This window comes from Papaver somniferum, chromosome 4 (genome assembly GCF_003573695.1).
Source record: "Papaver somniferum cultivar HN1 chromosome 4, ASM357369v1, whole genome shotgun sequence".
Taxonomy (NCBI): domain Eukaryota; kingdom Viridiplantae; phylum Streptophyta; class Magnoliopsida; order Ranunculales; family Papaveraceae; genus Papaver; species Papaver somniferum.
This window is the reverse complement of record NC_039361.1, coordinates 53189738-53260475: the sequence shown is the minus strand read 5'-3', so window position 1 is coordinate 53260475 and position 70738 is coordinate 53189738. Positions and strand designations below refer to the sequence as shown.

At 37.6% G+C, this 70738-nt stretch overlaps 4 protein-coding genes across 18 annotated transcripts; all 4 read left to right on the top strand.

Moving 5' to 3' along the window:
• The first annotated feature begins 15920 nt into the window (after positions 1–15920).
• Positions 15921–20928, top strand: LOC113275502. Of its 15 annotated transcripts, none has more exons than XM_026525025.1 (5): positions 15921–18391; positions 18504–18571; positions 18936–19614; positions 19737–19775; positions 20102–20928. In XM_026525025.1, exon 1 carries the CDS (start codon positions 16676–16678, stop codon positions 17726–17728), a length of 1053 nt encoding a protein of 350 aa, XP_026380810.1. In that variant the 5' UTR covers positions 15921–16675; the 3' UTR covers positions 17729–18391; positions 18504–18571; positions 18936–19614; positions 19737–19775; positions 20102–20928. The 15 variants fall into 15 exon arrangements, with proteins under 15 accessions (XP_026380810.1, XP_026380816.1, XP_026380818.1 ...); XM_026525031.1 differs by having other exon boundaries at positions 18936–20298; positions 20443–20527; positions 20649–20928; XM_026525033.1 differs by having other exon boundaries at positions 15921–17473; positions 17785–18391; positions 18936–20928.
• Positions 20929–22028: 1100 nt separating this feature from the next.
• On the top strand, positions 22029–23059 carry LOC113273878 (major latex protein 146-like). The gene is made up of 2 exons (XM_026523466.1): positions 22029–22208; positions 22517–23059. Exons 1-2 carry the CDS (start codon positions 22164–22166, stop codon positions 22790–22792), a joined length of 321 nt encoding a protein of 106 aa, XP_026379251.1. The 5' UTR covers positions 22029–22163; the 3' UTR covers positions 22793–23059.
• A 3997-nt stretch (positions 23060–27056) lies between these two features.
• Positions 27057–31343, top strand: LOC113272522. Its single transcript, XM_026522344.1, has 3 exons — positions 27057–28007; positions 30199–30340; positions 30925–31343. The coding sequence occupies exons 1-3, from the start codon at positions 27057–27059 to the stop codon at positions 31341–31343; spliced, it is 1512 nt and encodes a 503-aa protein (XP_026378129.1).
• Positions 31344–40889: 9546 nt separating this feature from the next.
• On the top strand, positions 40890–41762 carry LOC113272520 (uncharacterized mitochondrial protein AtMg00810-like). The gene has a single exon (XM_026522343.1). The coding sequence runs from the start codon at positions 40890–40892 to the stop codon at positions 41760–41762; it is 873 nt and encodes a 290-aa protein (XP_026378128.1).
• The last annotated feature ends 28976 nt before the right edge of the window (positions 41763–70738 follow it).

Below are 70738 nucleotides of genomic sequence, written 5' to 3'. Positions count from 1 at the left end.
GTTCATGAAAGGTTAGCTGAAACTAGCTAGGCGAACTATAATCTTAACCATTTATATATAACACTTATAGACTTTAATCTTGAGTCACAACCACAAGTTATAATGTGATCAAATATGTCTAGAGATGTTTTTAGAGAGTTATTCAAATGATGATTATCTCATAGAAATAATTCTGATGCATCTAAAAATATTCGACTTGGTAAGTACGTGTACTTACTTCCAGTTTTTGAGTTATTTTTGTCATAGTATGTATACAGGGTATGTTTACCCTTAAGACAAAAATAGCTCAGAAACTTTTGGTATCCATACTAGGTATGTGTACCTTCCTGAGTTCACGAGTCAATAGAACTTTTTGGTATTCATACTGAGTATGTGTACCAAAGGTCGTTGCCGAACTATAGCTACGTCAGTACGTGTACTGCGGCTCCGGACCTATTAAAGTTACGCCAGTACGTGAACTCCAGATTTACGATAGTTCTATATCTCTCTAATAATCACTTTGAAACATTCCCGAATAACATAAATGACACTGTTAGAGCACTGCTCGGTCGAAATCGCAAGCGTTTCTATCTCAAGCTTGTTTGTCAAGTTTAGTTGATCAAAACTATATATTTGGTTTCTATTCTACTTATAGATATGTCTCGGATTAGGACAGAAGTGTGTAGTTGAGCATTACACTTCACGGCGTTCACCAATTGAAGAATAAGATCTATTGAATAGCTTGGAGGAACTTCATCAACAAAAGGTATGTGGAGACTAAAACTTATCTATCACTCATAAGTCAATTATATTCTATCTTCTAATGAGACTAAGTCGTATAGCTATACATACTTTACATTACACACATTTGGAATTTTGAGCCAAGTTTATCTCGTTTATATAATTCTCAAAATACGTGTTGGAAGCTTTTTAGATTTAACTTAAACTTCATCATCTAATTGACGAGTTTAGTTGGAAACAATTTATTTGTTGGAAACTAAATATTAAGTCTAGATGATCATGTGAAAATTACCTTGAACATCTTACAAAGATTTGTGTGAGACAATCATTTGATGCTAACTTGGGAAGTTTCGTATTGATCGATTAATCACTTGAAATTTACTTGAAGCTAGTGGCATGTGTAAGATTACCATTGTTATCTTCTAAGGATGTTTCAATGATTAAATGAGATATAAAACGACTACCAATGTCTGGATATAACACAATAGGCGTACCTAGTATGCGAACTGTGAAGCACTAGTTCAGGTACGGAATTTTTGTTTTCGAACTGTGTTTGCAAACGGGTTTACCTGTGAACGGTCCGGAACTGTGGTTTGCGAACAGTATTTACGAACGACAAGACTAGGCTACGTCCGGAACTGTGGTTTGCGTATTCCGTTTGCGAATACAGTAGATAGGTTCTAAAATCGGTGAGTATGACAACTCATACTCATGAAATCAGGTTCGTTTGCGAACTCAGTTTGCAAACTAAAGTTCCTGGAACTTTAATGAAATAAGGTATGAGAACTTGCACGTTTTGCAAACCGTGGAATTATGTTCATGAATTGGTTCTGGTATAAGTACTTTGTACAAATACAAACCAAACCGAATATGTTTCAAATTGTTGATGGATATTTCTATGAGATAGTAAACATTTGAACAACTCTCTTAAAGGACATTTAGATTCATTTGATTATCTATCAAAATTAATTAATCATGATATTTGATTTAGAAGTGTTAGATGAATATGGCTAAACTATAAGTGTTTATATGGCTAACCTCGGTTAACTGTTATTGAGCTGGTTATACATGTTTAGGTACGGTACACCCATATATAAATATAAGTATATTTCATTTGTGTGTATCAAGATAATACCATCTGACAGTGGAGATTGATTGCTTATTTTCAAACTTAACTTGAATCTTAAATCAGAAGTTCATCTAACGGTGAATATCAATTGCTTTGTTAGTAAGCTATTTTAGATTTGATTGTAAGCAACCATGATTTGAAAGACTATATAAGGGATAACTCTAGCATCTGGGAAACCTAATCCCGACACTTTCGTGTGTCCTACTTTCAAACTAGAGTCGATTCTCCATTAACCTAGGTGAAAAGACGAGGGTACCCAAATGCACCACAATATTAAAATTACCCACCTATAAGTCCTCTTACCGAAAGTGATTGTCTATCGACAAAGTCGAGACAATACTACAAAATCGGTATTCACACTTTTTGTGATCGTCTATGGATACAAGATCGAGACAATACAACAATCAAAGTGTGATTACTTGATAATAGGTTCAGACTAAACCAAACTCTATAGGCTCACTATCAATTAATATGGAGTTAACGTTTGTGTATTTTACTTTTAATTATAATAAACAATTATAATTACGAAAATAGAAAAGTAAAAGACACAACAAGATTTTGTTAACGAGGAAACCGCAAATGCAGAAAAACCACGGGACCTAGTCCAGAATTGAATACTCTCTGAATTAAGCCGCTATACAAAATCTAAACCAACTTCGTATAGTTGAGACCAGGCACCTAAACCTATAGTTCACTTAGTTTCTTCAGTATCCCTGCGCTTCTGATATTCAGTAAGTGCACGCACTGGAACAATTCCTTTGGATCGTATTCCAAACAGTAAAGGAACAACGTATCTGTTTGGTAACAACTTGATTCTTTCAGATGAAGATATCTCAAGTCATATGCAAAGTCTCTTCCGTTTAACAAATAAACTCCTTTGCCTGGTCAGATCAATCTATCCAACAACTACCGAAGTAGCAGAGTTTATATTTGCAATCAATCAATATAAAATCAAACAAGAAACTATAAGGTGATGCCGATATTACATAACTAACCAATATAATAAATCCGATTCTAGTTGGATCCCAGCTGATCAAGGTTTGTGCACACCCAAAGATATAAAAACCAAATCAGAAATCTTCATTGTCTTCAAATCTTCTTTAATCTTCAATAAACACCTGCACAACACCACTTGAATCTCTTGTGGTCAATCATGCACAGAACGGAGTCTGTTAACAATGAATTATCACAAGACGTATTTAGATTTACAGACAGTTCTAAAGATCCCATCGACACTTCGATCTAGTTTGAGTGAATCTTATATCAGAGAGAATATTCTCAAGAATAAACAAACTAGGTGCAATCAAAGTTCAACAACCGTTAGTCAATCGAATCAATAGAAAACTAAAATAAATTGCAATTATCTAGTTTCCCACCAACGATACTCGTAAAGCTTCTTGATCCCATAAAAGTCTTTAAACAAGCGGTCGTAATAGATTTCGCTTAATTAGGTACTTTCCTCTCTGGATTGACGGCTCCACCAGAAACAACAAAAAGATGAAGTTTGCCTGGCTCTTAGGATAGTTTGTTAGAAATGAAAACTTGGGTATTTATAGACCAAGGATGTTTGGACACCAAGGAATTTCCAAAACCGAATATTCTCATTAAATGCCCAAAATCGGTTTTCATAATTCCAAGAAATGCTTTGTCCAATATTTCCGAAATCTCTCAATAGAAAATCTCCAATTAGTAAATGCACATTACCAATTTTTATTTTCTAGAGATATACATTTAATTGCTGGTAATTACAGCATATAAAACTAACAACCTTAATTAAAAGATTCTTAATTTATTTCGGACCGGGATCTCCTTGAGTTATTAAGGAATATCTTTGAACAATAAAAGATAAGAGTTACTGATCATGTTCAAAGTATGTTGACATATTTTCTTTGTAAATCCTTTTTCATATTTACAATCTTGGAATCAATTATACCACACTTCCAAATAAGTTTAGAATTGGTTTATCGGTATTCCAAGACAACTATGTGATTTATCAAATATCAAATCACTAATCATGGGTTTACGATTTTACCAAACACAAGGATCAGTTCTACCTCAATATGGTTACTGGGACCGGTTACATCAGTTACCGGGATCAGTTATGTCAATTACCAGGACCGGTTACCATATACTCATGGTATTACTTGTGATCGGTTGATCGGTTACACCAATTACTATGACCGGTTACGCAAATTACAAGGATCGATTACACAACTCTTTTGTGATCGGTCACACCAGTTACTAGGATCGGTCACACCAATTACAAATGTCGATCATACCATCTTAGGTGATTACTTAGGATCGGTTACACTAATAAAAGTCGTATCAACTCATAAGTCAGGCACTATGACTAGTTATACCAAGGTACATAACAAGTTATGATCGGTTCTACTAACTCACACATATTGGTAATCGAAAGATATGCAATGAATAATAATACCAATAAGCCTAGCGATTTCCATTTAGATCCATAAAACAAGTTCATTAATGTGCTTCCCTTAAACGAATGTAAAAATTGTTTCCTAGGATGAAATCTTTACATTTACCCATACACATAATCACACTAGCATGCATACGATTATGTCGATGTCATATATACGAAGTTCAAAAGATAAGCGTTATACTTCATATCATAATTCCTTAACACTATGATCATTTGATCATGTCTTACTACTATAGTATAATCATTCACAGCTTCGCAGTTATGTTTTCAATATAGCACGACTTGAAAGATACTTTAGCAATGAAATAGTTCAAGTCAAATATTACTAACCTCAAGAGGAAGGATGATGTCATTGTTGTAGCTTGTTACTTCTTCACATTCTTCAAGTCTTCGAGTAATACTTGTATGTCTCATAATCCTATACTTTCTAGTCTAACCTATACGAAGTTGTATCTAGTACATAATCAAGCGACTCTTAGATGAGTTTTGATTCACTAAAATATGAAAACCAAACTTTACATACCAACGCTTGGTGGGTTCAACCGAGCTATGCTCTAACAATCTCCCCCTTTTTCAATTTTAGTGACAAAACTCTTAATACATATTGGTAAATTTGTATTACACATATGTCAAGCTTGATTCCAAGTTTGAACAACACAATAACCTGCATATATTCAATTCATAAATGCCGCTGTTAAATTCCTTTCGAATAATTTAATAGACAATAAAAGAAAAATTCTCCAAATATTCCTGTTCTCACCCTTCATTTAATTATTCCTCCAAGCTATGAAATTATCCTAAATTGAGCTTGAAAAAACCCACTGGACCATGAAAGATGATATAAAATAATTCCATATCTCCCACGTGAACTTAGAACTACGAAATACATATTATACGTATTCCTCCTAAGTTACAAAACTTACCAACATTTGTTATCAGAATGCCACTTTATAGTATTTGCTTAAAATTTGTGCCCTCGTAAAACAACTGTATTTTACAACATGATTTCGCTCATTTATGTAATCGTACGACAATCTTTGATTAGTTAAGAATCTTCATAGTACTTATAAGATAGTTTGAAGAAGGGTCCATCAATGACTTAACCAAAATATATATACCGAAAAAATTCAAAATTTAAGCTTCCAAGCTGCCCATCAATTTGTAACCTTCATAAGAGATTCAATAGATTCATCACCTTTAAGTCTACCCCATTGAATAATAATATCTAAAAAATTTCCATGTCTCTCACTTAACTTCATTTGCCTCCGCATAAAATTTTGCCAACCTCTTAAAATTTTTTCTAGAAAAGACCACAAGAGATTTAATAGATTGACCAGAGCATTGAGAAAATATGTCCATAATTTTTGTTGTTGATCCCTTTAACATTAAAAATTAGGCTATCATCGGCATAAAAACTATAGGTTACCATTGGAACTCCTTTACAAATTGTCAATCCCTTAATAATATTATTGTTTACCAAATTTATATTTTTAATCCCATGGTTTATTAATTTGCTGAGAATATCCAGACACGTTATGAAAATATATATGGACAAAGGGTCTCTTTGTATGATATCCCTAAAGGGAAAAAATCTTTTACTAGGACCGCGGACAACCTGGGAATGGGTTCCCCGCCAATAGGGGGATAGATTCCAGAAAATAGATAATCGAAAGACGTTTTTCCAGAACAAAGAAGAATAGAGTCTGACTATGATCATATTGTGCTTTTAAAACTACTGAAACCGATGTTTATGTTTATGTGTGCATGTATGTAGAGTCATACAAACATTTTAACAACAATAACTAATCGAGACTTATTAACTCTCGTTCTAATCATTTGTTCAAATTTGAGAAACTTAGCTAACCTATTAACGGGTCTGTAGGTCATGATGCGCCTCGAGATGGCCGTCTTCCTCTTTAACTGAAAAAATCGAAGTTCTAATATGTATGCATAAATAGAAGTCCTAGAAGCTTCAGGTCAAATCAGATTGTCATAATTTGAAGTCAGTGCAGTGGCTTCTGGATTCCACACTGAGGGACAGGCCCTGACGCGAAGGACGGGAACAAGTGGAATCAATATGTTCCAATTTCTGTCCTTTACAAATTTCTTCACTAAACCCAATAAATTCCCCAGAATCACCAGTCGAAGTAATACATACTTTTCACCAATTGTTCTAAACAAAGATTAACCCAGAGCAACAGAATTTTAGAATAAAATCACACTCTAAAGGAACCAGTTTTATATCGGAAGGAATGGAAGATTTCACTGATCAGAAGGATAAAATCAAAAATTAATATATCTTTGGAAAAAACATTTATCTTGAAGAAATAGATCTAGGAAGATAAATTTTTGTTAGCCAAAATCTTATAGATAATCTTGTAATAAAAGAAAGAAATTCTTTACATGAAGGGGATTTTGAGTTTTGGGAATCAAGATTATACAAGTATTGTTCGTGTCAGGATTGAAGATATCATGACATAAGAATTCCATAACAATCTTTAAAACAAAAGGACAGATAATATGCCAAAAAAAGGATTATAGCCCGACCTGCCTCGAATCTTTAAGAAAGCTTTGATACAATCCAAAACTTTCTCGTCGATAACTCGTCTGGTAAAAAATTTATTATCCATTTTACTAATAACACAAGGAATATGTTTATTGAAATCCCAAAAAGAAATGTAGGAAAATTAATAGAATAAAACTGCTTGAAGTACTTAGTGATGAGACTGCAACATCTTCTTCTTTAACAATCCAATTTTCATCGTCATCTTGAAGACAAGTAATTATATTCCGACGTCTACAAACTAAAGTGGATAAGCGAAAGAACTTGGTTTTTAAGTTACTGTGTTTGAGCAATTGGATATGACACTTTTGAACATACACATCCAGGAGTAGCTTTTTCGATTTTTAGAAGTAAAAAAACAAGAAGTTAGTTTGGGTATAAAATTCCAGTATGATTTATAGGAAAACAAAAATTCAATTTTTTGTGAACCAAAGCATGTTTAGATACCAGAAGTCATTCTAAATTGTGTACCCAAACCAACTTCTGATTTTTCTTCTTTCAGAAGTTAAAAAATGACTTCCAGAGGGACATCCAAAGATTCCAAACATACTATAAGTCTAAGTTTTTCTAGATACACCCTAACACAATCAACTTCACTAGCCTTTTTTTCCAAATAAGGGTATTTAGCAAAAGTAAGGGTTTTTAGCAAAAGAAGAACGCGCGATTGGGGGATATGGAAACTAATTGGAGGATATAGATACATGACAAAATAGGGATCCTAATATCAAATCTGGGTCACCCCTTATGTAATTATTTTTTTAATTCCTAATCTAGCCCTCACTAATCACGTTTAGTGGCTAATAATAATTAGTAAAATCTTAAGTATTTGGGGGATAGATTAGTGTGTATTTTATTTGAATTTTGTTTGAGGGAGGTGAGAGTAGAAGGAGGGAAAAATATTTTTGGGTGGAATTTTTTTTGTGAAACTGGAAGATGATTGTGAGGAGAGAATTGCAGCTGCTGAATCTTTAGCTCAACTACAACAACAATCATATCTTCAATCTTCGGTTAATGATAACAACTCACAATTGGAGTTATATGATGAACCAACACCCTTGGATCATGATTTTCGTGAGCATGAAGTGTTTTATGAAGAATCAACCCAAGAAAGTAAACATGTTCAACATACAAGCAACCCCAACACACAGGTAACGCTTCAAAGAGATCGAAAATTTGATTATTTTTTTTTTGAAACCTCCATTTTTTTCTCTGGAAAAACTTGGTGCCGACATACACGTAGTATGAATACCACGCCGGAACACCCATACCCGGCGTGGTATTCATACTATTTGCATGCCGGCATCAAATATCCCCCATTTTGAATAAACTGCCGGCGTGGTCTTCAACCAAAAAATACATGCCGGCACGCAGTAAAATTTTTACCTACCACCGAATATTCCTTGAAATATTCAAACCGGCATGGTTCTATCCTAACTTTCCATGCCGGTACCACAAGAAAAACATCAAGGATTTAAAGATTTTTGAACTTAAGTACCGGCGTGGTATAAAAGTTATCGAGAACGCCCGCACAAAATCCCGACATGGTTTGAAAATTAAGTACCATGCCGAAAACGTCTACCGTCTTGGGACCTTACTTATTCAAGAATTCCGGTACCACTAGACATCCAGAAATTAGTCACTTTGGTAGTAGTTTTCCAGCTTAGTGTTAAATTTATCGACCATGCCGGCGCCATGTTCCGGCTTCAATCCTTGTGGATCGTGCATGCCGGTATTATCTTTTCCGGAATTAATATTCATGAAATTACAATTCCGGTAGTTTTTAAAATTAGGTTCTCTTTTTCAAGTTTATTTACGAAATGCCGGAACATTATTCTTGAAGGCCGACACTTGTTTCCGGTTTTGGTTATTTTGGCGGAAGTGTCGTCGAGCATGCCGAAACTAGTATAGTAATTTTTTATTTTTTGTGAACTAATTCAATTTTATTTTCATTCATTCCTTAGATTGTTCCTACATTGATCCAAAAAATTCCAAATCGCTTGGTCCAGATACGTCCAAATACTAAAAAATACCTTCGGTATGGTACCAAACAATACTTTTCACCTAGTCTTTAAAACTTTATGTGGGAATTGCTTGTAATGAACCTTATAATCTTCCATTGTTGTCCTCATGTAGGGAATAAAATCTCTAGAGGAAGCAATTGCTTGGGAAAAAGAGACGGCACTTAAACACATGTGTGTGTTGGTGAGGAATATCCAACGTTCATATTATCGTTTTGAGTTGGTTTGCGAGAGAAGTGAGAAATACAATAAGAAGGATAGCCATAAGATAAAGGGTTATGTATATCCAAAGAAGACTAATAGGGTATACAAGACTCGTACGAGGAAGGATGATTGCCCCTTTAAGCTTGTATTCTATTTAAGAGACAAAGAAACCAACGAAAAGGAATGAGATTGTACGGTGTGGTTTGGCCGTCATAACCAACGGGATCCGAAAGATTTTGTTGTTCACTCCCTAGTTGCGAAGTTAAAACCTCATGAATTCGATGATGTAAAGAGAATGACCAAAGCATGTATCAAACCACGAGTGATTCTCAGAGGCTTCAAGGAAAAGGATAAGACGAACGTTTCTTCTCTAAGTACAATATATAGCGCGCAAGCAACCATTAGAAGAGTGGAATGGGAAGGGAGGACCGTTATGCAAGAATTTGAGAAGATAGCTTGGGATCACAACTACACGCGTATCATTAAAAGAGGACCGGACAACAAGCCACTTCAAATATTCATTGCACATCCTTTGCTTTCACAATTGACTCATACATGTTGTGGTGTTCTTATGATGGATTGCACCTGCAAGACAAACAAATACAACATGTCGTTGTTCAACATCGTGGGGAAAACATCGGACAAGGTATCATTCACATTGGCTTGGTGTTTAATGGAAAACGAGAGGGATTACAATTATCATTGGGCATTACGACAATTAAAATTATTGTTCCCGGAAAATCAATTTCCGAGGGTCATCATAACCGATCAATATGACGCACTAATGAATGCTATATCCGACGTATTTCCGGATGCACAAAATTTCCTATGTACGTATCATATACGTCAAAATGTGACAAAACATTGTCATGCTTTGTTTGAACCCTCTAAGGCGGATATTAAGAAGAGAATGGTTGCTCAACTAGAGGAAGATGTTCGCAATAAGAAACTATCACCCGAAGAAGAAGAAGAAAGAGGAAAATTATTTTTTTACATAAAATTTGAAAAAGAGTGGATTGTGTCGCATTTATCATAAAGATACTTACAAGTTGTTGAGGGGACAATCTATTGCGGGTAGCGTGCTCGATCCGGTGTTTCATTTTTTAGATACTCAACCACCGCATTTAGGATGATGTCGTGTCGTTGCTCGATTTGTTGAGCAGTTCTTCCTTTCGGGTTACCGTAATCGTGAATAAATTTGTTAAAAATATTCATCCACATGGAATCCCGCGTGATGTTATCTACAGTTGAAGGACGAGTTTCGGCGTACCATGCTTGGGTGATTGCTAAATCTTTCTCGGAGTTGAACGATGCCATTTGTTGTATGTGGGATTAGGTATTATACTTAGCTATTTGTAGAGGATTATTCTAGGGTTTACGATTTCTAAGTTAAGAGGCTCAAGGAGATATATAAGAACACACGAGTTTTGGGCTTTTGGGTCCAAGTATTAGCTCTCCTTATATAGAGAAAAACCTCAACGACTAGTTTTTTTTTTTAAATCACCCAAACTCCGGCATATAAGTAAATGTGACATAGGAAGTCGGGCCCCAGTACCGGTGTAGTTTACCGTTAGATGTTAATGCGTAACTAGTGAATTTCTTCACAGCGAAATATGCAACTTTTACCGGCATGGTTTAACAACATGATTTAGCGTCGGTAGAATATATCGGCATTAAATATATTATTGCGACAATGCCAGTATTTGTGAATTTCAAAAAAAAAAACGGCTAGTTTTTTTAAAAATAAGAATGTTGGAGATTCATTCTATATAACACCCCCTATTCCTTTGGAAAAATCAACACAAAGCACCCACCAAATAACAAAAATCCTTCTCTCAAGAAATAGATCAGTCAAGCACGGTTGAGTTCACAAGCGATGGGAGATTCATCATCAAGCTCTATTTGCAAAGTAAGTAGATTGAACATTACTAACAACATATGGACAGTTAAAATCTTGACGCATAACTAATATAATCTTCTCTTACAGAATCATCATTGCAGGTGTCAAATTTGCAAGTCACCTTCTCATCTGGCCATGGACTGTCCTTTTATCTATTCAAAGTGTAGAAGCTGTGATGGGACACGCCGGTTTTGGATTGCAAAAACTGATGATGCTGAAAATGGAAGAATGTTTCTAAGGTGTTTGAATTACCCAAAGTGCGATGAGTTTCAATGGTTTGACAAAGCTGTTGGACTAGCAGAATAAAGAGAAAACCACAAGGGCCAATGCAAGCCTATCGATGGGTGTGATGGGTGTTATATGAAAGTAAAGGAATATGTTGAAAGAGAAGAAAGACCAATGAAGATGGTCCTTGATGCCACCCTTCCGGACGATGTCTTCGAAGAGATTCGCGAAGGGCTCAAAAGTTCCGCAATTGTTGAAAAGGGATGGATTACTAAATAGGAGATCATCTTAAACCAAAAGTGTTCCATTACCATGTTTTATTATGTTTTAATTTAAAGTTTGAAATCTAATGTAATAGATTATCTATGAATAAAATAAATAGAGCATTCGTAACCTATTTATAAACAATACCGGCATAGTATATTTATCAACATACAATGCCGGAATTATGCAAAAATGTACAAGAGTAAGAAAATCAGAATTCCGGCGTAGATTCAATAATCCTGTTAATGCCGGAACTACCCATAATCTACACAGAAACGCGGTCATTTTCATCCATTGTGCCCGACATGGTTTTGGAGTAATTTGTTCCGTGCCGGTACAAATGGCGGCATAGAATTTAAATTGATTTTTATGCCGGAACCAATACCAGCGCCGTGGAACTTAAACATTTGAATGCCGACGCTTCTCGTGTAAATAAAACTTACAGACAACCTTTTACTAGAAATCTAAACATGTTCAACATAAACCAAACAACTGAATCGTGCTTAAATGTTCTTCATCAAATTATCATAAACCAAAAGTAAACCAAACAAATAAAGAGTTCAATCAAAAACACAACTATAGAGTTCAACAATGTTAGAAATTGTTCAAAACATAACAACCACCATCCAAATAACGAAACACGACTATATTTTCATCATTTTGACTTTTGCTTCTTGGAAACGGGCACCTTCCTTCTTTCCCCAAACAAAGTTCTTTCACTTGGGTCTTCAATTTTATCAAGCTTTTCCACGACTTCCTTCATTTCTTCAAGGGATAGCACCTCTCCTTCCTCGTACTTGCAACCTAACATCTTCTTCAACTTGCCAAGCCGACGCCGCTAGTTTCATACATACAACACATAATTAGTATATATATGCTAATATAAAATTATGTGTACATTAAACGTTTAAGAAATTAACAATACTTACTAGCAATACAACGGTCTTATTAAGTTGGGTCATCGTAGGTGGTGCCTCTATAGGAGTTGGAACGGGAGGGTTTTTCTGGGGTGGAACGTCGACGTCTCCCGGGCGCACGACAAAAGGATGTGACCATTCCAAGTAATTACCAATGTAGGCGGGATCGGCTTCATCACCGTTGATTGCAAGCTACCAATTACTAGTATCTACCAAACGACGCGGTTCTCTATCCATCCAATGTGTTGGTTCTGGAATTGGATCATAATATACCCTCAACCTTGTGGAACTTGTCATAGACACAGAAAGGTCAAGCTGATACCTTTCAGTAGAGGCTGTCATGAAGGAGGGTAATTGCTTGTATCCAAGTTGCCGCATCACACTTCGAGGAGCAGCCATAATGTATCCCTTTGGGTGGAACAAAGGTCCATTCTAAAATGCAACGTTATAAAACCTCAAATATTGGTGGTTTTCTCTAGCCTCCTTGTAAAGGTCGAACACAACATCTTTGGTAGTCATCGCGTCCAGAGATAATCTCATTTTTATCAGTCGATGATCGTTACCGGGTTTCGGATGGCTTTTGAACTCGTATCTTTTGGCTCTAGGCGCCTCGGGGTCATCAATGGGATTAAACTTCAAGAAGGGGTTGTCCTTGAACAATGTTGGGAAATGTTCATAAGCCCACACCTATATAAATGTGAAATGATACGTATAAAAATCATTAAATTTTATTTCTAAGTTCATGATAAGGGTACATGTGAACAATATAAATAAGAACATAAGCTTAAAAACAAAATTACCTGGAATAAAGTGAAATTCCCGACAAATTTTGTTCATAAGCCCACACCTTCTCATCTCCGTCATCAAATGTGCCATTACCACGGTGCCCCAAGAATAGATAAAGACATCTTCCGACGGTCCAAGTATTGAAGGTAGTTTGCACTAACCCTGTTGCCACTAGTGTCAGGGAATACCCTAGTGCCCAAGATGAATAACAGGTACGCAACAACTGTATAACGAATCTGTGCGGGGTCCCATCCATCCTTCAAACTTCTTTCGTTTGAGTTTTGAAACTTCTCCTTAAGCAGGGTTAGCTTGATGGTCTTTGTCCTACTAATATTAGATACATAGAAGCTTTCCACAGAAGTTTTGTAGTCCTAACCAAGCAACTTTTTAGTAAGCTCGTGCAACTTCGTCCATTCTAGCTCAAACGAATGATTATCTCCTTCTACAATTGATTTTCCGGTAACACTCAAGCCTAGAATATTCTGAGCATCATCAGGGATCAAGGTCATCTCGCCAAACGGGAAGTGCATGGTATTTGATTCACCATGATACCTTTCGACGAAGCAATTGACTGTCACAATATCTGGCTTCACATAATTTTCAACCAAAGGATATAGAACAGAATCCTTAACTATTGCTTGAACTTCTTCATGCTCCTTAGACAAATCCCAATGAGCCGCGTCTTGGTTTCGGCAAACACGCACAACCTTCGTATGATCCTACAATTAGGAGATAATACGATTAAGAGATTTTGTATAACTACAAAACAATACATATGCACAAGATAAAAATTATTACATAGGTTTAATATATAGTACGAGCCCACGAGTTCTTGTAGCCAAATAGATACCCCGGATAAAAAGTAGTTGCCCCAAATTTTACCACGATCAAGGTCGGGTATCATGTCATCAACATGAGGAACGTGCGAACCTTTAACTTTTACTTTTCCTTTGCCTTTCCCCTTGCCTTGCGTAGGTTGTTGACTTGGACCACCTTCTTCCACTACTCCTTGGCTTTGGTTTGCTAATTGAGTTGGATCAATCTCATTATCTTCCTCCTCAATTTCCTCTTCATCTTGCTCATCTTCCTCCTCAACTGCTCCGGTAGATTCACAGATTACGAGTTTACTACGGTCACGACCACTTTCCCAAACTTCACCTCTTGTATCATCCCCCAATCAGATTTTGCGACCTTGGTCTTTCCCTCGAGGAGGAAGAGACTGAGGAGTATCAAGACCATCCTTCCTTCTTTTCTTAGTGATGGCATCTTTAGATTTTCCTTTGTTAGCCTCCTTTGCTTTAGATCTATTTCAAAAGAAGCACGAAATAAATATAAGACAACTAACTTTCATTTATAATACTGTCATAGATACACCACCTTACGGCATAGAATCATCACTACCGACATCCTGAAAAAAACATCGAACATGCCGGGAGCTAATACCGACATTGTAAATTCAAACGATTACATGCCGGGAGTAACTACCAGCATTGACAAATAAATTTTTAGAATGCCGGTACACCATAGGAAATTCCCGGATAAGAAAACACCAGTACCGACAGCTACGTAAAATAAAAACAAATGCCAGAACACAGTAACGGCATTGAAATTTTTTTTTGTCAAGGACGCCGGTAGTAGTTCTAAAGTTTCTGGATACCAAAACTCAAGTACCGGCATGGAATCCAACCTAAAATGTACGCCGATACAAATAACAAAATCCTAAGGTTTTCTGTTTATTAGAAGCTTACTAGTTACTACCGGCGTACTCGTAAAAGTTAAAATCAATGCCGGTACTAGGTTCAGAAGTGGTGTTCATCCTAAATACAATGCTGAAACTAAGTTCCGGTGCGGTCTTCAACCTAAATTAGATGCCCGAACTGACTACCGGTGTGGTCTTCATCCTAGATTGAATGCCGGTACTGATTTCCGGTGTGGTATTCATACGAAATTGAGTGCGGGAACTACTGAAACTCAACTGTTTCAGTTAGGGTTTCGCGATTTTGACCTAAACCCATAGCTACAGATCGATTGAAACACTAATTAAACAGTTTTAAATGACCTACCTTCTGATAGCAGTCATATTACTGAGTAGTTGATCGTCCGATAACTCTTCTTCTTCGTGTTCTTGCTCTTGAGCAATCAAAGCAATCCTTTTATTTAATTTTTGTTGAGCAATCGATTTTAATTTCGATTGAGCATCTGATTTCTTTCTTGGAGGCATTCTTATGTGTTGGTTTTAATCGACGGATAAATTTTTGAATTAATGATTAATCGACGATGAAGAACGATGAAGAAGATGAAGAATTTTTTTTTTCGAAACCTAACCCTAACTGAGAATGCCAGAAATGATAGAGAAATGGGGATATTTGATTTGGTTTTTGATTTTAAGTTTTAGTTGAAAGGGTATAACAGTCTTTTCATAATGTTTTTTAATTAATCTAAGAATGCTTTAGTATTTTCGGCCCAAAAAACACTCCCTAGCAGACACCTTTGGTTGGGGGAAGTAATTCATATCCCAATTGCGCGTTCCCAAAGAATCCTGAGCCTTACAACCCAGTAGGTATCAACTATGAATGCAACCAAACACACTCTTGTTCCAAATTCTAGCTTCCAAAGAATTTTGGAAATTACCACTTGTTTATAGTCCAAAACACCACCCCAAAAACAGATTGGGTGCAAAACTAAATTTTGCATTACTCCAAGTGAAAACAGCCTAGTGTAGTGTACTTCCTTGATTCTGAAAGACTAGAGAGCTGCTTTGATATTTTACAGGAGAGGAAACCAAAAATAAGGAACGCATTTTCGGTATTAATGTTGGAGTTTCGATAGAAATTGAAGGTATCTGAGATGTGAGACTGTTTCCCCTCTCTCAATTTCAGATTTACAGACTTCTCCATCTCTCTCTACCTCTTCCCGAGGCGATTTTTGATCAAAAAGGTAAGAATTTTGATTCAAGTTTATAGTTTGCCCTAGTTGCTTCAGAGTTTCATTTTTCAAGACCCCGTTTTCACTCTAGACTAGATTAGGGTATATCACACTGTCTGCTTTTCATGGATATAAACTTTATGAAGAGAAGTGAAAGAAGACGCCCTCCATTAACACTGACAGCACCGTGGCTTGTAATCCCTTATGGTAAAGGTGGTCAAAATCATGCTTTTTATAATATCTGTGAACCTCATAAGAAAAGCACTAGAAAATCCATACCTGAGTTGATTGCAAAAATATTTTGGCAGAAACCTTGTCATCAAGGTTGGTTAATTGTTCTATGTGACAATAGTGTATATGATTACTCCCCTGATTATGAATTTGGCGATTGTTCCTGCAACTTTGGAGACCATTCAGTTACCTTCTTTGCAGCACTGGTTGGAATCCTCATCTGTCTCTATTCATGATTGTGTTTTGTCATCTCCTCCTGAAGATGGTGATTCAATGGTTTTATTCCTGTTCTCATCTAAGCATAAAAGCGGTGATCATGTCTTTTTACATTGTCTTCCGGGGGATAAGCAATGGAGGATAAAAAAGTTGGCTCTAGACAGTATACGTGCTTTGAAGGTAAGTTGTATGTAACGTGCTTTGAAGATCAGCACTTTGAGATCGATAAACAGAAACTTGGGAATAAGGATGATGGCATTACACAACTTCCTATCAAGACGCTTCAAGTACCTATGGTTATTCCTTATCAGTTAGTAGGAGGATGGGAGACTTGTTCTCTGAGATATTATTTTGTGGAGACGTCCGAAGACCTCTTTTATGTTACTATACGTTACAATCAAAGGGCACAGAATAAGGTAGTCATACAAATAGCTGTGATGAAGTTGGATTTTTCTGCAATGCAGTGGGAGGTGGTGAATTGTTTAGGCGATCATGTTCTATTTATTGGTAGCAACACCACAGCTTGTTGTTCTGCAGCCGAGGTGGGCCTTGAAAGGGGTTGTTTATATTATACACTTGCTGAGGATCAGAGTCTATACAAATTTGAAGTCGAGAGTACTGGTAATTCAGTTATCTTGCCGTGTTTAAAGCTGCCAACACCATGGTTCTATCCAAATTGGATTATGGTGCCTAATGGACGAAAAAGAGAGAAAGAAATGGTGGGTGGAGATGGATCAAAGAAGAGCATAATGAAGGGAGTGAATGGGAAACAAGGAGGAGAAGACTATGGAGGAGATTTTGAGAAAGCATGTCCGTGGGATATCCTTCTCGTGGAAATGGTGCAGTCTATAGCAAGTTATCTTCATCGATTGGATTGCATCCATTTCCGTGCAGTCTGTAAAGCCAATCGAGCAATAATGCCCATGGAAAAGGTTAGATCGACTTCTACTTCTAGAGGCACACATATATCTCCATGGCTGATGTTTTCCAGAGATCATAGTCGCACCACCTTCAACTTTATAAACCCGATGCATGAAAATGAGAACTACCTCATGAACCACTCTGATCTAGTAGGTGCTACAGTTTGTTTTCAAAAGGGAGGTTGGCTATTGATGTCTGTTCAAAGTCAGGAGACTTTATTATTCTTTCACAAGAGAGGCCATCAAACTTCCAGGATTGCCATTTGATTATAGCTTTTCAGGTATCTCATTCTCATCCTTACCAACTTCATTGGACTGTGTAGTTTTCAGCATCGAAGCAAAGGGAGGCGACGAAGTCTCTGTATGCTTCATAAGAAAGGGAGAAGCATTTTGGAATGATTATTCTTTCACAAGAGAGGCCATCAAACTTCCAGGATTGCCATTTGATTATAGCTTTTCAGGTATCTCATTCTCATCCTTACCAACTTCATTGGACTGTGTAGTTTTCAGCATCGAAGCAAAGGGAGGCGACGAAGTCTCTGTCTGCTTCATAAGAAAGGGAGAAGCATTTTGGAATGAGTATGTCTTTCCTAATCCCGACCGTGATAAGTACTTCCCACTACATAACACTCCAGTTTTCTGCAAAGGGGTTTTCTACTGCCTAGATTATAACGGAACTTTAGGAGTATTTAACATAGAGGATAATATTATTGGTCTTGTTTATCTCATGTTTCCACATGTTAATCTGTCTATTTCTAAAGTTCTTTAAAATCTTAGGGTGCATTAGTGAAGCTGTATGCTGTTCTGCTTCTCTGATAATACAATAATTATAGCGGGATTTATTCTCTCTCAGTTTTACCTCTATTTGTTGGTTCTCAAGATGCTTCAGTGCTTTCGCCACTTCGTCCAGCTGTTCAAAGAGCCCTTAAGGTATGCTTCTAAACTATTGGATAGATTTGTGGTAATTAGTAGTGCTATTAAATATAAATCTATTGACTCTCAAAATGTTGCTTTACTGGCTATGAACACAATCATTTTGCAGGATTCAAGCGTGTTGAGCAATGTATTTATTAAAGTAGAGTTATGTCCCAAGGTTTAAGGAACTGCAAGGTAGTTACCTTCTTCTGTTTTAACCCCTTGTTATTTGGTGAAATTATCATAAGAGAGTATAGACAGATCTCCCAGAAACGACTGGGAGCTCATAGTAGAGTTATATGGAAGATCATTATCCGCATTGCTGATTTCATGCCGTCTATATCTGGATAAAATTAAGAATTTTGTTTAAGTGATAACCACGAAGATAATCCAATGACCTTATTGCATACCTAATTCGTATGCAAGAGCAATAATTGTTTCTGAACAGCTATAAACCTTCTGAGATTCTGTGTAACATCATGTAATATGTTTTGCCTTTGTTTATGTTCCCTCGTCTGAGTTCTGACTCGTGCAGTTCTTTCATGCACCACAACTGTAGGATATCTTTGATCGAATAAAGAAGCAAACAGAACCCTCATTCTTTCAATATTTGCTGGTCAAGGGAAGATTAATGAGTACCATGTGGTGAATAAAGAAGCTAAAGGTCGCCATGATTCTGGCACTTATAGTCAGGTTAAATGAGGTTTTTGATGAAAGTATTGGTGCTAAACCTGGCACTGAGATAGGATCATATATGAAAAAGGAAAATCCAGCACAAATACTAAGGCATCTGCATCTGAAAGTGTTCCTGATAACCTGGAAAAGCTTCCCTCTAAAGCTAATGAAAAGAACCAGAAGAAAGACAAGGAAGCTAACCTGGAAACTCAGTAGCCTTATGAAAAATAAACTATTACATTGTTTCTCTCTTACCAAGTTACAAGGTATGAGTTCCATATTTTAGAAATGAAAAAGAATCTCGCGTGCCTAGCTAATAAATCAGCTGGCTTATTAAGTAACCTGCTAATAGAACTACAGTTCCAATTTGGTAAACGTCCTAAGATAGCTTTAGCATCTTGAATGATACTATGATTTTGCCAGGAAAGATAGGATATATCACGATCGACTTCCTTCACCACTGATTTTGTGTCAAGATGAAAACAGATGAGATAGAGGTCTTGCCCACTTCACTGCCTCTAGTAAGCCGTCACATTCAGCATGCTCTGCATTCAGACATCCAGGTGCAATACTTGCATCTTATTAACCTGCAAAGTCCCTCGAAATTAGTCCCTAGGCATACTGGTGGATTCTCTGGGATTTTCTGTAGGAAATGCTGATATTTTAGCTGGTGATCTTGTTTCAGCTGTGCAACATTGTTGGAGACACCAATTTCTCCCGAGAGGTATGATTCAAACTTTTTAAGGTTGATTCGAAATTTTGAAGGGGATAGAAAAGCCTCAGTTCAGACCTATTGGTCTGAGCAATTTTTGCTTCAAAAAGATAACAAAGTTCATAACTAGTAGAAGGAACCTCTAATGGATAAGTTAGTATCAAAGGCAACAAGGGGCTTTTATTAAGGGTAGGAACATCCATGAACAGATTGTTCTAGCTCATAAATTGGTTAATCAGATTTTAGTGAAAAGAAGGGGTGGAAATGTGGGTGTGTAGTTGGATATGTCTTAGGCATATGATTCCTTGAGCTGGGAATTTCTGATTATGGTAATGCAGAGATTGGTGTTCCAAAGCAATGGTGTGACTGGCTTGAAGTTAAGTGTGCAAGGAGTTCTGTTTTGGTGAATGGTGGGCCTGAAGGCTTTTCTAGTGCGAGTAAGGTTTGAGACGAGGCGATCCCTTGTCCTTTTTGCCATAGCTGAGGAAGTGTATAGCTTTCAATGACTTGGTTGCTTCAAGGAAGATTACCAATGGTTAGTAGAGAAGGTATTCAGCCACCTAATTTGTTTTTCTCCAGATCATATCTTTATCTTCTATAGTGGTGAGAAGAAGAGTTTAGAAAATCTTTTGAAGGTCTTGAGTACTTACCAAGTCCCCTCTGGCCAAATTGTAAGTAGGGATAAAAGCAAGCTTTTTGATGGAGGTACTTATTTCCGAGAGGATGCAGTGCAGACAAGTACTTGGAGGCAATTCTTATGCCTGGTAAGATGAATACCTGGTGTCTAGTGGACATCACAGAGACTAAGCTGGCTGGTTGAAAATGCTGACTCTATTCTGTCAACCTATACTCTGTTCTCATTGAGTCTGTGCTTCCCATTTACAGAATGTCTATTTACAAGTGGGCAAAATCTGTGGTTGTTGACTGTGAGAGAATCACAATTTTTTTTATGGGCGGGGTGATCCTGAGGCTAAGAAATTGGTGACTGTTGCATGGGATAAGGTGTGCTTCCCTTAATGATGAAGGTGGGCTGGTAGAGCAGGCTAGAAGTGGCGAATAAAACTTTATTAATGAAACTCTTGTCGACCATTTCAAAACTCTGAGCATGATTGGGCGAAATTCATAATGGTTGGGACTGTGGATTCTTAGAGAATCACTCCCAAAGGTCAGTTGGGATAAATCTGTGTGGAAGAATTGTGTTCATCTTACTTGGTGCCCAAGTCTCTCTTCCTGTTCTAAAATGGGATGTTTGTAATATTTCACTTTTTTTTTACCTGCTTGTAGATCTTGTACAGCTCTAATAATATTTCTCCATTTCTACCAGAAATAATAAATGACAAAATCCTGGAAAAGCTGTGGACAGAAAAAAAATCACTATGGAAAAGAAGATTGTATCGAAGTCTGGAGTTAATTGTACTAATTATTACAAGTACTTTATGGAGCTCGCATTTATATTTTTTTGTTACTCTTTTCGTAACAAGAGTGTGGACCGTAAGGTATTCAAAGCTAACCAATGAAGCTCCCTGTTCAACTGAGCTTGGAGATATGCAACACAGCAATGCAAGCATAAGGTGATTCAACATTCAAGTAAAATTCTGAGTTCGAAGCTCGAAGACATCAATCCAAGAGTAGACAACAAACCTTAAGGAAAAATTGTGTGAAAAGGAATCCTGAATAATATTTGAAGAACATTGCAAGATGATAGTTGGGAACACTGGTGCAAGCTTGCTCTAACGACATTCTTCATTTAGAGAGCTGCAAATTTAAGAAAGACTATCTATCTCTAAATTCACTTGTGCATTTGTTAGCCATTTATGTTTAAATGTGTACATAAATCAGTTTGTTAATTATTCCGCTATTCGGCTGAGAACATATAATTTGAAATTCCCTCGCCAAGCAACTTGTTAGGATAGTCTCTGTAACTAATGCCTCCAATAAAGGCGCCAAACCAAGCTTCCTTTAGGCATCTTCTGAAGTTGCATAAATACCGGGGACCAGATATACTCGTTAGCCAGAATAATCACCTTTCCCTCTTGAAGATGTCCCAGGAAAATTACAAGCAAAAGGATGAGGGAATCGAATTTCCAATCTTCATTGCTGGGTGGTCCATATAATAATCAGGAATCTGGAATACACAAGACCCACTTGAGCTTGATTCGAAGTCTCTCTGTCCACCGCTCTCAGCCTCTCTATATAAATTGATAGATAGATGTGATACAACATTATAACTGTGAAATTAATTGATATAGTAGATAGAAATGGCTCAACTTCATAAGCTTGGGTTTGAAACTGAAGTAAAATGCAGTGCAGATAACTACTTTGGCATGTATAGTCACAATATAAGTCAACTACCTAGATTTGTTCCTAATATTTTCAAAAGTTACGAAGTCATCGAAGGAGATGAAACTAGAGTTGGCTCCATCAGGCTTTGGAAATATGTCCTGGGTAAGTAGATTTTCGTTTCACTTAATTATGCTACACATGCCAAAGAAAAATCATTTTTACTTGTGGAGATCTTGGACAACCTTTACATTTTGGCTATGAATCTAAATTTTGAATCCTCAACTCCTCGGGTATTCAAATCTGAATTTTGAAAAACCAACACATCACCGCATGATCTCTCGTGGTTTATTTAGATTTAATTATATAACTTTGCTCAACAAAAATCAGTATACCCATCTTCTGTTTTTTATTATTTTATTATATTTTTCATACACATGGTGGTTAGTTAACGAGATGGTGAATCATTACAGAGGGAAAGGAAATCGCAGCCAGGGAAAGATTTAACAGCGTTCGACAAGGAAAACAAGTCAATCACCTATGAGATGTTGGAAGGAGAAATCATGAATTATTACAAAGCTATATCGGCTAAACTTGATGTGATTCCAAAGCAATGTGCTGCAGGGAATAGGAGCTTGGTAAAATGGTCTCTGGAATTTGAGAAAGTTAACGATGATATCCCTAATCCAACTGCTTATATTGATCTACTCCAATATATCACCAAGGAACTCAGTTCTCAGCTCTGCTGAACTTTATTCGTAGTACAACCATTACTAAGAAACCCCAACTACGTAGTCTACCATATATAATACTAGTAGTATTTCTACGGATTAAAAGACAACTTGTTTGTTTCTTAAGCATATGTACTATCGACTCTTTCAGTTTCACTTGGCATTGCTACATGGGTGTATGCTTGTGTGTGCGTTTGCAGCGGAAGAAAAACTTAATTAAAAAACTTATTGTTAAATCGAGAGATAATTATAATAAATAAACTAACTACGCTGATACCAAGAAAATGAAATACTGTACTGTATTAAAACTATACCAAGATTGATAAAAATGAAAAATGACAGGAAAATGTATGAAGGAAATTAAAGAACATGATCTCTGGAACAAGCTTGTTATAGGGGCGGAAGGAATTACTAGAGGGCCAGAACCATGATAATAATGTCTATCTAGTTGGTTAGGGGGTGTCCAAATGATATTATAAATTGTCTGGATTATCCTCCCTATTCTTTAACCTAAATCAAAGGTAAATTGAAAATCTGTTTTCTTTCTTCTGTTCTTCTCCTCCTCCCATCAAAGCTAAATCAAACCCAAATTGAAAAGCTATATTGTAATGACTTATATGAGGTATGTCTTAAAAAACTCAATTAGGGTTTAGTTTATTTTGTTGGATTTAAGTTTAATTTCTATCAAAAATAAGGGTTTTAGATGAAAATTGAAATTTCTGGGTTTATGTGAGTTACGGTTGATTTTAACACAATTACGAACCGTAACTAGAGATTTTGATGTTGTTACGGTTGGTAATGGTTCAATTACCAACCATATGTTCTTATATTTGAAAATTTTCTCCAGTTACGTCTTTTTTTTTTCAACCGTAAGTTCACTTACGGTTGATGTTGATACCAAATACGAACCGTAAATACCCTGGAGCCCAATGTTCAGAAAGCTCCCCAATTACGGTTTATAACTAAATTTCGAGATGAACCATAAATACTGTTACGGTTGGTAACCATTTTAGCTTACGAACCATAACTCAGTTATGGTTCGTATCGAGCATTTGATTATCAATCGTAACTGGTTTTACGATTTGGTTTTTCCCAAATTTAACCAGTTACGATTGGTAGTTCATCTTTTATCAACCGTAACTAAGATTTACGGTTGGTTACTGATGAGTGTGTAAACACGGCATTTTTACATCTCAATTTACAATTGTTTAGTTCTCTATTTTGTACAATTTGATGTTTTTGTTTAATTTTGTAGAATTTGATAAAATAAAACTTAATGGAACTAAAACACGGAGTTTCACCCAATAAATGAAGAGTAATCCAGATATTACAGGACACCACTGAACCAGTACGATATGGCAAAGTCGTTGTGGGAGTACTTCACCACTGAAGAAGCGTCATTGGCCGAATCAACTTTTTTCTCTAAAGAAGCCCGAAGCACTCATCATTCACCAAGAATCACCAAGGGCAGAGGTCAATATTAGTTGAATATGCCATTTGGATGGACTTACCATATACTAACGGCATGTGGGTATGGCAACACAGCTAAAGACTTGGTGAGATAGAGTACTAGTGCATGTGCCGTAGAGTTGGAAGAGCGAACGGACATGAGTTAGAAATGTTATTGCCACGTGTTTTTCATGGATCCCACGAATGTTCCACAATCACAAATGGAAGAATAATTTGAAGTTATAAAATCTTCTCCAAATTTGTTTGCACCATGTGCATGCAAGGAAAGAATGCAATATAATAAGTCAACAATATATATTTTATATTTTTACCAAGATTAACAAAGGTCTTAGTGGCGTGAACAGGTAACATGATGTCGACGTCATTTTGAAGACACCTTGGATTGAAAGAGTATAAAATGGGGGGCCTTATATGTTCACGGGGGAGCTGGAGTTTGGGAGATTGGTGCGAGTGGTGATCTTTTGTCCTGTCTTTGTATTCATTTTGATCTTTACACCTATCATTATTGTAATTGTAAGTGAGCAAACGGGAAGTTGGATACAAAATACGCAAACTCTGTAAGTCCATTTGAGTTGAATAAAAATGAATTCCCCTAATTCTTTTGCATTATTACTTTCAGTTATGAGTAGCTAAATTATTTTTCTAGGGTTAGAGAGGAAACCATATTATTTATGCTAGAGTGTTTTAGATTATTTTCTATACTATCGTTCCTCCATGACCCTTATATTCTTGTGTAGTAACGATAATAATTAATTTTTATGTGTCCTAATGCTTGATTAATAAGTTATATATCTATCATAGAAACCAGCATACCAGTGAAGAAAATTATTAATCATTTAAGAATTTTTATTGAAAAAAACGATTTATTTTCCGAGACATACTCTATGTCCTAAATCGTCTTGAGATTTCCGGAGAAATTTTAGAAAATTATTTAACATTCTAGTATACATAATAGCGGTGGAATCTCGAAATCCTGGATTTTCTTCCTATTTGAATACAAAATCACCGTATCAATCTTTTGGTCTATTTTAGCAATTCTAATGTAGTATTTCTTCTTTCCTTCATTAGTCCTAAAACCAAATCTTTGAAGAGTCCGAGAATCGAATCCATTTCTTACTACTTGTAAAAACTACATTAGTGTTTGGCGCCGCCGACGCGGACTTGCCTTTAGGTTAGGTTTTAGATTTTTTTTTAGTTTTGTTTAATTTTATTTGATTTTACTTTGGCATTTTCTTGTTTTTATTGTGCAGGTAATATTCAACATTTATTGTGGAACTGCCTACCAAAAGAGGTCAGTTATAAAACCCAATTTTTATTTATTCTTTTCGATTTTATTTCCTTTTGTATATATTTCCTTTATAATTTTTTTTTAAAAAAATACACTTTGCACACATCATATTGCATCGTCAGAATTACCGAATTTAGGAAACCTGTGGAAAAGTACGCTGAACCCGTGCCTTGGGCCTTATGGTAGTTACCAGCCGAAATTCCACAAACCTCAACCTCGTACTTTTAGGTATATTTTGCTGAGGTAAACCAATCTTACCTAATTTAGTAAACCCTGCATTTGCATGTGCACGATTTTCTTGCTTCACTAGTATTATTGCTTGTGTATGCGCCGTTGGAAACGGGTAGGAGATAGACTTGTGAAAAACGACCTTTTTAGTTTGAGTCCGACCCGTTACACAGATTTTTGTGGTGATTCTATTTTTGCCGAAATGGTTAATGAAAATGATGGTGAAGTCCCGCCAACCAAATCCCTTAGGGACCGTTTAAACTCGTCTAGAATGATACGTGAACCTGGGGTTGTTATACCAGCCACTACTGTTAAGTTTGATATTAAACCTGTGACATTTGGTATGCTACGTAAGTTTAGGGGGATAAAGAATGAGAAACCGTATATCCATATCCGGGACTTTGAGATGATTTGTGACACCATGAGTTATCCGAATGTCACCAAAGACGATGTTAGGTTGCGTTTGTTTCCTTTTTTCCTAGAAGAGAGGGCCGGTGAGTGGTATCATATCATTCCTTCTAAACACAATCACTACCTGGGATGGAGTTGTAGAGGTTTTCGTTAAGAAATTCTACCCACACCATAAGACTGATGTTGTACGACAGTCAATCCAAACCTTTAAGCAGAAAATAAGTGAGAGCCTACAAGATTATGTAGAAAGGTTTAATGAGTTGTTATACCAATTCCCACATTATGGCTTTGATAAAGGACACATGGCCCAAATTTTATATGAGGGCCTTGATAGTGAAACTAGAATGCAGGTAGAAACAATGAGTGGTGGAGAGTTTACCCATCAGGACCCAGATGAATGTTTTGACGAGTTCATCGAGTTAGCTTAAAAGACTCGTCAATGGGCTTCAATGAGGGAGCCCGAAATAACTAGGAACCCTATCCATAGGGTCAATAGAGTTGATAATGGGTCTGATATCCTTAGGCGTCTAGAGGCCTTAGAGATGAACCATGGGTCCAACCAGACTATGAGCTGTAATAGTGCGCCCAAAACTTATCCATGTACCATTTGTGGTGATCAAAGTCATATTAGACCTCATTGTCCCTTGTTTTACCCTAGTGAAACTACTCGTGACCAGGTTAGTGTCCTACATGGTGGTATGAACTCCAAATATGAGGTCGACCCATGTTTGACCCATACTCTAATACTTACAACCCTGGATGGAGACATAACCCTAATTTCTCGTGGTCTAAAGGTGCCATCAGGGTGACCCATCTAGCAACCCACCACCAGGTTTTTCTAGGAACCAAGCTCAAGTTCAAGAGCCGAGCCTAGTTGATAAAAAGATGTCATCCCTAGAGGAAAGTATAAAGCTATTTATTAACCGTAGTGTGATAAACCATGCCGAGTATACCCAACATATTAACCTTTTAAGTCAGAGGTTTGATAACCTTGGTCAGAAGTTCGATGACTTTGTCTTGATGAGTCAACGTTCTCAACAAAATAATGACCGAGCTATTCCCAACTTAGAGAGTCAAATAAGTCAACTTTCGAACCGGTTAAATGATAGAGAGAATGGGACATTTCCTAGCCAAATGACTCCGAATCCAAAAGGAGTTAACCAGGTTAATGAGTTAGGTAGTTCTAGCCACAATAAACATATAAAAGCAGTTACCACCCTTAGGAGTGGTAAAATATTAGATAACTCGGTAGAACCACCTAAGCACAAGAGTACAGCTGAAAAAGAGACTGAAGTTGATCAAACTTCGCCTAAAGACCCTAATGAGCCTGAGAGTGCGAAGAGTCCATGTGAGGAAGCTACCCCTGAGAGAGTGTACATACCACCTGCACCATTTCCTCAGAGACTCGCTAAGAAAAAGCCTAGTACATATGCTGAAATCCTAAACATCTTTAAGCAAGTTAAGATCAACCTGCCCTTGTTGGATGCAATTAAACATGTACCGACTATGGCCAAGTTCCTAAAAGATATGTGCACTGTCAAGAGAGACACGAGTGTCCATAAGAATAAATTTTTGACCCAACAAGTTAGTTCCATAATCTCACAAAAGTACCCAGTCGAATTTAAAGATACTGGTTGTCCCACTGTCACATGTGTCATAGGTAAACAAACGATAGACAATGCTCTATTAGATATTGGGGCTAGTGTGAATCTTTTACCATTATCGGTATATGAACAACTTGGACTAGGTGAGATGAAACCAACTAGGATAACACTACAGTTAGCCGATAGGTCAGTCAAAATACCACGTGGATTTATTGAAGATGTTTTGGTTCAGGTAGAAAACTTTATCTATCCAGTTGACTTTGTGATTTTAGACACTCAACCTGTCTCTAGTAAAGATATCAATATCCCAATCATCATAGGTCGTCCGTTTCTAGCCACTACAAATGCAGTCATACATTGTCAAACTGGCCTAGTAGAATTTTCCTTTGGGAATCCGAAAATCTCGGTGTACGTTTTTAAGGCGTTACAAGCCCCGCCGGACCCTGAACACTATGAGTCCATATGCATGATTGATTCTCTAGTTGAGAATACCTTTACCACTAATAGTGTTAGTGATCATTTATAGGCGTGTTTGGCCCACTTTGGAGCCTAATATGATGAGGATAGTCATTTTGAAGAAGTTAACGCGTTGTTAGATTCTGCACCAGTAATGAATTATAGAAAATGGAAGCGTAAACCAGAACCTCTTCCTCCGACCATAGATAAACCCCTCTCATCATCAGTTAAGGCACCCACCCTTGAATTAAAGCCGCTACCAGATACACTGAAATATGTATTTCTTGGTAATGAAAATACTCTTCCTGCCATAATTGCCTCTGAATTAGAGCCCGATCAGGAAAGTAGACTAGTAAGTGTTCTTCGAGAGCACAAGACTGCAATAGGGTGGACCATAGCAGACTTGAAAGGAATTAGTCCTACAGATTGTATGCACCACATCTACCTAGAAGAAGGTGCCAAAACCTCAAGAGAAATGCAGAGACGTTTAAATCCTAATATGAAAGAAGTTGTTCGCACTGAGGTTCTCAAGTTGTTAGATGCGGGGTATCATATATCCCATATCTGATAGTAAATGGGTCAGTCCTGTCCAGGTTGTCTCAAAGAAGTTTGGGATTACGGTAGTTGCTAATGAGAACAATGAACTAATTCCTACCCGTGTTACGACCGGGTGGAGAGTTTGTATAGACTACTGTAAGCTGAACTCATCCTCTAGGAAAGACCACTTTCCTTTACCATTCATCGACCAGATGTTAGAAAGATTAGCTAGCCACATCCATTATTGTTTCCTAGATGGATATTCTGGTTATAACCAAATCCCTATAGCTCCGGAAGACCAAGAGAAGATAACCTTCACATGTCCATTTGATACTTTTTCTTACAGGCATATGCCTTTTTGGTTGTGTAATGCACCCGCAACATTCCAACGTTACACGCTAAATATCTTCTCGGACATGGTTGAGCGATTTCTGGAGGTCTTTATGGACGATTTTTCGGTTTTTGGATCCTCTTTCGATGAATTCTTGCACCACCTTACACTAATTTTAGAACGTTATAAAGAAAAGAACTTAGTCCTTAATTGGGAAAAGTGTCATTTTATGGTTAAATCTGGAATAATATTAGGACATGTGGTGTCCTCTAAGGGAATAGAAGTTGATAAAGCCAAGGTTGACCTAATTACAAAATTAAGACCACCTAAGAATGTAACAGATGTTAGATCTTTCCTTGGCCATGCTGGATTTTATCGTCGTTTCATCAAAGACTTTAGGAAGATTGCCTTACCTCTGTTGAACCTACTTGCTAAAGATACTGCCTTTGTATTTGATGAAGCATGTGTTGCAGATTTTGAGAAGCTAAAATCATTGTTGACTTCTGCCCCAATCATCCAACCACCCGATTGTAACCTCCCATTTGAACTCATGTGTGATGCGTACGATTATGCGGTTGGTGCTGTCCTTGGCCAACGATGTGATAAAGCACCTAGTGTGATTTATTATGCTAGTAGGACCCTAAACGATGCCCAGTTAAATTACACTACTACTGAGAAAGAAATGTTATCCATCGTTTTTGCTTTGGAGAAATTTAGATCATATCTCATAGGGTCTAAGGTCATAGTATATTCTGATCATGCCGCTCTTAAATATCTTCTTTCGAAGAAGGACTCAAAACCTAGGTTGATCAGATGGGTATTGCTTTTCCAAGAATTTACTCTAGATATTCGTGATAAGAAAGGGTCTGAAAATGTAGTAGATGACCATTTATCCCGTATCCTTGATGAGACTAGAGATGATGAGAGACCGATCCTTGACACGTTCCCTGATGAACAATTATTTTCCATCTCTGAGTTACCTGGTTTGCTGACATTGTTAATTATTTGGTAAATGGTCAAATGCCTGACTATTGGTCTAAATAGGATAGAGTTAAATTCTTATCTGAGGTTAAATACTTTTTTTTGAGATGATCCATAGTTATTCAAGTACTGCCCTGATCAGATCATCCGTCGTTGTATTCCTGACAACAAAATCTCCAGTGTCCTGACTTTTTGTCACTCTGGAGCTTGTGGGGGTCACTTTAATTCTAAGAAAACAGTTGCGAAGGTTTTACAATCTGGTATTTATTGGCCAACCATGTTTAAGGACTCCTACCTATTTTGTCAAAGTTGTGAGAGATGTCAAAAGTTAGGGAAGTTGACCCGACGTAATATGATGCCACTTAATCCTATACTGATAATAGAAATATTTGATGTGTGGGGTATAGATTTTATGGGTCCCTTTGTCAATTCCTATGGTAAATTTTACATCTTATTAGCCGTTGACTATGTGTCTAAGTGGGTTGAAGCAATAGATACCAAGACAAATGATTGCCACGTTATGATCAAGTTTGTTATAGAAAATATTTTCTCTCGTTTTGGTATGCCTAGAGCAATAATTAGTGATGGAGGTTCCCATTTTTGTAACAGGTCTTTTGAGACGCTCATGAAGAAATACTTTATTACCCATAAGGTTTCTATACCTTACCATCCACAAACTTGTGGTCAAGTAGAAGTGTCTAATAGGAATATTAAACAGATTTTAGAGAAGACCGTAAAGCCTACCCGGAAGGATTGGTCTTTGCGCTTAATAGAAGCTTTGTGGGCTTACCGAACCCGTATAGACTAGTCTTCGGTAAAGCCTGTCATTTGCCTGTATAATTAGAATACCGAGCTTATTGGGCCATTAAAAGGCTAAACTTTGACCTACCTACTGCTGGTGATAACCGTAGACTTCAGCTCAATGAGTTAGAAGAAATTCGTAATGATTCTTACCAAAATGTGAAAATTTACAAGGAGAAAACCAAAGTTTTTCACGACAAATCGATTCTTCGAAAGTCGTTTGCACCAGGACAAAAAGTTCTCTTATATAATTCTCGCCTTCACTATTTTCCTGGTAAGCTTAGATCTCTTTGGACTGGCCCATTCTATGTCAAGACCGTTTATCCGCACGTTGTTGAGGTTAGGAACCATGATACTGGAGAGATTTTTAAAGTCAGCGGTCAGCGGTTGAAACCATTTATCGAATTGACCAACCCTGAAGTGGAAAATACAAATTTACAGGATCCCGTTTATGACGACTAATTTTCTGCAGGTACAGTCATGTCTGGATGAAAATATTAAACTTAGCGCTTTATGGGAGGCAACCCACCTTTGTGGTACTTGGTCCTGGTAACATCTGTCCCTATCTCTTTTCTTTTGATCAAAATTTCTCTTTGTTCATGCATTCATTTATTTATATCTGGAACATCGAGGACTATGTTCATTTTAGGTTTGGGGCTAAGGGAGAAGTTTTTTAGTTGTACCAAGAATCTCCAACATTTAGAGTCACATAGTATTCAGTTAGCTAAGTTTACATACTGTTTCTCACTAAAAAGATGGAAATTGGAATTGCTATGGATAACATTCTATTGAGACATTAGAGAAAAAGACATTGAGATATTTTACATTCAGGAGAGAATATGTTCCTTTTAGAGGGTAATCGTGATGGACCGAACCATCCATGATGGAAAGGAAATTAGGCCTGAAGGAAATGCCAGAAAGACAAAGCAACCTCACAATGTAGTCTTAGTTACTGGATTACGACTCTCTCTCAGTAGAAACTTATCATCATCAACAAGTGGAGTGACATCAAAATATATGAAGAAAGTTGAAGAGTTTATGGTTTAGAAGCAACATTAGAAAGAAGAATTCAACAATCAAAGTTGAAGACTTAGTTACAAGAGCAAAGAAAATCAAACGATGAAAGTTGTTGAAGTACATGATACCAAGACATTACACGTCGAAAAGATCCAAGTGCTAAAGTCCTTCTCTCATGCCCATGTAAATTTTAGTTTTGTTATTATTGTTCCGTTAAAAAAAAATGAAAAAATGAAAAAAATAAATATATATTTATACATTTAAATTTTTGTTCAAAAAGGCCATAGGGAAGTAGAAATCTTTAAGGTAGTTTCAAGCAAGAAATTGAAGAATTAAAGAGAAGAGTTAATTTTCAAGGTTCTACAAGGTTTGAGAGTTTATCATCAATAGTTGAATCCGAAGAAGACGTTGTTTCTACTGAGCACTATGAGAGAGTCGAAGAGAGATGCATATTGGTTGCTTTGTTAGTCCGCTTTCCATCTGGCACAAGATCTTTCTATCACTGGTTCAACTCATCACACGTAATTTGTCCAGCTGAGTAGCAGATGTCCCTCTCATCTTTATCTCTCTCCTAATCTTATCCAGCTATAAAGCGGATGCATCTTACAATGTTTATCAAGATGTGTAGCGGATATCTCTTTATCTAGCAGTGTTGCAGATGTGTCTCCCCTATTCTTTATTCAGCTTTAGAGCTGGTACCTATAATTTCTCTGGCATTCTAGTTACTTGGAGATAGGTTGAGAATATGTATGTCATCATACCTCTTTGAATACTTGTGACCAATTTGGAGTAAATGGTTTTGTGAGTACACCTCTGTTAAACCCTCCCGAGAGGTTTGCTCGGGACTAACAAAATGTAGGTTTGGGTGTATCTGATGAGTGTGTAAACACGGCATTTTTACATCTCAATTTACAATTGTTTAGTTCTCTATTTTGTACAATTTGATGTTTTTGTTTAATTTTGTAGAATTTGATAAAATAAAACTTAATGGAACTAAAACACGGAGTTTCACCCAATAAATGAAGAGTAATCCAGATATTACAGGACACCACTGAACCAGTACGATATGGCAAAGTCGTTGTGGGAGTACTTCACCACTGAAGAAGCGTCATTGGCCGAATCAACTTTTTTCTCTAAAGAAGCCCGAAGCACTCATCATTCACCAAGAATCACCAAGGGCAGAGGTCAATATTAGTTGAATATGCCATTTGGATGGACTTACCATATACTAACGGCATGTGGGTATGGCAACACAGCTAAAGACTTGGTGAGATAGAGTACTAGTGCATGTGCCGTAGAGTTGGAAGAGCGAACGGACATGAGTTAGAAATGTTATTGCCACGTGTTTTTCATGGATCCCACGAATGTTCCACAATCACAAATGGAAGAATAATTTGAAGTTATAAAATCTTCTCCAAATTTGTTTGCACCATGTGCATGCAAGGAAAGAATGCAATATAATAAGTCAACAATATATATTTTATATTTTTACCAAGATTAACAAAGGTCTTAGTGGCGTGAACAGGTAACATGATGTCGACGTCATTTTGAAGACACCTTGGATTGAAAGAGTATAAAATGGGGGGCCTTATATGTTCACGGGGGAGCTGGAGTTTGGGAGATTGGTGCGAGTGGTGATCTTTTGTCCTGTCTTTGTATTCATTTTGATCTTTACACCTATCATTATTGTAATTGTAAGTGAGCAAACGGGAAGTTGGATACAAAATACGCAAACTCTGTAAGTCCATTTGAGTTGAATAAAAATGAATTCCCCTAATTCTTTTGCATTATTACTTTCAGTTATGAGTAGCTAAATTATTTTTCTAGGGTTAGAGAGGAAACCATATTATTTATGCTAGAGTGTTTTAGATTATTTTCTATACTATCGTTCCTCCATGACCCTTATATTCTTGTGTAGTAACGATAATAATTAATTTTTATGTGTCCTAATGCTTGATTAATAAGTTATATATCTATCATAGAAACCAGCATACCAGTGAAGAAAATTATTAATCATTTAAGAATTTTTATTGAAAAAAACGATTTATTTTCCGAGACATACTCTATGTCCTAAATCGTCTTGAGATTTCCGGAGAAATTTTAGAAAATTATTTAACATTCTAGTATACATAATAGCGGTGGAATCTCGAAATCCTGGATTTTCTTCCTATTTGAATACAAAATCACCGTATCAATCTTTTGGTCTATTTTAGCAATTCTAATGTAGTATTTCTTCTTTCCTTCATTAGTCCTAAAACCAAATCTTTGAAGAGTCCGAGAATCGAATCCATTTCTTACTACTTGTAAAAACTACATTAGTTACGAGCAAAATTCCAACCGTAATTATCTCTGAAAATGTCAAAAGATTGAATTTTTTATGTACTTTAGATAACTTTGAGCAACAAAAAGCTAGTCGGGACTAATTTAGAAGTATACATGGTCATTTTTTTTTAAACTTTGAGCAACAAAAATCTAGAATTTCACAAATATCACAAAAGTTTTTCTTTTCTTCTCCTCTAAACTTTTTTTTAATACTCTAAAATCTTATTATGTTTTGATTTAGAGTTAATTGAAGTGAAATTTAATCATTAACACTAAACTAGATTATCAACACTAAGTTATATAAGGATTAATTAGTCATTATCAAAAAAAATTGATAAGAAAATTTTGAAATTACCATCTAATGACCCTTTTTATCCTATTATAACCACCCCTCTAATGAATTCCTCCGCCCCTATAACAGGCTTGCTCTGGAATGCGATATCACTATGTGGCAACAAAATATTTACGGTGTAAATGGACATTCTTTGAGGTTTGATTTATAAGGCGTGCATTGATCATCAAAAATGGACACTCAATAGTTATATATAGAATGGCATAAGATGATAAGATTTAGGTTCTTTCATGTTCATCGAAAATTTAACAAAGTGTAAGCACCTGGATTCGGCAAGAGCCGAAGACACTAGAATGGGGTTTCGGGTGTAATAGTCAAGGTCAACAGTTAAGGTCAATGTTAGTCTTGGTCAGTATTACTCATGGGCCTTTGTACTGTACTAGAAATAATTCATGCCGTAACGGCACGACGCGAGGTTAATAGAGAGTTCTAATGAATATCTAGAGATAGCTCGTGCCGTAACGACACTGCTTTAATATGATATCTGACTTGTGTAATTTTTCTTTTTTTACGGACTTTAAATCGTGTTCCTTTGCAAAATAGTTTTCTATTTTGTTTTAAACGAAAATGTATATAAATACATTGTAAAATTATTCATAAACATTATCCAAAAACGAACACAAAACCATTTAAGTACTAGTGTGTATGCATATCTCTCTTATGAGTTATGAATAGAAATAAACAAAAAAATCTCATTTCCCATTAGATTCATCATGCCACCACTAAATCCAATTAATGCATGTATGATATATTATGATTTCATTTAATGTTTCTTTGAATATCTTGAGTTAAGAGTTTATGCGATAATTAAAGATTAATAAATTTGATTCGTGATGAGAGGGGTTACAGAAACGACAACCGTCGGATGTCTTTCGCTGAGATGAAATTGGGATGGTCGGATGCAACGTTTGTCTCTCAAAATGTTATATGTCCGTCCAAAGCTCGAAAACCTATGTTGTTTTGTATTACAGATTAATTGTAGTATTAATATTGTCTGAATGTATTATGTCTGTATCTTGGAAAATATATTGTAATAACAAAATTATTTTCTTCTCTAGTTTTCACTCTGATATTTCACATGGTATCAGATAGGTTCTGATCCAAAACCTAAATTTTTCAACATTTCTCTTTCAATCAATCGAAACAACCTTCTCAATACCTTTTACTGATTGATTCTCAAATAAATTTTCAACAAAGGGCTATTTTGTGTTTCCTCCCCTCCCAAGATCGCTAATTAGCGTTTCCTCCCCAAAAAGATCAAAATTAGTGTTTCCTCCCATCGTTAGTTTTTCCATCCATTGTTCCGTTAGCTGATTCAGCACCTATGCACGCGTGGCATTGACTGCACACGTGTAAATTAAAGTACCCGAAATACCCTCCCATACAAACTTAATCTAATGGTGGTAGATAAAGTGAAATAATGAACGATGGAAATTCAACACTGACAGCACCATCTCCCGTTCTTCCTATTGCTTCTAATTTTCAAAACCCTGTAAAACAAACTCAACGGAAACAGCTGCAGATGCAGATCCCCTTCTCTTCTACTCGATTTCAACATCAACAACCATTCATATATCTCATATCAGAAGCGAACCAAAATTAAATCTAACTACAACCCAATCTTTGTTAACTAATTTCTTAGCATCAAACTATATCCATCTTCGAAATCTCTCTTGTCTGGTCGGCAACAACACACAAGACCCGTTCAATCATCACCAAACCCATTTCAGTTCCGAAATCAAACATAACCCATGTTTCATTAACCTTCTCGATCGAACCCAATCTAAGTTTATAACAAATTTGGGGGTTCTCATATGGATCGGTTTTGAGGTTTTGATGGGGTACGAAATTGGATTTGAGCTGAAAGTTCTTGAAGGGAAATTCTACAGCAAAAATACCAAGAAGAAATTGATCGAGTCAGAGATGGTTTGATTATTTTACAGGATGAATTAGATGGCTACAATATCAGTAAGAATTGTGGGATTTGGGTCGTATTTGACCTGCATTGTATGCCGGGAAACTAGATATGAGTTATTTGTTATTCAAACGAATTATGAATGGATGGGTTTCGAAGTGGTCGGTTGTGTTAGGTTAATTTTCATTTGCTGGTGTTAAATTGTGGTGTTGGATAGAAGTTTATGTGATCTGAAATTGGAGGTTGTTAACCGAGATGAACACCCAGCGACACGAGCAGAAATTTGGGGATAACTTTAATTCACTGAAAGTGAGCTGAATCGAAGTTATGGAGAAGATAACTGAAGCCATGGGTTGTGTAAACTGATTTAGGTGAATTTTGGTGATGTATGGAGTGAATTAATAACATGTGCCGTTGATTTCTTCGTGGGACTAAATGGTCCTTTATTGAGAAGTGGTTTTGATTTTGGATATTTGGCCAGATACATCAATCTGTTATCTCTCCTTTTAAAGTCCATTTCCGTCTACAGAGAAAGCTAAACGAGGTGGGGGAAAAGGCAGTGGCGTACTGGTTCCGGAGAAGGAGGAGAACATGTGGTATTCTTAGAAGGTATTTTCGGAAGATCAAGAAAAATGTGTACAATTTATGCCACGTGTGCATAGGTGCTGAATTAGCTAACCGAACTATGGATGGAAAAACTAACATTGGGAGGAAACACTAATTTCGATTTTTTTGGGAAGGAAACGCTAATTAACGATCTTGGGAGAGGAGGAAACACAAAATAGCCCTTAAAAAAAAATTCAACAACTTTTCTCATCATCTTTGTTCAAGATTCAATCTAATCTTGAAATTATTTCAATACTCTTTTGCTCATCTATGTTTTGCCAGTCAGTACCAGGCGTATCAAGAATTATTCAAACAACAACAACGTTATCATTAATACAGATATGACTTCTGCTGCAAAAACATCCGATTCTGGTAATTCTGTCAATTTTACTTTACCTTTCACAAATATTTCCAATTTTGTGTCACATAAATTGGATTCTACAAATTTTCTTTTATGGCATGATCAATTCGAGTCGGTTTTGATCACTTATGATCTTTATGGTCATGTTAATGGTGATTTACAAGAACCCGAGGAATAGATTTTGATTAATGGGGTTCTTAGTTTAAATCCAAAATGAGTTCAGTAGAGAAGAATGTATCGATTTTTTATAAGTTATCTAAAAGCTACCTTTAGAGCATCTATTTCTGGTGATGTCTTATGATTAACTATTGTCTAAAATCACAATATATGGCTCGTAAAAATATGCTAAGACAACGATTATATGGAATAAGAAAAGGAAATATGACTGTCTCTGTGTATTTACAAAAGATTAAGGGATTTGCAGACTCTCTTGCTGCTATTGGCGAAAAAGTAAGCAACTCATACTTGTTGATGCATGTATTGAATGGATTAGGCAGGGATTGTGATAGTTTTGTGATATCTGCTCAGAATAGAGAGAACCCTTATTCTTTTGGTAAATTTAAGGCAAGATTAATTACACATAAGCAATGGCTTCTTGATCAAGCACATGATAGTACTGCTATTTTTGATTCTCAACACCAAAATACTTTATATTGAAGAGGTGGTGCTAGTTATAGCTATAATTCTCATCCTGGAAATAAGAAGAAGAATGGGCCTGGTGCTCCATATGTTAATAATAAATCCAAATGGGAATAAGATTGCTGGTGTTGGTTTTAGTGATACTAGAACTGGTGTTGGTAATGGTACTCAAGTGTATAATGGCTCATACAAATAATGGTGATGCTAGAAGAGGTCAATGGGATTTTTCTCAAAGTGAATGTCAAATATGCAGGAAGAAGAGCCATTATGCAAGCAGATGCCATTTTCGATATTATCCTCCTCTTACTTTTGGTTTTGTTGGTGTTACTGAATCTCATCCTCCTGGAAATCATAATATTCACAACAACACTTCTCAGGAGTTTACTGGTCTACATATGAATACTCAATCAGTTAATGATGACCCTTCTTTATCTACTTCATGGCTTTCAGATTCAGGTGCCTCTGCACATATGACTGGAGATCCTTCTCTACTTCAAAATACTTCTTCTTATAAAAGCAAGTGTGGAGTTGTTATTGGCAATGGTAAGTATTTACCCATAGCTCTCTCTGGTGATTCTACTTTGAATGTTTCTGATACTAGTTTTAAGTTACACAACATACTACATGTGTCAGACATGAATCATAACTTGTTATCTGTAGGACATTTTACATCAGATAATCATTGTTATTTTAAAGTAGATCCAAAGGGTTGTGAAATTAGATATTTATCAACTGATGTGCTTTTGGCTAAGGGGAATATAGTTAATACTCTTTATCCCATTTCATCTTCTCATTTTCATCATGCTTTATCTGTTTTACATGCTTTTTCTGAGTTATGACATAGTAGATTAGGTCATCCCTCCTCTAAAATCATCCATCAACTTCATTCAAAACAATTTTTTTTTAAATTCTTCTTCCTCTTCCAAAATTTGTCATCCTTGTCGTCTTGCTAAAAGTAAAAGATTTCGCTTTTCTACTTCTTTATCTCATGCATCTGTTCCATTAGCTTTGATTCATTGTGATGAATAGGGACCTTCCATTGTATCTTCTTTGCAAGGTTATAAATATTATATTCTCTTTATTGATGATTTTAGTAGGTTTCATTGGATTTATCCAATGAGGCTGAAATCTGATGTTTTAAAATGTTTCATTCATTTCAAAACTTTAACTGAAAATTTATTTTCTACCAAAATTCAGTATTTTCAAACAGGTGGTGCTAGTGAACTTATTAAAGGCCCATTAGACACTTATCTTACTACTCATGGCATTAATCTAAGAATATCTTATCCCAAAACCCCAGAACAAAATGGCCTTGATGAAAGAAAGCACAGGCACATTACAGAAATGGGTAATATTATTCTTTTTAATGCTTCTTGTACTAAGGCCGGTTCCTACGGGGAGATGTATAAAAGTTGTTTTGCCATGCGATGTGGCATGGCGAACTAGTTTCCTCAATATGGTAAAACTGACAAATTCTATTAAAGTAGTATATTTTATTGTGTTATGTGGGATCCTTATCAATAAAAATTTAGTTGTTTGGTGGGGAATTTATTAAATTTTAAAGATTATATAATATTTTTTGGGACCCTTATATAATAAAAATCTGTTATAAATAACTAAAAAGTAGGAGAGAAGAAGTAGAACAAAAACTAAAAAATTACCTAGCGGTGGAGACTACAACCGGGAGATCTACACTACACCGAATGGTCTAGACTCGACCGCTCGGTGGAAACTTGACCTGGCCTGGCTAATTGGAAAATTTGCCACTTAGCCAGGCCAGTTTGCTTGTTTTCCAACTCCATAGTAGGTACAAAACTGGCAAACTTGTCTGTTTGCTATGCCCATAGGAACCGGCCTAAGCATTTCTAGTTTGATACTTTCTTGACTGCCACTTATCTAATTAATAGAACTCCCACTCCCATACTTCAATATAAATCTACTTTTGAAATTATTTACAAAACTATACCCGATTATGCTTTTCTCAGAGTTTTTGGCACTGTTTGCTATCCAATTTTGGGTCAATCTAGACAGGATAAACTTTCTCCAAAATCTATCAAATGCGTTTTTCTTGGTTATAGCTCTCTACATAAGGGCTACAAGTATTATGATCCAATTCTTAGGAAATTACATATTTTTAGGAATGTTGTGTTTTTGGAAAATGAATTTTACTATTCTAACAACTCCGTGACTTCTCCTTCTCTTACTACTTCATCTCCTGTCATAACTGAATTACCTAATGATGAAAATACTACTTCATCGACATTGTCTACTGATGAAAATTCTTCTGCTGTTTCATCTACTATTACTACAAGGTCTATGAAAGGAATTTCAAAACCAAAAACTTATCCTGATCATGTTATGCATTTTTCTATCAAACATCCAATTCCTTGTGCTTTTACTTCCTTATTGAATATTCTTCCTGAGCCAAAAACATTTAAATCAGCTATTAAAAATCCTAAATGGAAAGTTTCAATGAAAAAAGAAAATCAAGCTTTGAAAGACAATGACATTTGGGATCTTGTTAAGATTGAGACATATATGAATATTCTAGGTTGCAAATGGGTATATAAAATCAAATTAAAAGCAGATGGTACCATTGATAGATTTAAGTCAAGGTTAGTGGCTTTAGGGTATAAACAACAAGATGGAGTAGATTATACTGAGACTTTTAGTCCAGTAGTGAAGTTTACAATAATAAGAGTTGTCTTGGTCTTAGCTGTTACTCATAATTAGAGTGTTAAACAATTAGATGTGTCTAATGCGTTTTTACATGGATATTTGAATGAAAATGTATACATGTCTCAGCCACAGGGTTTCATTGATCCAGATTATCCTGATTATGTGCGTAAATTGAAGAAAAGTTTATATGGCTTGAAACAGGCACCAAGAGCCTGGTTTGATAGATTTAAAAATTTTCCGGTTCAATTTGGCTTTGTCAGGTCTATTTGTGATTACTCAATGTTTATATATACTTCAAATTCTTCTATGATAGTTCTGCTACTATATGTAGATGATATTATCTTAACTGGAAATGATGATACTCTTATGCATAAATTAGTTTCATCTTTAAGTACTGAATTTTCTATGAAGCAATTAGGGGATCTGAGTTATTTTTTTGGGATTGAAGTAACAAGAACAGTGAACTCTATGGTATTAACACAGAAAAAGTATGTTTTAAAATTACTTACTAAGGCAAATATGTTGGATTATAAACCTTCTAATACTCCAGTTGTAAAGAAATCTAGAGCTTCAATACATGATGGAGTTTTACTTGACAATGCCGCAGAATATAGAACTTTGGTGGGCAGCTTACAATATTTAACTATGACAAGACCTGATATTACTTATGAAGTGAATTATGTTTCTCAATTCATGCATGCTCCAACAGACATACAATTCTTATTAGTTAAAAGAATTGTCAGATATTTGAAAGGTACTATTAGATTGGGAATTACTTTGAGAAAATGTGATAATTCTTTAGTGACAGCTTTTACTGACTCTGATTGGGCTGGTTTCCCTGATACAAGGAGGTCAACATCAGGATATGCAGTTTTTATATGCAAATATTTGATTTCCTGGTCCAGTAAGAAACAACCCACTGTGTCAAGATCATCTGCTGAGGCAGAGTACAAGTGTTTGTCAGTTACTGCATCTGAATTGGAATGGTAGTCTAACTTATTTAAGGAGTTACATGTTTCTGTTGCTTATCCTTTTAAAGTCTACTGTGATAATACATCATCTATTTGCTTAGCTTCTAACCCCGTGTTTCATGCTAGGTAAAAACACATAGAGGTGCAATATCATGTTGTGAGAGATTTGGTGTTAGATGGTTTTCTTACATTTCAACATATTGCATCTCAACATCAACTGGCAGATCTTTTTACAAAGGGACTATGTTTTCCAGCTTTTTCTTCTTTGCTTCAACAACTATTGTGAACAACTGCTTCTATTGAAGATGTTGAACTGTGTCAGTCTACTACCGGTGCTGCTGAAGACTCTGTTTCTAGTTCTCACTTTACTTCAATGATGTTTTCTTTTTACATTGTATATTTTGTTTTTCAAGTTCATCTTTGTGTCTGCCAGTATGAACCTGAGAGGGGGGGGGGCAATATTAGGAATACTAGTCAAGGTCAACAGTCAAGGTCAATATTAGTCTTGGTCAGTATTTGTCATGGTCCTTTGTATTGTATTAATTGTAGTATTAATACTGTCTGAATGTTCTATGTATGTATCTTGGAAAATGTATTGTAATAACAAAATTATCTTCTTCTCTAGTTTTCACTCTGATATTTCACAGGGTGATGTCAAACCGAAGCCACCATCGATGATGACATGGTACATATAGGATGCCTCCAAAAGATGATTAGTGGTTGCCTAAATAAACCTCATTTGTAATAATACACGTGTACGGCTAATGACAGAAGTCTTGACAGAAAAGACATTAGGGTACACATGTATGATACCTCCATACCAGGCTTTGCCTATAAAAGGAGAGTTATTCTCTAGAGAGAGACGGATATTTTCAAGGAATTATATTGTGTATTGGGATTAGTCTCCTCATAACCTTATATCAATAATAGGGTGTTTACATTTGGCGACTTCACTAGGGAATAATCCTCAATACCACTACATAAAACCATTTTAAAAGAACATAGATGGAGTCATCGGTTATTGAAAATCCTAGCACTGTAGGTTCGGGTCCTGTTCCTGTTAAAATCGTTGGAGGAACAATGACCAACTCGGGGTCTGAAGGATCGCAAAGTCGACAAGTAAATCCCTAATTCGGAATGCCGATAACAGAAGATTCAGGGACACAACAATCGAATCTACAAATAAGAGTGGGACAACCAAACGCGTCCGGGGATGTGCAGAGGCAAGTTGAGGAAATTCCGTAACACAGACTGGGACGGAGAGGAAAAGTTCACAAACATGGATGCATAGGCAATCTTTGCCTACTTCGCAACAACTCGAGATACAACAGATGCGTCGGGAATTGGCGGATTCCGTAAAAAGAAGGTTGGTTCTAATGGATAGATTGGATGAGCTTCAACCCGAAGGAGGTGATGAGGATCTTGACCCGTTCGGATTACCACATCATCCCCTTGATTACAAAGCAGAACCCAACGGAACTCATTTGGCAGCCGGATCCCATCCTCTAGGCAGAGGCCCCGACATAGTGAGAAACCATGCATTTTCCGAGCGCAAAAGGAGGGTATTCGTAATCCAGATGAACAACACAGTAAGGAACAAGATCATATCGTGTTAGACGAAGAACATACCGCGAAATATCTCGAAGAACACTATGACCTAACTCCACCCACAACGAACTATGCTATGCAGTCTCCGTTCACCCAAGGATCATTAGAGAAATCTATGCCAGTAAAATACAAACAACCCAAATTTCAACTTTTTGGTGGTTTCGGAAATGCAACGGAACATGTGTTTCGTTTTCTCATGGTCTTAACTGAGTACGCCACAAATGATTCTATCTACTTGAGAGAGTTTGGAAAATCACTTATCGGTTCAGCCTCTACATGATTTGTAGGGCTAGAAGAGAGTAGTATTTCATCTTGGAACGATGTGTGAAATCAATTTATGAATTTTTTTTACTCACGACAATAGCAGATTACAACAAAGCATGCATGGTTTTTTAGACTTTACATGGTCTTTTTCCTTTCTTTGGAGTCAAATGGAGTCAGACCTGCTATGCATTGACTATTTTAGATGGTTTTAATTGGACCCATTGTAAATCCAAATGGGCCTGGTCCTTAGGATGTCGACCAAGTAAGGAAGAAATATTTAGGTCGAGCTTTAGTTTGGCGGAGGAGGGGGTGGAAATCCTACAGATACGTGACCAAAGTATATCAAATGGGAGAAGAAAACAGAATACCCGGAGAAGCGGTCGAGAGAAGATAAACACAAGGTAGAGAAAATAAAGCTTGGTGGTTTTGTTGTGGGCATACATCTTTTTCTTTCCTAAACTTAGATAGAGAATAAATCTAGAGCTGGATTAGGCAGACGTGGGAGATGTGATTGCGGTGTTGATTCCCTGTATTGTTCGTAACCTCTTTGAATTGCGATTGAGGTAGTCGCAACACTAATTAAATCTTGTTTTGCTTTTTTATTGAATTAAAATTATTTAAATTCATAATTATTAGTTTTAATTATTACCATGATGTGTGATTGATAGTATCATATTTATTGATTTTATAATGATATTGAAGTTTTGAGATGTATGTATATACTTGATAGATTACGATCTTTGGGATTTTATGGTTGCTTCCCAAAGGACTTGCCTTTTAACGGGATACGAGATATTCTTGGGACAACGTGGGACTCATTAGGAGTTGATGGTTGCCTCTTATTTGATTGCTAAACCCATGAAGCTCCTTTGGGGCCAGCGGATTTTTGTGTTTAACGGGCTCCCTTGGGACGAGCGGATTTTTGTGTCTAACAGGCTCCCTTGGGCGAGCGAGTTTGATGTTGATTTTAAACAGGTTCCCGGAGGGCGAACAATATTTTTATGATTTTAAAAGTTTATCAGGTAAGGTTGGCTACAATGGTTTTGACCATGTTTTATTCAGTGAATTATTTGATGAACTCCGGTCGTGCCGCATGTCGGTTCAACACTTATTATCATAACAAGATCGGTGTTGTTCTATAAATTTGAGTGAATATAAATATTAATTATATTTCATGTTTAAAGTTATCGTGTATCCCTAAAATTTTATTTTAAGATTTAATTAACCTTAGTTTCAAAGCCGTAAAATATTGTATGATATCGAGTTGACTGTTTATCATTTAAAATTTATTATGAGTTTTGGTATGATTATTTTTGTAATAATTTTAAAACATCTTAAGGGACATCTTGTGAAAAGTATAGAATTTTCTGAGTTGTATACATATTTTCAAAATAATTCTTGATACAAGTGTTAAATTCAGAAATTATTTGACAATTGAAAATGTTTCGTGAATATCCTATTCTAAAACTAGGACCCACTGGTTTTTAGATCATAGTGTCTCATGAGGAAATCAACATATATCTTTTGCCCTTTTAAAATGACAATCCTCATTTAATTTTGAGTTGTATGTGATTTTATATAATTTTTATGAAACACAATGTCACCGTTTTGATTTTCTGCAGTGCTGATCAACTACTTGTTTGACCGTGGTCTTAGGTTACTAAACTTAATTTAAAATTCTGGAAATTAATACCTAATGATATTTTTAATTAATATGTTATCCGTATAATTATAATAACTTTTGGAGCTTGTACGAAGCCTATAAAATTGGAGGAGTCTACCTTTGTTTTCAGTTTTACAATTTGGTGTTGAAATCATTGCTTATTAATTAAGTCTTAAGTTTTGAACCGTGGTAGTATTTTTTATTTGAAAACAAAATTGTGTTTTGTTTCCGGTGTATTTAAATTGGGTTAAATCAACGGTTATATTTTCCTAAATAATTTTCTCAGTATTCCACTGCGACAAAATTGGTAAGTGAACATAAATTAAATTAATCCAAATAAATTATTCAATGAGCTTGGGCTTAGTAGCCGGGCTTTGGCTATGATATTGACATAGCGTTTCGTGCAATAGATTCGGGCACCATTCGGGCCCAAAAAATCGGGGTGTTAAAGATATTGCCATTTCCACAAGAAGATCGAGCATGCAGCAGGGATTGTCGAACATTTAAATGGAAAATACACAACAGGCAGAAGAGAGAAGAGATCGATTTCGGTGGAGATACTCACATCCAAAATGTTGGAATATATGGCAAGTTAGGATACTGGAGTCAAGGTATGTGCACATAAGAAGACCAAGTGGGTAACAAAAGAAGACCAAGTCGGTAACAAATCTAGCATGTAAATCTCTAGATAAGCTTCACCTAGTCAACACAATAAGTTTGTTCTAGGTTTACTCATTCTTGTTTATCCTATTACTCATATAAATAGGAATTACAATGTAAATGTAAGGTATCTCAGAGAAATCATCTGAAGATCAATAATATTTCACCCTACGGGGTTTGTCAGTGGACGTAGGCCATTAATGCCGAACCACTTTAATACCTGTCTCCTCCATTTGATTTTGGTATGTAGGTTAATTTCTTTATGATTAATTTATGTATATCATTGATTTAATCTTAATAATGTTTTTGTAATCAATGATATTCATCTTAGATTTGATCTACATATCAAAATCTAAGATGGTATCAGAGCAGAAATGCTCTCGATCCAATCGCTGCCGCTTCTCTATTCTTTGATGGAGTTTTTCAATATTTTTTGCTTAAGTTCTGTCACTTTGTGTGGATTTCCTAACACTACAAAGTTTTTTTTTTTTTTTTTTGATTTTAGTCGATCATCCAAAACTAAAATCATTCTTTCATATAAACAGACGTATAGTTTGCTTCACCACTTAACTGGTTTCTGGCAACTCTGTCTTCATTATCAATTATATTTCTTGTTATTTTTCACTGCGTGATACTCTCGCATGATACCACTATTCATGATTTTCTTCATGAAAGTCAATGGTGTTATTTCCTTTTGAAAGTTCCGGAAATAATTAACATTTTCAATTCCAAAAAAATAGGAATTTCTGAATATCAATATTCTTGCCATTGTTCACCGCAAGATCCCTATTATTTGTCCTTGGGTTGCACTTTGTGCAACTAAACAATAATCATCCATTTTTCAAAATCAACGAAGTTATTTTTTGTTTCCTTATAAAATAACTTTCATTTTCTTTAGATTTAAAGATCTAAAATCTTCGCATATCTTTCTATTCCAGGAAATCTCTGTTTCCATTTTTGTTCAAAATATATTTCAAGAGTATATCTAATATATTCTTTCTCCGGAATATGTTGCTTTATTTATGAGAAAGTATGTCAACATAGTATATCTTGTTTAATCCGCAGTCATCGCCTTCTAGTACTGCTCTAATCTCTTTTATTTACCTACCTAAATCAAAGATATAGTACTGATCTTCAGTCACTTGATCAGCGAAATCATATTGAAAATGGGTTTGGTATATATTAAACAACAACTCTAAACTGTTGTTCTCTCTCGACATAACCAAACTCAATATCCTAAACATTGATTATTTGATTAATTCATTCCCAAAATCATAATATTTTGGTGATCTAATATTTATCTGAAAATATTTTCCATATTTTCTATAGTCCACCCAATATATCTCTCATGTTTAGTCAAATATCCTAAACATTGATTATTTAAAGTCTGATTATGATGTAAATCAAATCCATCTTCCCCTTTCTGGTCACTGAATCTTTTTTGTCCATGAGATATAATCAGATCGGATTTTTTGTGTCCTTGATCAAATCTTTTTTTTTTATCAAAATCTGTTTTGCATCTCATCCAAACCGTTTTTATTCCAATAATTGTTTATCATTCTTGTTGGTATAATCTCTCGTCTTTTCCACTACAATCACAAGTAGTTTCTCATGGTTGATCCCATAATCACAGCAAACCTTATTCAAAAGGAATGAGGTCTCTTACGTATGTTAGGGTAAGATGAAAACAAAATTTTGGGATTTGTTTACTTATTCAGTCAAACCCATTTACAATTGTCTTACCCTTCTCTGGTGCTTATTAGGCAAGTCCAGATGTTTGGTCGATTTGGCATTAATAGCCGTTTATTTTCTAAAATATTTCCCACATCACGGGAGATTTGACTCATTCCAAAATTTTCTTATCATGAAATATTTAATTTCAATCTGTCCTACCTTCTCGTATCTTTCGTAAGGCTTTTCATGAACTCCTGTGGAAGAAGATATTGAAGAAAACAAAAAAAAAATAATCAAATTGCAGGCTTTAAGAAAGCCCAAGGTTCGTGAATGAAGATCATAGCAAGGTCCGTGAATGAAGATCATATGCCATGGTCGAAGTACATTATACAAAGTTTGGTTACAAGGTTTATTTTCAAGTTGCATACTTCAGTTCCCTCCGTGTCCAACTTGAGGGGGGGTGTTGGAATATATGGCAAGTTAGGATACTGGAGTCAAGGTATGTGCACATAAGAAGACCAAGTGGGTAACAAAAGAAGACCAAGTCGGTAACAAATCTAGCGTGTAAATCTCTAGATAAGCTTCACCTAGTCAACACAATAAATCTGTTCTAGGTTTACTCATTCTTGTTTATCCTATTACTCATATAAATAGGAATTACAATGTAAATGTAAGGTATCTCAGAGAAATCATCTGAAGATCAATAATATTTCACCCTACGGGATTTGTCAGTGGACGTAGGCCATTAATGCCGAACCACTTTAATACCTGTCTCCTCCATTTGATTTTGGTATGTAGGTTAATTTCTTTATGATTAATTTATGTATATCATTGATTTAATCTTAATAATGTTTTTGTAATCAATGATATTCATCTTAGATTTGATCTACATATCAAAATCTAAGACAAAAGGACCCACTTCCACGCCAGGTATTCATGTTCACCCACGAAGATACCAAAGACACGAATGAAGAAGTATGTATCGTCTCGGAAGCAGACAATTATGAATACATTGTATCCATGGTAGCACAAAAACCACTTTTCACAAACTTCTTTGATACATTAAATTTCATAGCTGAGCAGCGCCAAATTTCCGCGGTTATACTCACCAAAATCGCAGCAAATCAAGGAGTACAACAATATTTAGATCGCAAATACTCGCTGCCCACAGATGTCATCACCTTTTCGGTAAAAGATCGAACAGTTGATTGTGATAATACGCGACCCTTATATGTCGTTGCAGGGATATGAAAGCATAAGTCCAAAAGAGCCTTTGTGGACACCGGGGCGTCACTCAATTTGATCCCACTACATGTTGCAGAGAGTATCGGAATTAAATAAGAGGACATCAACAAATTTTCTACTAAGATTCAAGGTTTTGGAGGACTCACAAAACAAATAATAGGAACCATCAAACTGGAAGTTCAAGTGGGCCCTATCCGAGCTAGTGAACCATTTTATGTTATGGACGTGCACCCGACTTACAATTTGCTTTTAAGAAGACCATGGATACATGAGCATGGGATCGTGACGTCCACTTACCACCAATGCATCAAGTTTATCTTAAAGGGAAGGCAGAAACGTGTGCCAGCTTCGATTGACCCCTTCACCATTGAGGAAGCGCATCTGGCTGAAGCAGCCTTCTACAATGGGCTTAGTGAACCAAGTGAAATAGTCACCCACATCCACTCAACTCTAATCCCCGATTGGGAGAACACATATGCCAATCAAAATGAAAACACTTCAGCAAGTCCACAAGGAAGAGCGAAGGCAGTTTCGGAAGATTACACGTCCGGATGGAGGATACACTTACCAACGTTAAACATCAAGAGTTCAAAGCATTTGGAACAACCTTCAATAAGACCTCCAGAGCTATACACCGATGAGGAGGGAAACCGCATGGGGTTTACATGAGTACTCAAGAACAAACAAACGACGATGCCAACTCATGTACGCAACAATGCAAATCAATAAAAGGCTTATTTTTTCTAACAAAAAAAAAAAAACAACAAACCATACTTTATTTTCTCTAATTGCCTCTTTTCCAAAAAAGGATACCAAGCTAATACCCTTTCAAAGGTATATTAAAATACCAAGTAGGGTATAGAACCCACTCGAATGGACAAGTCTTATCCTATACAATCCGATGTGGGGGAGATTTGGATCCAACTATATACACCAAGACCCAGTTCATACAAAAGATGCAAACTACAACGTTTATATAACATCGGGTATGACTTGGGTCTAAGAAGGGTGCAAGCCTTGAGGCTAAACTTGGAAATAAGAAGGACCTGAATTCAACAATATATACTAACACCTAAATCACACAAAAGATGTTAACTACAAAGTTTATACAACATCGAATGTGAACAGAGTTTCAAAAGGGTGTAAGCCCCGGGGCCTCTAAAACATGATTCTTTCCAATAACTGTGGGTTTTGAGACCCAGTCAGTATAAGCATTACACAAAGACAATCCGAAAAACGAAAGGATAACATCAACATCAACAAAAATGAAAATGACATATCTACGCCGAAAACTAGGCATACAAGGCCAATTCTTCCCGAATAATGGACAACGGAATTAATATCTTGAATGAGGAAAGAAACCCTTGTTCACGGTGACTTCTGCATAAAGCGGAGAGTATCAATTTCTAATTCTCTAAATGTCTTTGTTCGTCATGCCTTCGTCATGAACTTTTCCGAACACATGATTGACTCATGATTTTCAGCTGCAACAAGCTCGGAATGATCCAAGTCTATTTGCAACACAGTGATCAATTTCGAAAGCATTGATATCTCAAAGACCAACCGAACACGGGTTGACATACCTGCGCCCCACAAAGGAAATCAAGGAAGGTAGCTAAACAAGTATGGAAAATGATGACAAACTAACCAACACATCCATAACTTTGGGATTCACAATCCTAGGATGACACAAATATCCAATAAGTAAGACATAACAAATCTGTTCTCCCAAATTCAAACACGAAAATACAACAGAAGAAGAGAAGAAACAATGACACAAGCTTGCAATAAGAAAATCTAGGAAAAACTCGCCATCTCGAGTTTCTTATCAGCCAACTCCGTTTGCTTCGATTTTAGACTCATTGTAGTCTCCGCAACATCTGCAGCAATTTTAGACGCCTCGGCAGCTAGACGAATTTTCTCTTTTCGTTGCTCTTTCAGCTTCTACGCCTCCGATTGAATCTTTTATTCTAAATCAACAATCTCTACTGGTAAGACCAGACGACGAGACCACCTTTTCTCCTCCATACTCGTGAATAATTCCTCAATCCATCCTATGTTAAAGTTCAATAGGTGCGGCAGAACAAAACTACTCCTCCATGTCTCAAGAGTTTCTTCGGAAGGACATCCATCACCAACTTCGGCCATCACCTTTGCAACGGCAATCAAATCGGACACACTGGAGATTAAGCTATTGCGATCATTAAGGACTAGGGTTGTCGCCACATGACTATGCTCTTCCACAATAGCCTTATAGTAATCTCTCAAATCTGGAGCAACATGAAAGTTGTATACTAGTACGAAATGAGAATAAGTGGTTGCCACAGGAGCCACATTTCCTTTAAAATCAAACCAAGTTTCCTTGCCAACCAAAGAGCCAGGACTGCCAATGGCAACAGGAACCACCACATCGGATATCTCCAGCCGGAACCACCATGTCCTCCTGGATGTCTCCGCATTTTTCGGGTTGGTTTTCTCTCCGGGATGAACAACGCATGCCATGCCAATGTCCTACAAAGATATTGTAAACTTAAAACTACAACATTCAGATAAATACCAGAAGTGCATATCGAAATAAAACTAAGACAAGAAAAATAACATACCTGGGTATCTACACCAGAGAATGAATTCTGGGGACTGAGTGCTCCACCTATTAGAAGAATCAGAAGAAAGAGAAGCTCCGCACAAATGAAAACACTATGAGCAAATGTAGATGGGGAAAAACGATTTGCTGGTTTTTACGGAATTGAGGAGACGACTGTGCGGAGGAGACTCCTTGAACCGAGCAAATGCTCAACCTCACACAGATGCACTGCAAGAAGGGAGTGCTTTAAGTTCGAGAGATAAATCTGTAGGACTCCGGCCTAAACCAAAACAATGGCCGTTCCAGAGTCAATTCGGTCACAAGAAAGGATGGGTCGATCTGTAGGATGGAAGCTGAGAAATGTGTGAAATCAATGGTGATCAAAGATTGTAGGTGTATTGGGTATTCTGCGTGAAGAAATAAAATAAGTTCTGATTGATTGAATTTGCTTTGTTGAGAGTAATTGCTCAGACGATGAGTTCGTGTAGACGAAAGATTGTCTGTGTGAACTTATCGAGAAATTCTTGTCTTTTCAATCATGATTCAGAGACTTATTTATATTTCCAGAATTGTAAATACCTTGATCCCATGAAGTGTGACAGTTGCTGGAGTCAAAGAGTGGGGAAGTGGGAAATCGTGTCAAAACCAGTTGCTCATCGTGCGGAGACAGTTGTCCATGTAAAATTCGCTCCTTTATTCAACAGAGGGGTGAACGAAGCAATGAGTTGAGCCAGTCCATGGATTAAGCGTCGAATATAATTTACCTTTCCCATAAAACTCTGGAGTTCTTTCACAGTGCGTGGAGGAGGCATGGTAGTAATGGATTTCGTTTTGTCTGGATCGACTTTGATTCCTTCTGCAGTGACCAGGAATCCTAGAAACTTTCCGGAGGAGACACCAAAGGAACATTTCAGAGGATTCATCTTTAACTTGTATTCCCTGCATCTTTCAAAAACTTGTCTCAGAACTTCTAAGTGGGATGATCGAGTCTTCGACTTTACCACCACATCATCAACATAGTCTTCCACTTTCTTGTGCATCATGTCGTGGACTATGGAAGTCATAGCCCGTTGATAAGTAGCACCTGCGTTTTTTAATCCAAAGAGCATCACAGTGTAATGAAAATTCCCAACGGGAGTACGAAATGCAGTTTTGTTGGCATCATGTTCGTACATCTTGATCTGGTTGTATCCGCTGTAACCATCCATGAATGAGAATATACCGTGACCACTGGTTGCATCAACGAGCATGTCAATGTTGGGTAGAGGAAAATCATCTTTTGGAAAACATTTATTGAGGTTCCTGAAATCAACACAGCGTCTGATTTGACCATTTTTCTTCTTGACAGGAACAACATTTGCCAACCATGTTTGATGTTGAATGGGCTTGATGAACCCTGCCGCTAGCAGTTTCTGCATTTCGACTTTGATTTTCTCCTCAACTTTGTGTCTGAACTGCCTAGGCGACTGTTTGACAGCTTTGGAGCAGTAGTGATGTGCAAATGATGAGTGACCAATTTTTCGTCAAGACTAGGCATCTCTTCGTATGTCCAAGCAAAGATATCCTGATATTCTTTCAACAGACTTATCAGTCCCGCCCGCTCTTCCGGTGATAATGCATAACTAATCAAGATTGGCCTTGGATCATCCTCCGTCCTGATGTTGATCGTTTCGAGGTCATCAGTAGTAGAATCAGTGCCATCTTGCAATTATCGTGGTGCATCTTGAATCTCTTCAGCAGGTGATTGTTCACTCTGATATGATTCTTCAGGGAGGGGAGAATTTTCATTGTTCTCCCCTGTTAATTGCTAATCTTTGCGCCGGCGGTACGTGACCCTCCCCTCTGCATCATGAATGGCTATGAAGTTGGATCTTGGCGTTATAGCCTGATCTTTACGACGCTTGACTGGTGTAGCAAATGACTTAATCGGTTTAGTACCTGAAGACGATGGTTTGTCAGCATCTTTCTCAATGGATTCCCAATTCGGGAGTGGAGTACTGTAGATCTTCCTGGGAGGTTCAGGGATGTCCTTCTGAGATTCAAGGAATTCAGCGTCATAGACCGGGGCGTAAGGAGATGATGAAGCCGTAATAAGAATAATCTTGTTATTGAGCAGAGCTTTCATGCATTGATGATATGTTGAAGGAACCACTTTATTGTCATGGAGCCACGATCTTCCAAGTATCATGTGGTAATCAGGTTCTGCTCGATCACGTGAAATTTGGCCTTTGATTGAATAGGCCCTACCCTTAGGTCTATGTATGAATATCCATATGTATGGATCTGACTTCCTTCAAAGCCCGTCATCAAGATGGGATGGCGAACAATTTTACTCTGTGGGAATTTGGCTGCTTTGAGAGTCTTCATGGTAATAATATTTGTAGAAGCGCCTGTATCAACGAGAGCCCTCTTGAATTCAGAGTCTTTGATAAAACTTGTCACGTACAAGGCGCAGTTATGGCCTTCATCTTCCATGCGGTCTTCTTCTCCAAAGGTGATATTGTTGATCGAGTGCTCAAACATCATGGACATTTCTTCGACTGCTGGAGACAACAAAGCTACTTGCACATCAGATGATATCCGGTTGAGTGCGTCAAACGTGTCTGTACACTGTTCTCTGGAAAAGTGTAAGAGCTCACACAAGTTTTCGACCAACTGTGCAACCTCCTGGTCCACCGGCTTCTCATAAGTAGTGAAACTGTTGGTTTGAGGGTCACCATGTGACGAGTCAGTCCCCAGTGCTGGGACTTCTGAAGCGGAGATACTGCCTAACTCGGATGTCAGTTTGATGAGAAAATCGAGTATGCGGTTCATTGTATTTTCATCAGATCCATGTTCCTGGTGTGGATCTCCAAGACTCGCACCAACTCAGTCAGGGTCGGGATTTCTCCGCCTTCCGTGCTGTCAGATGTAGCGTTAGAAGGAGGAGCGTTGTCATTTGAAGGATTTTGTATTGAGTTTGGAGTAGTTGAATTAATCCTAAGCCCAACCATCTTATGCAAGTTTGATATTAAAACCGAGAGATTAACCTCCCACTGTGGTCGCCAATCTGTAGATGGGGAAAACGATTTGCTGGTTTTTACGAAATTGAGGAGACGACCGTACGGAGGAGACTCCTTAAACCGAGCAAATGCTCAACTTCACACAGATGCACTACAAGAAGGGAGTGCTTTAAGTTCGAGAGATCAATCTGTAGGACTCCGTCCTAAACCAAGACAATGGTCGTTCTAGAGTTAATTCGGTCACAAGAAAGGATGGGTCGATCTGTAGGAGGGAAGCTGAGAAATGTGTGAAATCAATGGTGATCAAAGATTGTAGGTGTGTTAGGTATTCTGCGTGAAGAAATAAAATAAGTTCTGATTGATTGAATTTGCTCTGTTGAGAGTAATTGCTTAGACGATGAGTTCGTGTAGACGAAAGATTGTCTCGGTGAACTTGTCGAAAAATTCTTTTCTTTTCAATCATGATTCAGAGAATTATTTATATTGCCAGAATTGTAAACAACTTTATCCCATGAAGTGTGACAGTTGCTGGAGTCAAAGAGTGGGGAAGTGAGGAACCATGTCAAAACTAGTTGCTCATCGTGCGGAGACTTGGTTAATTTTCCACCCACTACTTTGCCAAATCCTCCAACTGATTGCACGACTTGCTCACATTCTCATCGTGTGTATGAACACATGTTCCGTAGACCGCCAGACCAAACCCCTAGTTAATATCCCCCATGTGACACGATTGACATATCGTGATTGTGGAGTCAGTTGCTGACTTTATGGGACGATGAGTCCTTGTATTGCTGAGTCGAACGTGATTTGCAAATGTTCTGAGACTCGTGATTTGAACATGCCTGCTGAGACAAAAGTATATTGTCGAATAAATGTTGATAACTTAAGGTGAGAAAATGTTGCTGAATCGTTGAATATTGATAGTTGAACCAATAATCCTTAGTTTTGAGCAAATATTGCTCGTATGAGCAAGTGTTGCTCGTTTGATGAACTGTTGGTGTTAGGACCAGATAAAATAAAATATTAATTTAAGATACTGGCATCTAGGCCGAGCATAATTATTAAAGTGTTGATCACGGGATCATCATAAAATTATTAATGTTTGAATCTGCTCAAAATTATGTTTTTGCAGAGCTCTGGATTCGAAACCCTAATTTTGATCAATTGATGATTTATTGAAAGTCAACCACAGTGAAGGAGGGACCGGGTACATGGGATGACGAGTTGACCATGTAACACCCAAACGCTCAAGATGAGCAAAATACCAAAGTCTCCTGAAGACCAGTTGGTGAAAAGATGATTAAATGCTGGTTTAATCCTTTATTAAAATAGTGCTCGTGTGAGCGTCAGATAGTAAAACCTGATTATGGAGAGATGAGGGACCGTCCAAAGGGGCATGAGACCAGCCCTTGGTGGTCATGAGACCAGTTGATGGTCGTTTGATCAAACTCCAAGTTGTTTGAGAAGAGTTTGGACCCAATATGAGCAATTGAGCAAATTAGGTCAAAATTGTTAAAACACGTGGGACCGGCTCTTTGCAAGCCTCAGAGCCAGCCTTGGTAGATCAAGGATACATTCCCGTGTCACCATAATGTCTGCGTCTCAGTCCTGAGAGTTTCGATATTTTCCGGTGTGCGTTTGAGAAACATTTTGAGAAAATATGAAGAAATCAGAGATTTTTGCTGAAACCAGGAAAACTTCATGAGATGAAGGAATAAAAAATAATGAAGGAATCATGAAGTGTAGGACCGGCTATGGCCAAGGCATGGCCGGCCGGCCAAAGAGCCCGGTCCCAAGGCACTATACCTAAAATTTTTCATGATTTTAGGGAAATATCATAAAATCAAGGAGTTTGTTGAAACCAAAGAATTTGTTGAAACCAATGAGTTTCCATGAGATGTGGGAAACATAAAAATAATAGTAATAAAATAAGAGGCGTGTGGGACCAGCTAGGGCATAACGGCCGGGTAGGGCCCGGTCCCACGAGTTTCCCTAATTTTATATTATTTTCATGACTTGAGGGAAATTTCATGAATTCAAAGAGTTTGCTGAAACTAGGGAGTTTCCTTGAAGTGAAGGAGTTTCTATGGGATGAGGGATACAAATAATATTAAAATAATGAGACAAGAGCGTGTGGGACCGGCCGCGGCTAGGGCATGACCGGCCGACCAATGAGCCCGGTCCCGTGCGTTTTCTCCCTAATTTTACATAATTTTCATGAGTTTAGGAAAATATCATTAAATCAGGGAATTTTCATGAGATGAGGGAAATAATAAAATAATAAGGAACCATGAAGTGTGGGACTGGCCACGGCTAGGGCATGGCCGGCTGGCTAGCAAGCTTGGTCCCATGACTCCTTTCCTTATTTTTATTATTTCTTTGACATGAGGAAACACCATGAGATTAAGGAGTTTCCTTAAGACGAAGGAGATTTGCTCAAATGAAAAGACTTTCATGAGATCAGGGAAAAATAAAAAACATGATAAAATATGAAATTAGGCGTGGGACTGGCCACAGCGTGACAGGCCGGCCGGTGAGCCCAGTCCCCTAGCGCCTTTGCCAATATTTTATTATTATTATTTTTCATCCCATTTTGCATAGGTTCATCGTTCCTTTGTGTTTTGGAATGCTCGTTTGTGCATTCAGGTGCTCGTTTGTGCATTATTGCTGAGTACACTTGCACCGTTTTAGTCAGGGCTTACTCGATAGCCGCTCAAATACCCGCACATTGAATATTTATCACTAACCCGTGGAATTATGCTGGGAAGAACCTCAAATTTAAGTGACGAAATATTACGAAGAATCGTAGAATATTGCTGAATATTCAGTTAATGATTATAGATAATTAATTGATGGCTCTATACTAGCAGGCATGCTGTCTAGGAGCATTAATTATCTAAGAATTGAGAAATATGAGCTTGTTGAAACGTCATATCTCCTTTATATAGTCAGGGAAAACCTTGTTGCATCCTGAAGACGTTATTGCTCTATACTAGCAGGAAAGCTGTCTAGGAGCCGTCCAATCTTTCGATTCTATATAGAAATAATTACTGAAATTGCTCAGTATTCATGAGATGTGCCGTTGCCTCAGCTGAGAGACTACATATCTACATATACTCTGAGATATAGTATTCTCAATCAGAGATTTCATGGCATGAGCTTTCATGCTTCAATGAGAGACATGAACCTCAATACTCATCTGATTGCTGGATCAGGAACATGTATAATTATGATTTTACGATTTTAACCCTTGTCGAAAATCCACCATATACAACAAACAAGAAGGCGTATTTATAAGTTTCCAGAGAATTGAATTGATGAGGATAACGTGCCGACAAAATCTACAATCACTTTATGAAAACCACGTGCAAAAAAAAAGAAGAAAAGAGAAACAACAAAACAAACAAAAAAATACAAGTACAACGTGGCCAATCCATTACCTCCTTGATAGTCCGATGCCGCTGTTGCTTCCCCTCTGTTCCGGAATGACCCCCGACCACGCTTTGATGACTTTGTAAAAGAGAGTCACTCTATGTTACAGTGAGAAACCAAATAAAGTTCAAGCAAAACTCAGAGCAGCTTCGACTGTACGAACTCACTCCAATAATGCCAGAAGAATCCTTTGCAACTACTCCGCCTTTATCATTTCCCTTCTTAGCAGAATCTGCATCAACTCTACCTCTTTATCCGAGTTTTATCCCATGAGCATTAGCAATGTGGGGAGCAAGTTTGATACTCCCTGTAAACACATGGATTTGTCTAGAGCTGAAGACATGAGAATGAGGGCTTCGGGTAATGACCAACCGAAGCCACCATTGACTATGACGTGGTCACAAAGGTGATGCTCCCTTAGTAAATGGTTGTTGTTATATAGTAAAGCTCATATTGTAAGGAGGTTGTCCACTTAAGGTCAACACTAAGCCAACTTTTCCCATAAAAGGAGGTTGTCCAATATGAGAAAGGTAGAGCTGATAGAATATCTTAGGAGAGAGAGAAAGAGCTCTCCATATGATTGTATTGTGTATTGGGATTAGTCTCCTCATTACCCTATGATAATTTAAAGGTGTTTATATTTGGCGACTTCACTGGGGATGATCCTTAGTGCCAATACATAAACCCAGAATCATGAATTCGGGTCCATCACAATATCGTGTCATAAAACACTCCAGAAAATCATGCATCCGTATCAAAACATCAAATAAACCTTACCCATTCTCTTTATTTTTGTCCAGATCTTCAATGTGATAGCAAACTCGAGTTGATAGCAACCTCGGGTGACAAAATATCGAAGACACCACGAAAAATGGATTTGTTGTCTTCGGAAATGCTACCATACACGAAGCCACTAAGAAATAGTGCAACCGCATCCAAAAGTACATAAGATATGGAAATATTCATGCTTCTCCAAGTAATTTTTATCCAAGTCTCCAACCTAATAGAACCTTCGGATCGGAAAACATCACAAAACTGCCTCCAACTAAATAGCAGCACCGTCATCTGAAGCCACCACTACCCCGACCATCAACAGCCGAAGTCATCAATACCAAACCCGAAGATGCATCATAAAATCAGATAAGTTTGTTGTGCTAATCGATTGACCTTAACAAACGAATTTTGAGAAAAAATGTTTTTGTTTTCAAAAGGGGATCATCATGTGCAAAATTGATGCTTACGTAACTTCAATATCAGCTGACTAATTTTAATTCTTTCGTTTTTGGATAGTTTGCATCCGGTCATGATCCAGTGGTGAATAGCCAGAGTACTGAAAGAATAGATAGTGCTTCCACAATGGAAAGTAGGAGGAGGCAAAACAAATGAAAGTCCTCGATTCAAGAGAGAACACTTAAGCTTCATCAGGATCAGATACATTTCCATGCCAGCTAGTATATGCCTGCTTCATGGATGCAACAGTATGCATATATAGTTCCGCCAACCTTCGTCTACGATGTAAAATTAATCCTGCCGCCAAGCCAATGCCAGCAGCTCTACTGTGTACCCGCTTGTGGTTATAATTACCGAAATGATCGGAAGGGCAGGAGTTCCCATCGTCACTTATAATCGATCCATTTCCTGCAAGATTTAAAGTTGCAAATGAAAGATTAAGCCTGTTTCCAGAAAGCAACTGTTTGCAAGAAGTTTACGGAAGATAGCCCTTCAACTGTTTCCCACCCTTACTTTGTTGCACCAACATTGAAGCTTGAAACGGAAAAGAAGAGGATGGAAATGATGAACATGGAATCCGTGAAAGACAACCCTGATGACACCAATATGAATGGCAGTAGTAGCTTACTCGGGTTCTCCATATTTTCTTACAGCTCCAACTCGTTATCACTGCCAACATCGGTGCCAGCAACACCATGATAGGCCAATGCTCGAACCTTCACTCTTAATAAATTACCGATGATGACAAACAACAACAGAATCACGTCACCTTCTAGAGAACAACCCATGCTCCTACTCTTCTCGACTGCAATCCCTAGTTACCGCCGCAACTTCGACCGATGATATATATTAAAGCGTTTACAGTATTTTTTACGGGGGTAGTGGAGCACCTGTTTAGAGCGAAAATTGGACAACAACATGAACAAATCTAAGATCCGAAGACCCCAAGAAAAGCACACATAGCCGACAACACACGAGACTTCAACAAAAACAACTAGACTAAAGTCGCATCACAAAACTGCATTCAACTAAATGGCATCTCCAATCGTCTCCCATCTCTCGCCACTTTATTATCTGAAGCTTTTATCCATTATCAACCTAATCTTTCACCCGCTACCACCATCAAATCTTCATCGGCAATTCCACATGCAGTAGTAAATGTTGGGTAAATTACTAATAATGTAACTGCGAAGAAGATACTTAGCTCAAACCGATGTTGCTGGAGATGCACAGAAAATGTAGAGGCACGTATACGATACGCTGTCCTAAAGGCAATATCGCCTGCCACTCCTCTGAGATGCTACAACAGTTGGCGAGTCACCTCCAGGATACAACTACAGTTAGTACCCCTCAATGTAGCATACAATGAGGGTACCCTTAGAGCTTGGCAGAACTTAAAACAGTAAAAGAGATGTTTACAGAAAAACAGAGGGAGAGTAGAAGAGATGTTTCTCTGTGGTGTGTCAAATGAGCTCAAGACTCCTCCCTTATATAGTGTTTAAGACGTTACAAACGAGAGGAAAAATGCATGCAACCAAACCATGCGTATGACAGAAATACTGGTAATGTTGGGTTAAAAACAGTGTTGCTTTTTTCAGGATTAGAGCAGTGTGTTGTCAAGAAGCCAAGCCAAACATGTACGGACAAGAAACCCAAAACAAGTACGTACAGACAAGAAAGCCAGGACAAACATGTGCAGACAAGGAAAGCAAGACAAACACGTACAGACAAGAAAGCCAAGACAAACATGTGCAGACAAAGAAGAAGATTCTTCTACATGTGTGTAAAACACGTACCAAAAGTTTCAGCAAAAAGATAGGATCTAATGAACCCCACCCCACCCGCACCCGACCCGACCCCGACCGGACGGACGGCGGCGGCGTGCGTGCTTCTGTGCGAAGCACCGCGCGTACGGGAAAGGCAACCTTGCCCTAGTCTAAGCCTTCCCTCCAAGCACAAAAGTCTAATGACCCAAGGGCCATGCCCTTATAGCCAATTCTATGGTATTTATGTCTAAAACTCTTTAGATTTTAGTCAATGTGGGACTATTGTTTTATCTATTCAAAAGAAAAAACAATTAATGGGCAATAGGTCTAGGGATCAAAACATAGTCCATGGAAAAATTGGTAGTAATTTAAAGCGTTTTTTCTAACAATCCCCCACATGAATGATAAAACATATCGACGAAATACGAGAAAACATAATACATCAATATTAGGCTAAGGTGTCCCAGAGATTGAACCTTAACATAGTGAGAGGTTACCGGAACTGCTTGTTGTTCGGTGAACACAATGTCTTGAACCGTCAACAGTGAGTGCAATTCAGAAATAACAACCACACTTTGATGTCTCAAAGAAAAAGAAAGCTGCCAAGCTCTTGCCGTTGTGCCCGTTTTGGCCGTGGGCTAAATCCCGGACTTAATGAATGTCTCTAGAGAAAAAGCTCAAATTCTCATAGGAAGCGGCCCCACTTCCAACATCCACATAGGTGAGTCCATTAAGAGTGTCCTGCCACACTCCGCTTTAAGCAAAGCCATGGAACTCATTAAGATCTTGACAGATCATCCTAAAACATGCAGGCAGCACTATCATACGGTTACACCATAGGGAGGGACAAAGATAGTGCTCTTCTCTCGACATCACCAAAAATTAGTTATCTCATTGAACCTTGATCTTGGAGCTCCATTCACAAGGTTGAGTGTCCTTCATGGCGATTTATTCTATGAGCTTGAGTCCCATCCCCTTCGATGTGGATCTAACTACCTCTCTAGATAACCCTTTCGTCAAAGGATCTGCAATATTCTCTTTAGACCTTACAAAGTCTATAGAGATGATGCCAGTAGAGAGTAGTTGTTTCACTGTCTTGTGTCTTCTTCGAAGATGTATAGACTTTCCGTTGTATACACTATTCTTTGCGCATCCAATAGCAGCTTGACTGTCACAGTGGATTGCGATCGAAGACACAGGCTTGGGCCAGAGTGGAATTCCACCCAGGAAACCTCGTATCCATTCAGCTTCCTCTCCAGCTTTCTCCAAGGCTATAAACTCAGACTCCATGGTGGATCGGGCTATACATGTCTGTTTGGTAGACTTCCATGACACAGACGCACCACCAAGTGTGAAGATGTACCCACTAGTGGATTTGCACTCATCTGAGTCTGATATCCAGTTAGCATCACAATACCCTTCTAGCACAGCAGGATACTTCCCAAAACTTAAGCAATAGTTTGAAGTTCCTCTCAGGTACCGTAGAACTCTGTAGAGAGCATTCCAGTGATCCTGCCCAGGGTTGCAAGTGTACCTGCTTAATCTACTCACAGTATAGGCAATATCAGGTCTTGTACAGTTCATTAAATACATAAGACTGCCAATAACACGAGAATACTCAAGTTGATAAATACCCTCACCCTTGTTCTTTTTCAATTTGCAATTGGGATCATAAGGAGTAGTTGCAGGTTTAGCATTTTCATGATTAAATCTCTTAAGCACAGTTTCAACATAATGAGATTGACTAAGACTATATCCATCAGACATCTTTCTGATTTTCATCCCTAAGATTACATCAGCAGGGCCTAAGTCTTTCATGTCAAAGTTTTCGTTAAGCATGCTTTTAGTGGTATTAATACTATCAAGGTTACTACCTAATATGAGCATATCATCAACATATAGGCAACAATAACATGAGAATCATCCACATTTAATGTAAACACATTTATCAGATTCATTAACCTTGAAGCCATTAGATATCATTACATGATTAAATTTTTCATGCCACTGTTTAGGTGCTTGTTTTAAACCATACAAAGATTTTTTCAGTTTGCATACTTTATCTTCAAACCTTTCACAACAAAACCTTCAGGTTGGTCCATATAAATTTCTTCATTCAATTCACCATATAAAAAAGCAGTTTTAACATCCATCTGATGTATATGCAAATCATAAATAGAAGCAATAGCAATCAGCATCCGGATAGAAGTGATTCTAGTGACCGGTGAATAGGTATCAAAGAAATCTAATCCTTCCTGTTGTCTGTACCCCTTAGCTACCAACCTAGCTTTGTGTTTTTCTATAGTTCCATCTGTTCTAAGTTTCCTTTTGAAGACCCACTTGCAACCTATGGTTTTACTACCAGGAGGTAAGTCTACAAGCTCCCAAGTTTCATTTTGTTGAATGGAATCCCACTCATTATTTGAAGCTTCTTCCCAGAAGGGAGCTTCCGGAGAAGTCATAGCTTCCTTATAGGTTTGGGGTTCAGACTCTACCGTAAGAGTCACAAAATCTGGACCGAAACCTTTCTCGGTTCTGACCCTCTTACTTCTTCTAGGTTCGGTTTCAGCATCTAGAGACGGGGGTTGACTAGTCGAAGGAACATCTGAGAGATCATCGCGGACCCTTTTATGAGGTCCAGACCCTAAAGGGAAAATGTGTTCGAAAAACACTGCATCTCTGGATTCCATTATGGTGTTCTCACCAATTACCATGAACCTATAAGCACTAGTGTGCTCAGGATATCCTAGGAAAACACAATCTACAGTTTTAGGTCCTATTTTGGTTTTCTTGGAACGAGGAGTGGCCACCTTGGCCAAACACCCACACTTTAAAGTATGCATAGGACGGTTGTCTTCCTTTCCATAACTCATATGGAGTTTTGTCGGATTTCTTAAATGGAACTCGGTTCAAGATATAGCAAGCAGAGAGAATTGCTTCCCCCCACAGGTTCGAAGGTAGCCCTGAACTAGCTAACATAGCGTTCACCATATCTATGAGTGTTCGGTTTTTCCTTTCAGCTACTCCATTCGACTCAGGTGAAGAAGGTGCAGTAGTTTCATGAATGATGCCATTAAGTTTGCAGAATTCTCCTATAGGTATCACATACTCACCGCCTCGGTCCGACCTAAGAGTTTTAATAGTAACACCTCTTTGGTTTTCTACTTCAAGTTTATATAATTTGAAAGCGTCTAAGGCTTCATCTTTACTTCTAAGAAGATAAACCTGACAGTATCTTGAGTGATCATCTATAAAAGTGATGTACCATTTTTTACCTCCTCTAGTTGGTGTTGATTTCAAATCTCCCAAATCGAGTGGATTATTCTAGGGGAGTTGTACTACGTTCAACCTTTTTGTTAAAGGGTTTTCTAGCATATTTAGATTCAACACAAATTTCACATTTATGACCTTGTCAAAGTTTATTTTAGGAATGCAGCCTAATTTAGCAAGTCTTTCAATAGATTTGAAATTAACATGTCCTAGTCTATCATGCCAAACATGTGAGGAGTCACAAACATAAGCAGAAGAAGATGCATTATCATTCAAGTTCAAAGAAAGTACACTAAGCTTAATCATGTTTCAGTGACATATCCTTTTCCTACGAAGTCACCACCTTTAGAGATTACAACTTGTTAGACTCAGCTACAAATTTAAAACCTTTCCCAAGTAAGATGGTTTCTGAGATAAGATTCTTGCATATGTCCGGGACGTGATACACGTCATTCAATGCGAGAGTTTTTCCTGAAGTGAGCTTCATTCAACCTTGCCTTTTCCTACCACTTTAGAGGTAGAAGAGTTTCCCATAAACAATTTCTCATCGTCTCCTACTTTGTTATAGGAGGAGAAAGCATTTCTGAACTTACAGACATGCCTAGTGGCTCCAGAATCAAGCCACCAGTCTCTCACATTGGTCACATTAGAGACAAGGTTGACTTCAGACACCATGCCAGTAAAATATCCAGAATCATCTACTACGTTTGCCTTATTTTTCTGTTTAGGATCATTTTTGGTCTTTTTAGGTGCCCTACAGTCTTTGGCCATATGACCAGTTTTCCCACAGTTATAGCAGTCGCCTTTGATGGTGTTTTTGGAGACACCACCCTTTGGCTTAAGATGGTTACCTTTGGAGTTACGTTGTTTGTTACGTTTACCATTTTTGCTGGATTCTCCTTGCCTTTTCTTTGACGCAGCATTATCGTCCAGGACATGAGCTTTGTTGACATGTCTTTGCTCAGCATCAGGCTTTGTCCTTGTAGCACAGAAGTTCCTCCACCTGGATCTTTTTCCCCAGCTCCACCATGGTGATTTCGCGATTCTTGTGTCGCAGCCTCCTCTTGTACTCGTTCCATGAGGGTGGTAGCTTTTCAATACTGCAGATACTTGTAGAGATTCATCAATATGCATCCTTCAGCAAGAATTTCGTTGATGAGTAGTGGAGTTCGACGAATTGTTCTACAACAGGCTTTTCATCAGTCATCTTATATTCCAGGAACCTAGCCACCAAGAACTTCTTGCTTCCAGCAGCTTCACAAGATATTTTTCTTCTAGGGCTTCCCATAAATCAAAAGCAGTAAAATTCTCTTTTGCATTATAAAAGTCGTACAAGGAGTCATCCAGACAGTTAAGAATGTGGTTTTTGCACATGTAATTTTTCCTAGTCCACCTATCCAGTCTATCTTCATACCACGGTCATGAAGCCTTCTTGAGGGTCTTTCTAAGGCAACTTCATCTAGCCTTTGGTCTTTTAAGAAGAATAACATTTTGGACTGCCATCGTTTAAAGTCTTTGCCACTAAACTTTGGGGGTTTGTCTACAGTACTCTTTCCCATGTTGTTACAAAATATAGTAAAGAGGATATTGCCTTTATTGTTGGGGAAATTACTAATAATGTAACTGAGAAGAAGATACTTAGCTCAAAATGTTGCTGAGTGCAAGAAAATGTAGAGGCACGTAACTACGCTGTCCTAAAGGCAATATCGCCTGCCACTCCTCTGAGATGCTACAGCAGTTGGCGAGTCACCTCCAGGATACAACTACAGTTAGTACCCCTCAATGTAGCATACAATGAGGGTACCCTTAGAGCTTGGCAGAACTTAAAACAGTAGAAGAGATGTTTACAGAAAAACAGAGGGAGAGTAGAAGAGATGTTTCTCTGTGGTGTGTTTTCTGAGCTCAAACTCTCTTATATAGTGTTTGTGAGTTACAAACAAGAAAGCAAACCCATGCGTATGACAGAAATACTGGTAATGTTGGGTTAAAGATAGTGCAAGAAAAGTTGTTTTGTCAGGCATGGAGCAGTGTGTTGCTGCCAAGCCAAATACGTACAGACAAGAGCCAGGACAAAACACGTACAACAAAGAAGCCAAGACAACACGTCAGACAAAGAATTCAGGACAAAACACGTACAGACAAAGAAAAGATTCTTCTACTTGTGTGGAAAACACGTACCAAAAATTTCAGCAAAAAGATACGATCTAATGAACCCACACCCACACCCGAACCCGAGCCCGACCCGACCCGACCGACCATACGGATGGCGGCGGCGTGCGTGCTTCTGTGCGAAGCACCGCGCGTACGGGAAAGGCAACCGTGCCCTAGTCTAGGCCTTCCCTCCAAGCACAAAAGTCTAATGACCCAAGGGCCATGCCTTTATAGTCAATTCTATGGTATTTAAGTCTAAAACTCTTTAGATTTTATTCAATGTGGGACTATTGTTTTATCTATTCAAATGAAAAAACAATTAATGGGCAATAGGTCTAGGGATCAAAACATAGTCCATGGAAAAATTGGTATTTTTAAAGCGTTTTTTCTAACAGTAAATTCCGAAGGCACAAACTTACAGAGCAAGATCTTCAATTAAACTAAGGCTCTCGAAGCTGTGTTTAGTATTTACAATTTTGAGGCTGACGATAACGGGTTTGCAAGTCGCACAAAAACAACCAAATGTTGAGAACAACGTCAACTCCAAAGACCGCGAATAAAGCTAAGTACACACTTATCTCAATTTTGAATTATCTTATAATTGCTTGCTTACAAATGCAAATCTATAGATTCAAATGCCAAATCATGATGAGTGTAACTTCATCTTGCTTGAACTTCAATCTGTCAAGAATGATCTGATGCATCTGTGTCAAGACGGTTTCTGACTGCGAATATGCAGCTATTGAGGATTTGAATGCGATAACATACACTGAGACCGAGCTCATACAAAAGATGTGAACTACAAAAGTTCATACAACATCAGATATGAAGCCGGTTTCTAACTGCGAATATGCAGCTATTGAGGATTTGAATCCGATAACATACACCGAGACCGAGCTCATACAAAAGATGTGAACTACATGTGAATACCAATATTCCGTGGAGCACGTGTCACGATCTTGGCGGTCACATACAAGATAACTATATAGGCCTCGTTATACAAAGGAACCTGAGCAGCGGAGGATACCTTCGTAGATCTACTTTATCTTCCCCCAAGAAGAAATGTCTCGACGGTCAAGATGGATAAAGTAAAGACTAGCCTAGGGGGAGGCAGCTGGTCAAGGGACAGAGTTAGATAACAAATCTAATCATCATTAAATGCACAAATCTCTTATCTACACGCATAATCCAAGCACGTGGAGAGAGATGATGTGGCGGGACCCGATTGGAGAAAGATAGCGGCGAGCGAAGGTATAATCTGTACTGAGGCTGGGAAGTTCCCGAAGGAACGTGGTTCAGTTGAGGTGGCAGAGTTCGACTGGAGGAAACATGCAGTGAACGAAGGTACCATTTGTACGGAAGGTATATCAGGATAACGATGGACTCCAAGACAGCAAAGATATACCTGGAGTCGAAGAGGCTATAAATACCAAGCCTCGCCAACAAATTAAGGCATTCAATTCTTAAGATAAGAAGATCCGTCTTAAGCTTATACCTCTTTAATGTTTAGAACTTAAGTATATACAACAATTTGAGTTCTCTTTATTACTTTGGGAAGCATTTAAGATCTCTTATAACTACCTAAACTTAATACAAGCAATCATTCATTTCCCCGTGGACGTAGACTAAATAGTCGAACCACATAATCTCTTATGTCATATGATAACTTAACTTTATTTGAATTACTTATTATTCTTTGTTTTCGTTTTGATCTAGAGTACCATTTATTTACTTAGCATCATCAGTTCAACAAAGGTATCTTTACTACTTAGTATACGATTCTCAAAGACGTACACATTACGTAGACTATGGGAAAATTAGTAGTCACAGTTTGGCGCTAGAAGGTTTTGCTCAACAACTTGAGTTTTTTCGATCCTTTAATTTTTCGGAATACACTATCTTCATTAACGAAGAGATCTGAGTACAACAAGTATGGATATCACTTTCTAGTGACCCGTTCATCCAAAAGTTACGTGAGTTCTTTGAGTTCATAGCCTCTAAAGACTTGCAACCTTTCAGATCTACAAAGTTTTACCAAAACGTTTTTCACAAAAAGTTCAATTTTTTTATTTTGTACTAAAGTAACGTTTTCCAACCAAATCTCCTTTAGATCTGAGAACCTTCGAATACTAGGGAATCTCAGTGACCGTTTGAGGAGAAAATCTCTTACAAAGCATTTAATGCGCCCTCCTTTTTTGGGATTTGACAACCTTTTTTACTTGTTTTCAACATTTAAGGTTGTTTTTTCCAAGGATGTCGTCAGATATCAAAACCTATCTTTTCAGACATCATTCAAGTACTTTTTCTGAAAAAGCTGCTTAGCCGTCTTTTGTGTCAGAGCATTAATTGCTACCTTTTAACGAAGGCACGAGAGTAGCAAAAATTTCCATCTTTTCTGTGTTCGCATGGCAGCAGAAATCCGAAGACATACAGAAACCAAGTGATGTACCAGCAAGCTCATGACCTGCTGTTACAAGAGGTAGATCTCAAAATACATCTCGAACAAACCAAAGAAATGAATCAGTGGATGGACAAAGAAAGATAGAAAGAAAAACGGCTGCTACGAAACCACCTACCCCTGCTGAAGGGATGGGGCAAACATCGGGAGCACATCCAATCTACAACATGCCGTTATCGGAGCGACCAAATGTTACAAAGACACATACGGTAAACGGAGGGTTACCCAGAACCTTAACCCCCACGAGAAAAGGATTGGGAAACCTAACACCAATAGAGATCGACCCCGACGCTCCAATAGTAGAAGAAGGCGTAGATGGATCTGAGGACCCGGAGAACAACACTCCTCAGGGTGGCGGAAATCAAGAAGAAGAACAAATAGCAGCGCAGGTAGCGGCTCATCTACTACGTAACAAGGAGCATGAATACGCAATGCACACCATGTCTCAAGAGAACCAGAACCTCAAAGACATGATGGACAAACAGATTGAAGGTTCTCAAACTCACCCGCCTCTGAGAAAGGGTGAGAACGGAGCCATCTCAGGAAGACGAAGGGTGGGTCTCAACCCAGCTAAGGATAACCCAACAGGGAGAATAAGGAAAATGCAACACGATACAAATGAGATAGATCCAACTTACAAGCCATCTCAGTCTTATTATGATGATACATTTTCTAGAGATGCTCACAACGTGAATATGGTCATGGAGCAAATGGAGAAGATGCGCAAGGAAATACAAGGACTGAAAACTGGTCACGCATGAGCAAGGCTAGAAGAAGTACTCCAGAAAGTGACAACATCTCCGTTGTCTTTTCGCATTTTAAGGGAGCCTATCCCTGCGAAATTCCCGGTACCTACGTTTCAGACGTACAATGGTACCTCAGATCTTGCAGCTCACTTACGTTAGTATACTCGTGTCCTTTCCCATTGGCAAAGAGATGAGATAGTACTTTTTAGGTACTTTCCCACAAGCTTAACATGATCAGCATTGTCATGGTATGACAATTTACCAGCAAACTCAATTAACTATTTTGAACAATTGTCTACGGTGGTCTTGAAGACATACATGTACAACAAGTCAACAAAGACGGGGTTAGATAGGCTATTTGCATTAGCCATTAGACCCATGGAGACATTGATGCAATACACAGACAGGTGGAAAAAGATGTGTCAAGCAATAGGAAAAGTCAATCCAGAAATTAGTATTAACTGCTATAAATACGGACTTGACAGAACCTCGGATATCTTCATTGAGCTTCACAACAGAGCTCTGGATTCCGAAGGGGAGTTGCGGGTTGTTCAGGATCGTTACATCAGGCTCGAGGAGATACAAAAGGACAAACCAAGGGTACAAACAAAATCAGCAGCGGATACACAACGCACAAACTCTCTGGAACCAATTCCGGAAGTACCTAAACGACAAAATGAAGCCGGGGGCAGAACCAGCTCTCGAGACAAAAGATCAAAGTATGGAGATGGCAAAGGTAGGGGAAAAGGCAGAGAAGAGTTCGTAGATAAAATCTACACAAAGCTAAACACCACGTTCTCCCATATTTTAAGCAAAGAAGAAGCAAAGCCAGGTTTTCCTTACCCTAACACTAGGGGAAAGCAACCTGACAAAACAAATAATGCTAAGGAGTATTATGAGTACCATCAGTACTACGGGCATACAACGGACACGTGTTACCACCTGCGAAACACAATTCAAAGATTCATCAATGAAGGAAAATTCACGGAGTACGTGCAGGTGCAACCTGCTGATACTGAGATAGCCCCCAAGAAAAGGGTGGAGCTACAACATGACAGCAAATACATCAACATGATAACCTTTTCTAAGGGGGGGGGGGGGGAAGAGGAGTTACTCGAAGATATCCTTTCAATGGAGCGGTTTCTAGACCAAGAGGAGAAATTGTTTTACAGGTACGAGCAGCACCTTTGGTGACAAATACTAGATTCTGTGTTGTGGATGCACCTTCTCCATACAACTTCA

Bases quoted from the DNA above. Each gene is read 5' to 3' on its own strand.
- LOC113275502 (XM_026525030.1), top strand. From the start codon at position 16,676: ATGGAGGATAAAAAAGTTGGCTCTAGACAGTATACGTGCTTTGAAGGT. The intron at 17,700-17,879 runs GCCATCAAACTT...TTCACAAGAGAG, and splicing joins ATTATTCTTTCACAAGAGAG to GCCATCAAACTTCCAGGATT.
- LOC113273878 (XM_026523466.1), top strand. From the start codon at position 22,164: ATGAAACTAGAGTTGGCTCCATCAGGCTTTGGAAATATGTCCTGG. The intron at 22,209-22,516 runs GTAAGTAGATTT...GAATCATTACAG, and splicing joins GCTTTGGAAATATGTCCTGG to AGGGAAAGGAAATCGCAGCC.
- LOC113272522 (XM_026522344.1), top strand. From the start codon at position 27,057: ATGTCATCCCTAGAGGAAAGTATAAAGCTATTTATTAACCGTAGTGTG. The intron at 28,008-30,198 runs GTAGAAAACTTT...GATGATCCATAG, and splicing joins TTGAAGATGTTTTGGTTCAG to TTATTCAAGTACTGCCCTGA. The intron at 30,341-30,924 runs GTATTTATTGGC...CTGTATAATTAG, and splicing joins TGCGAAGGTTTTACAATCTG to AATACCGAGCTTATTGGGCC.
- LOC113272520 (XM_026522343.1), top strand. From the start codon at position 40,890: ATGTCTCAGCCACAGGGTTTCATTGATCCAGATTATCCTGATTATGTG.